Source organism: Galleria mellonella, unplaced genomic scaffold (genome assembly GCF_026898425.1).
Source record: "Galleria mellonella isolate WM207_F2 unplaced genomic scaffold, CSIRO_AGI_GalMel_v1 utg56, whole genome shotgun sequence".
NCBI lineage: Eukaryota > Metazoa > Arthropoda > Insecta > Lepidoptera > Pyralidae > Galleria > Galleria mellonella.
The window spans coordinates 4150943-4202500 of record NW_026442117.1 but is presented as its reverse complement, the minus strand read 5'-3'; the positions used below and the strand labels follow the sequence as shown (position 1 = coordinate 4202500).

Sequence of the window (51558 nt, the reverse complement as noted above, 5' to 3'; positions counted from 1 at the left end):
TACCTAATTCTTATGATATCGCTATAGTAGCTATATATAGCTCCCTAAAGTATGGTTAAACGTAATGATGTCTGACTCGTCATATTCGAGAACGCTTGCACAAATTGATCTGCTCATGATTAGATACTAAAGTAATTATTAAATTAAAAGATATAAAAATTAAAAGATGAAGAGAAATTAGATAGCTTTTGTTCTATATTATATTTTATAATATAACATATTCATAAATAATTTAATGTATTGTTCATCGAAGCGAATCCAATTAACTCCAGTGCCCTGAGATTTCGAGATTTCGAGAAAAATATACATACATAATATGCATGTCGTAGTAGTCTTTAATTAAGGTAACAATTTGGAATGTAACACGGATCTTACGTTGATAAAGATGCCGTGTTGGCTGGTTATTAATAAATTAATAATTCAAACCTACGCCATAAATGTAAATTATGTTTAAAATGTCCTTTAAATGTTTCGGATGTGTGTTGCAATCTTGATGCGTATTTATAATATTCTTAGTACTTTTTTTTATACAACTTAGAATGGCAAACAAGCTGACGGCCCACCTGATGGAAAGTGTTAACCGTCGCCTATAGACATGAGCAGTACCATGGACATAACAGAGTATACTGTTACGCCCATAATACCCCCCCCCCCCATGCGTTGCCATTCCTGAGGACTCAGGCCAGTTCTTCTGTATCCTGTAAATTCACGCGATATCCCACCCTTCAAACCGAAACACAGCCATGCAAAGACAACTGTTTTACGGTTGAAACACGAATGGGACAAAGATACTAAAGCAAACGATATTTGTACAAAATCTCCCTCTGGTACTTATTTGCCGTCTAGAAACTTAAGATCAAAGATAGCCTATCACTCGTATGAGGATGGTCCTCACATGACGGCCACTTTCTATCATCGTACGGCTCGCCATCGACAGGGATTTCACCCTCATACCTTACAGCCTAAATGGTCGCGTACAACGCGGTTTCAGAGATGTTTTCTTTCACGAACACTCAGGTTATAGAATGAGCTTCCTGCCGAGGTTTTCCCAAGAGACTACAGCATGGGGTTCTTCAAAAGGGGGGTAAAGACGTTTCTTCAGAATCGGCAACGCGCGCGTAATACCTCTGGTATTGCAGGCGTTCATAGGCTACGGTAACCGCTTACCATCAGGTGGGCCGTATGCTTGTTTGCCACCTCAGTGGTATATAAAAAAATGACTGGTAGTAGTTTGTATCTACTTAAAATAGCTTGCATATGATTAAGTTCCAAAGATAAGTAACACGTACAGTTGAAATCATTATCATCTTTTAAAATAATGCTATTAAATATTTGAGTTATATAAAAAATAAGTTTAAAGATTGCCGTGTGGTCCCGGCATAGAACAGGCCATCCCTTCCTTTTCATTCATTCCATAAATTGTAAAATTATTTTTTTTTTCAAAAAAACAATAATTATGAGATGATGAAATATTTATACATACTGATTTGATTAACTTAACGAATTTTTATCGTTTTTCAACCCATATTTACAACACGACATACAAAACACTACACGAAAAGTGAAACTTCGCTAGACGACTATATTAAAAGAATGCCAATGATTGGATTTCAACCTGTATAATAGACCGAGTTCTTATCTTATACATAAGTTATAAATTCACACCCTGTGAATGAACGGCAGGCATTGCCGGGTGCATGAGCACCTTTTCTCCCAATCTATACGGCCATTTTATAAATTGGCACGCAGAATGCTGCGGCGATCTTAAAATATGTCTTCGACACAGGCAGCTGTGTCTCGCTACGAATTTCACTCCATATACGTAATTATAGTTATCTACCTAAATTAATAATGACTATCTGTATGAATAATTGAGTCGAACTTTTTATTGGACGCAATTTTTCCCTTGTTTTAAGGATCAAATTCCTATATCACTGTTGGACGGAAAACGACAATACATCCTTTGTCTTGTAGTTATTTTGTTTGTAATCAAATTTAAAATGGATAAAGAGCTGGTGATGACAGATTAAAAAATATTGTCCAATTAATAAATTTTATGTCGTTTTGTGTTTCAGAATTTGTCGTTGGGAGATCTTCATTAAATATGAGAAGTTTTTTCAAAAATACAGGAGACGTTTATTTCTTACTTCAGGCGAGTTTTTGCTATTCTGTAGTATACGTATTTAAACATTTGTACAGAATAGAAATAAAAACTAAATAGTCGATTCGACAGGAAATTGATAGGCATATCTAATTTTGGAATTTGAGGTTAGATCCAGTAGTGTAATAATAATAGTTCATAACTACTAACAATATTTTCCTCCATCATCGTTAGATACGTTTTTGCACATACACACGAAAAAAAACGATACTGGACGATTCTGTCTCGTTTTGTCAAATGCACGCAGTAGTGATAATATATTTACCGATACATTACTTTGTTGTCTAGAGGGCCACTAGCTAGCTAGCTAGCTTGAGAGCCCATAGGCGGGACATTACAAGTACGCGGTGAATTCTATTTACCATTCGGACCCCCGGAGCTCTATATGAAGGAACATGGTAACCATTTCGCTTACCATTACCACTAGGTGGTATGATATCAAACTGATATTACTTTTACAGAGAAATGGCACCTGCCAAAGTATAATTTATTTTACTACAATACTTTTACAGACGCAAAAATGTCTTTTTTTTATGCAACTTAGTATAACAAACAAGCTGACGGCGCACCTGATGGAAAGTGGTAACCGTCGCCTATAGACATGAGCAGTACCATGAACATAACTTAATATACTGTTTCACCTATGATACCCCCCATGCGTTGCCATTCCTGAGGATTTAGGTGTCATTCCTCTGTATCCTGTAAATTCGCTGCCACATTGCACCCTTCAAACCGAAACACAGCTATGCAAATAATTACTTCACGATAGAAACATGAATGGGACAGAGGTGCCCAAGCAAACGAGTTTTGTGCAAAGTCTCTCTCTGGTATTATCATCTAAGGATGTATGAATGGATATTTGTTCTTGTTTGTGTTTGTGTGTGACTCTTTTAAGCTTAAACGACTGAATGGATTTGCATGAAATTTAGCACACAGATAGGTTATATTTTAACTTACATAGGATATTTTATGTAGACATTCATACACGTGAATTCGCGGGAAACAGTTACTATTAAAAATGTTAGTGTCCGTTTTTTAGGAATGACAATGGAATGGTGACCTCCGCCTATCTGCACTATCGGTATACGCTGGTGGGGTACCAGGTGGTCTACTATGAAATGAAATTCCGAATTTTCGGGCTCAATTTCGTGTTTTTGTTCGTATCGAAACTGAGCCAGTAAATGGAGTTTAACATTTCCTTCATCATAAATCCTATCCTAATAGTCCAGAGGAACGATATTTTAACATTTTTAATAAATTTAAACGGCATATATTATGTAATTGTAACATAAAATTTCTGTTTCGTTCGTCTCCGAAATTTCGGAAATCATTTCATGGTAGGCCTACAGTGTGGGATGATACGCGAGAATAAAAGCAGGCCAGTTAGCTCATCGTGACAAGTGTCACTAGAATTAATCAAGATGGTTTCCAGAAGGAGCCACGTCAAACAAAGTATATTACTAGTAACGGGGTTATTATTATGTATTAATTTATGTATTATGTATTAATAAGATCAGTAGTTTATAAAATCATCTTTAATATTAATAATACAAAAAATTCCATTAATAAAGTAATTAACCTGGAATTAAATATCCGGGACCGAAAAAAAAAACGGGGTTATTACAAAATATCCGGTGACATTGATGCTCTTTTCCACTTTGGGTTTGCTGGAAGAGAACACTTGTAGAGATAAGCTCGCCTTTGTACATTTACTTACCTCTGTCTTATTTTTATATATTACTAGCGACCCGCCCCGGCTTCGCACGGGTGCCTCCCATTACATTACGACATTACATTAGAAACCTCTACAATTATCAGTGTTCCTCTACAACTATAAACTTGCCTTTTGAATCGTTCTATCTATTAAAAAAAACCGCATCTAAATCCTTTGCGTAGTTTAAAAGATCTAAGCATACATAGGGACAGACATATGGGTATCGACTTTGTATATATATATATACTATGTGTGTACAATAAAATATAAAATAAATAAGTAAAACTTTGCAAAGACGTAACTGAGAGTACGTATGCGCCTTTAATAAGGGACCAGTCCCTTATGGCCCTATATGGTAATCAGTACACTATTATACTTATTATCATATATTAAAAGAAATAAGGAAATCCCAGAATCACTATCAAAACGTCAATGTCTGTTCACCAATTCATATAACATTTCTCAATAAATAAAAGGTACAATTGTTACTGTACGCAAATTACGTTTAGCATTCCGTAGGAATTCTTAAATTTATAGAGTGTAGTAATAAAACAATACAAAAAAAAAATTATGAGTACGTCGATAATGTATTTGCATTAGTGGCTCTTCATCTACTTACTTTCTCCATCTATGGTTAGTGGTAACAATTTTGTAATATTGAATGTATTTATTGCGTTATGTACGTAGTACCAACCTCGACATAGATTGGTATTGTACAAAAAAAAAAAACATTGTTACTATATGGCAGTGAAAATATATAATAATACACGTATATCGACAAAATACATTGATTTGACAGTCAAAAAGTTTAATGAGAAACCTTACAATTGGCTTTCTGAGAAATGTTTTCAAACATTTGAAGATTTTTATTTGCCCCAATACAGGTTATTACATTAGAACTATTTAATATTAGCAACAATATCTTATAATATAATATATCTTAGATTATATAGATAGAGCATGGAGTCTCAAAAACGAGTCAACTTTTTGTCAGCTAATTGTCAAATTAGCTAACTCGTTTTTTCTATCAGTATTCTATATAGTTACGCATACAATTTATCTATAACGTATTCTTTAATAAATAAAATGAGTATTTACGCATTAAAAAGGCGCAGAAATTATAAAACAAAATAAATATAGAAGCTACAAAGGAATAACTCATAACTGTTTGTCACGCAAACTTGTATGAAAAAGTTGATCTGTTTTTCTCGAGGCATTTCTATGTAGACACACTATCTATGTAATCTATGGTTAAATCTGTATATAATATGAACCTTTCTGCATATCATTACGAATATTAGATACTCGTCTGTAACAAGGGCAGCTGATTCGATCACAAAAAATTATTATTGTATCACTAATGTTTTCCTTAATAATTCAGACTGTGGACAGCTGTCTTTTCGCCTGACCAATTTCTTACGAGCACCTGCACTGATTTTTTTAGACGGGTGTGTCTAAAATCTTCGCTTTTTAGTTCTTTACTTTTTTTTTTTAATAAAACACTCAACTTGACACCTGGTCGTTTTGCCATGCACCTTTATTACAGATCGATCTTGACCGGACGGCTGTAGTAACTATTTTGTATATGATAATTAAAACAAAAAATTATTTAAGCTCAATTTAAATTCTGGTGTAATTTTGCGGTGCGTCAGTTGAATAGTGAAATTATATTTTTTTAATTGATAAATGTTGTGTCTCAGTTGATTCATGCCAACAGCTGAACTTCGCTATGTTAAATGGAAGCAATTGTACATTTATTGTGTACAATAAATACATTGTAATTATTCTATACTATAAATTTACAGCTCTTGCTTAGTAGGACAAGCAGTACGTTAATTTACACGTCTACCTTCAGGCGGGACGTATGCAATTCATTACTTTATCTTTATAATAGCATAGTATAAGTAATAAGTTGCGTATATGCTGCGTTTGTGACTGAGGTATATTAATTTGCAGGTATAATAAATCTCGACTAGGTACTTTTTAATTTTATTAAATAGTCTACATATAGGTGTTTTTAGTTTATGTTAGGATTTATTATAGGCGCTAAATCAACAGCAATTTAAAAATAAAGTATATTACTTATTTATATTTAGAAAGAAAAAAATTAACGTTTACCTATGTTACAAAGTATGGGTAAAGTTTTAAAGTGTTAAAATTCAGGCTGCGCTATCGGTATACGCTGGATACTGAGGGATGATATCTCGCATTAGGTTGGCCCATCGTAACAAATTCACCAGGGATTAATTATAATGATTTCCAGGTGAGAGTGGAGTTTTCAGTGGAGTGGAGGTGGAGTGGAGAGAGAGAATTAGAAAGAAGTTACTATTAGTTGTCTCCCACCTAAAGCCTGTATTTTTTTCTTTATTTTTTTTTATGGGTGAAAATGGTATGGTAAACCCACCCGTGCTATTGGTATACACCGGCGGGGCACCAGTGAGGGATGATAGATGAGGATGAAACAGGTCAGTTAGCCCATCGTGACGAATTCAACAAGAATTGTTCACGATGGTTTCCAGGGGGAACCACGTGGAGGTCGACCTGATAGGGCATATTGCTAGCAATGTCGAACTCCATTGCTAACAATCCCTTCCCCCCCCCCCCCCCAAAGCCTGTATTAATCATATAATATTAATCATTGCAGATGCACCTTTAGTTTTAATGCATTTGCAAATTATCAACGAGATGACATGTAGAGAGATTAAGCAATGAAACATTTTGAAGCTTAAGGCCATATTTACTGATGTACACTTACAATGAACAGATGTGCATAGAATTAAAACATATGTCGATCGTATTAAATATATAATATAGACCAGCTGATTTATTGAACGTTCAGAAGCATGCGGAATACAAATTGAATCATAATTAAAGCTACCCACAATAAAAAAAAAATTTTTTTTTTTTACTTTTTTTTATCTACCTTATAAGAGACGTGTCGTGAAGGTATTCATAGAATGTTATAATGTTTTAATCTTTTATTCTTAGTGTGAACACTTTTTTCCTGCGCTATTCTTTATCTTACCTAGCCAATCGTAGCGGGAGATTGTCTGACATTTGCACACTTTTTAATCGACTATAAATAGATAATTATCAGTATTCTCTGGCTTAAAATAAATATAATTATGTTAATTAGTTTGTTCTTAATAAAGTTAATCGTTCATTAAAATTTATAGTGTTTAAAATATGGTCATTGCATTCGTACTACACATCAACGTTTGGCGAACCTTAAGATCGTTTATATCAAAATGTGAAAACATAATTACAGATTGTCTCACAAAAAAATACTTTGTACAAAAGTCGATTGTTTGGGTACCTCTGTCCCATTCGTGTTTCAACCGCGAAGCAGTTGTGTTTGCATGGCTGTGTTTCGGTTTGAAGGGTGGGATATGGCGTTAATTTACAGGGTACAGAGGAATAACATCTGAGTCCTCAGGAATGGCAACGCATGGGGGGTATCATGGGCGAAACAGTATACTCTGTTATGTCCATAGTACAGCTGTGTTACTTGTAGATAACAAAGGCTTCTTTAGGTGAAGAATTTTTATTAACGGTTGAGTAGTTTTTAGTTGACAATTACAAACAATTAATCAAAGCGTATTTCCTCTTTATTCATAATAACTTCAACAAACCTATTTAAGTTATTACACTGTTTTGCCACTGTCTTTCAAATTGAGAAATCGTCATAGTCTTAGAATACTAACAGATCTGACAAACATTGAATATATATATCCGTCAGTATTCTACGACTATTACGAAATAAGCGCAAAAGAAAAAGATAAAACACTCCATTAGTTAAAATAGGTTTGAGAGGTTTAACGTTTTTATTAATAAGGGGGTCAGTATAGATAACAAAAATAAATTATGCTGAATATTATATATTCTTTATAGATAAATTACATATCAATAAAATAATTCATACATAAAAATTATAAAATGAGGTAAAAAAAAAAATAATCCAAAAAAGGCGATGAATATATAAGTATCTTAAAGCAAGATTAAAGTTTTAGAAAGGTATCAGAGCATATTTTAAATAATAATTTAGTATTACTAAGAATTTAATTATCTATGAAAAATAACGCATAGTTTTGACGTAGCCTCACTTCGGTATGAACGCTCTTAACAAAGAATACAAAACGGCGGCAAATATTTTCAATTCGTTATTATAATTACAAATGAAATGTCTCATGATGTCATGACCTTAAATTGCGGCAAATAGACAAGGTGCTCTATAAAACAAAGGTAATGCCACCAAATTATGTACATACTTTATAAATTAATTGCCATTGTGAAATAACTCTTATCACGACGTAATAAGATTCATCAGGTTCGTTAGTTGTGCGTTAGAGTCCTTGTACGTATGAAATAATTTGGCGTATTGGAATGATTAGGGTGTGTTACACCTGACGACGCCACCTGTAACGTCAGTTGAATATAGTGACGTTCCGAGTTAGGCTAAATCGAGTATGAAATCGAATACTTTTTATCCAGTTGGTGTTCGATCCTCGGGGTACTTGAATACTCATTATACAGAATTCGGATACACGATACTCGAATACAGAAGTTGAGTAGTTGTGCTATTTAATTACTATATAGTTTGTTTTAATAGAATTTAATGAAAAGGCAACTAAGCATTGTTAAAATTTACAAACATTTACTACATGAAATTAGTAACAAATTGAATTATTCAATTAAATAATACATTTTTTATTTAAATTATAAATTGTCTTACGGTAGAGTTAGACCATAGTCGAGTATTTATCTATCTATAGTAATTTCTTATATTTCTGTTTCATTATTTGTTTGCTTAATTTACCAAAGGTAACTTTGTCAAATAATGAAATATTTATGTTAATTAAAAGTAAGCTTCAGAAATCAAATAATAATTACTTGAATCTGAAAAAGTTCACTGAGTACTGATATCCTCGTAATTTGGTACTGATTAAAATTATATATATAATTATATATATATATATATATAATTAATATGTATATATATATATAATATATATATATATATATATATATATATATATATATATATATATTATATATATATATATTGTATATATATATAATTTTTTATAAATGTATTATACTTAAAAAATCGACTCGGCACATCACTATTTGAGTAGCACCTTGGTCGTATTAGGACTAGTCGTAGTTAATTTACCAGCGATTACAATATCGAAGATGGACTGTTGGTTGGTTTTTGTTTGTCGGTACCAAGGCATGGCACGTTAACGGGATAAATGGTTGTAGTGATGTTACAAAAACATAGTAGATTGATTGATTTATTGATGAAATTCCGTGTGTATGTGTTCGAATATATACATGTATGTTATGTATAAATACGTTTATGCTACGAAATAGAACGAGATAGGACATTAGCCGGACCGTTTTATTACTTTTAAAATGAAGCAGTTGTGTGTGCATGGCTGTGTTTCGGTTTAAAGGATGGGATATGGCGTGAATTTACAGGGTACAGAGGAATAACACCTGAGTCCTCAGGAATGGCAACGCATGGGGGGTATCATGGGCGAAACAGTATACTCTGTTGTGTCCATGGTGCTGCTCATGTCTATAGGCGACGGTTACCACTTTCCATCAGGTGGGCCGTCAGCTTGTTTGCCATTCTAAGTTGTATAAAAAAAAAACAATTTGGCAATTTTGCTTCATATATAATATTTCATTATTACTTGTATTATGTGATATAGTACAAGAATGAGGACTATATAAATAAACTGTACATATGTGTAGAAAAAGTATAATTTTTTTTACTAGTTTTTCCCGCGACTTCGTACGTGTGACTGGGATATTTTGACAAAGTTCTTCTCCACGCATACGAATACAATATGCAAGACGTCTGGTTGAGTCGTTAAGATGCAAAAACACAACATACAAATTTACTTTCACATATATAATATTAGTATTAAATTAAGTCTGTTTTTTTTTGTGGGATGTATCTTTTAATTTTGTTTTATTTATTCTTTATTACACAATGTAATTTTGTAATCACTACATAGTATAAAATAAAGTCACTGCCGCTGTCTGTTCGTCCCTATGTATGCTTAAATTTTTAAAATTACGCAATGGATTTTAAACCGGTTTTTTTTAATAGAAAGAGTGATTCAAGTGGAAGGTTTATATGTATAATACATGTATAATATTGTAGAGAAACACTGATAAATTTAAAAGTTTCTTATGTGATGTGATGTGTACCCGCGCGAAGCCTGGGTGGGTCGCTAGTGTATAATTATTACAATTGAAGTTTAAAAGCGGGCAAAAGCTGATTTTCCACGTTTAATAGCGAAAGTCTGGAAGTGACCCTCATAGTGGAGTCATAATAAAAACGACGCTATTGTCGTGGTTCCATCGTAGCACGCGTCGATTGCACATGCCGCGCACCTTGCGCCAGGTGGCTCCACTGGCACACTTCTAGTTGATGTTTAGATATAGGTGATCTATATTGACTTAGATTGAAATAAATGTCGCTATCATAGTGTACTTTACGTACCAATTTATGGGTAAATTATGGCCCTTAAACAAATAAATCTTTTGCTTATGAAATGAAATTAATTTATTTTGTTAGAATGTTTTTTCCTTTTTTTATGCAATTCAGAATGGCAAATAAGCTAACGGCCCACCTGATGAAAAGTGGTAACCGTCGCCTATAGCATATACATGAGCAGTACCATAGATATAACAGAGTATATTGTTTCGCCTATGATACCTCCCATGCGTTACCATTCTTGAGGATTCAGGTGTTATTCCTCTGTACCCTGTAAATTCACTGCCATATTCCACCCTTCAAACCGAAACACAGTCATGCAAACACAACTGTTTCACGGTAAAAACACGAATGGCACAGAGGTGCCCAAGCAAACGACTTTTATAAAAAGCGGGCGACACTGTTAATTTTTAATAGAATTAGGTTTAATATATCCCTTAATCATTCTGCTTCTATGTCTGCGTATGAATATTTAACAATATAAGAAATTTATATATATGTATATTCCTTTTATTGGTTTATTTTGATTTATTATAATAAACAGAAATTACATGTGAATTTATTGTGAATTTATCAGAGAGAGACTTTGTACAAAAGTCGATTGCTTGGGTACCTCTGTCCCATGGTTTCAGCACGATGGTTTCCAGAGGAAACTACATGGACGTCGACGTGATAGGCTATATTGTTAACAATGGGAGTGATAGTCCGCATTACTAACAATCCCTTTCCCCCTTGGTGAAAGCAGGTCAGTTAGCCCACTGTGACGGATTAAATAAGATTTAATCACATTGGTTTCCAGTGAGAACCGCGTGGAGGTCGCCCTGACACCCTGTCAGTGTACCCACTACTAACAATCCTTCTCCCTCCTTATTATTGAAGTTAAAATGTCTTTTTAGCACACATACCGTTAAGAGTATTTATTACAGGTATCAGACCCATTAAATGCGGCAAATTGAAAATGTTACAAATTATAACGATGTTCAGTTGTACGTGAAAATATCAATGAATGCAGGCGACAATTGATAATACTCTACAATCGACTAACAAGATTTAACAATACCTATTGCGTTTTATATTACACAGAATGCTATAAGATTTTGTAGGAAACCCTCAATGTATGTAGTACGATTCGGTAGAGTAGGTGGTATTTCAAGTGATGTGGTAAAAGTGAAGGGTGTTTTCAGAACACCTGATCGTGTGAACAGGTGTTGTGTTTAAGGATACATATACACTGTATTATTATATCGCGAGATATGTCTTGAGATTTTTGTATTTATATAAATAAGTTTATATTGATGATATTATTTTTAAAAAATATTACTTATAGATAGATTAAAAATACTGCAATTTATTTGGATAAAATTTGGCAAAAAGTTGAAAATATTAGTGGATCCTATAGAGTATTTGCTATTCGCATTTCGCTGTTGTACTTTGTCTACATAAACTAGGTTAAAAATATTTGTGTTTACATTTATACTTACTACGCTGATAAATATAGCAGATATTTTTTTTACATACCACTTTTCATAGTGATTAGTTAAGCCATAATAAATAATAAGCCATTAAGACGCTATTAGGTAACAAACAATCTCACTTTCAGATCTATAATTAGTAAGGATAATAGTAAGTAATAACCTCCCAACGAATTTCATCTAAATATCCAAAAATCTTTACAAATTCTTAATTTTAGCTATAGCAGTCTTTGATTTATAAAAAAAAAAAAAACAGAATTATCAAAATTGGTTTCGAAATCGTGCGTATTGTTCCAAAAATTATACACGATTCGAGAACTTATTTTTCTTAAAAGATGTTTATAAGTTTTTAAGGAATATATTTTTTCTTTTCTGTTTACTTTTAATCTAAATGTAGGCTCGCTATCTGCTACATGGGATTCTAACGATCACGTTTTTCGTGCACCATAATAGCAACAAGTGTCACTTACTACCCCATTATGGACAGAAGGAAAGGGTTTTTTAGAAATGGGTTTTTTAGTAATAGCTCCATCGCTAGTAATATACCCTATTAGTTCGACCTCTACGCGGTTCCTCCTGGAAATCGTCGTGGTTAATTCTAGTCGAATTCTTCACGGTGGGCCAACTGACCTGCTTTGATCCTTACCAATCATCTCTCACTGATGCCACGCCAGCACATACTGATAGCACAGGTGGAGTTATTATTCCATTTTCATACCTTAAAAAAAAGTCATTATAATAATTTGTAAATAAAAGTAAATAAACAAAATTTTGTCATTAGATTTGTCTGCTACATTGCTAACCTCGTGTATATCGATAAGTGTCCCTATGCCATTCGAGTGAGGCGATGTGGACGGTTGCGTGGCATGTGTTTATTATTTTTAACGATTTTATCGTTTCTTTTTTCGTTCACTATACGCCTCATTATGCAACATTTACTATGTAAATAGGTATATTCTTTTTAATTGATAATAAATTTAACAATAATTTATTTCTCCTCTTGCTTTTTATCTTAAAATGTATCTCTTGCGTTAATCTTTGATCGGCTTAATTATTAATTTATTAATTAAATTTACCAACTTAATAAGTTTGACAGCTTCCCAATTCCCTTCCCTTAGGAAATAATATATAAAACAATAAAATTAATTTCCTGGACACCTTCTAAATAATTTATTGACATTTTGCGAAATTCGATAAGTTTATAAATCAATATATTCAAACTCGGATACTGGTTCATTATATCTATGTAGGTACCAAATTTCATTCAAATTTGTTCAGACTGCGAGTGTAACAAATATATAAATCTCAAATGTTTACAATTATAATACTGATTACGTTATACTACACTTATTTATATTTTATAACATATTACTAGAAAAGGCAACGCATGAAGTTTATCATGGGCGACACAGTCTATTCTGTTATGTCCATGGTACTTTTTTTTTGATGGGTGAAAATGGAATGGTAAACTGCCTGCGCTAGCGGGATACGCTGGCGAAGCACCAGTGAAGGGTGATATATGAGAATGAAAACAGGCCAGTTAGTCCATCATTATGAATTCATCAGGAATTTACCATGATAGTTTCCAGGGGAAACCGCGAGGAGGTCGACGTGGTTGGGTATATTGTTAGCAATGCGATTCTTAATCTTCATTACTAACAATCCTTTTCCCTACATAAACGACGGTTACCACTATCCATCATGTTGGCCTTCAGCTTGTTTGCCATTCTAAGTTGCATGAAAAAAAAAACAACACTATGTACTGTAATCTATGTATTTACCAGAGGGAGACTTTAATTATCTGAATGTAAAATTGTAGGCAAACAAAGACGCGGGCTAAAGTTAGTAGCAGCAAAGCATGTGCATTAAGCAATAAGCAGCATTGAACATATCATTAATCCAATCAACATGTAAAACGCCTTATTGGAATGCATAAAATGCTAATGCATTTCTTTAATTGGTCCGTCACTGTGCATATATCAAAGTGACACATGCCTTCTTGTCACCTGTTACCAGCACGTGTTTTGATAACATAAAAAATCAGCAAAGTGCGAGTCTGAGTCTATAGTCACAATTTTACTGTTCTCACTGAAAAATGAAAAATACTTATTTATGCAAAATAGGCATTTTGAATTTTTCAATGAGAAACCTAAACCAAATAAAATCGGTCAAGTGTGAGTTGAAATCACACGCCAAGGGTTCCATTCGCAAATTTTTTTTATACAACTTTGAATGGCAAACAAGCTGACCGCCCACCTGAATGAAAGTGTTACCACTTTCCATCATCGTCATTCCGTCGCCTATAGACATGAGCAGTACCATGGACATAACAGAGTATACTGTTTCGCCCATGATACCCCCCATGCGTTGCCATTCCTGAGGACTCAGGTGTTATTCCTCTGTACTCAGTAAATTCATGCCATATCCCACCCTTCAAACTGAAACACGGCCATGAGAACACAACTGCTTCACGGGAGAAACACGAATGGGACAGAAGTACCCGAGCAATCGACTTTTGTACAAAGTCTCCCTCTGGTAAATAATATATAAATATGAGATTAAATTACTTTTGTTACCTTCCTAATGCTCCTCAAATATTGCGTCTAAACTGCGTCCACCATGTACCCTCTTGTATAGACATTCCGTCACCCGTATCCAATAGCGAGGACGGGATGCCTTAAATACTGTACCGTAAACCATAAAGAAAAAAAATACTTTTGTAGCATTTATCACACAAAATACACACTTAATTGTTATTATTATATTCATGCTACAATTAGAAATTTATTATTTTGAGTTATAATTGTGATAAAAACGTGATCGTCACTAAATTTGTTTTTGATGGTTTTTCTTTCTCAAAAACAGTGCTAGTTAGAAATTTTGAATAAATCTTTCAGTAATATTTATATATAATTTTATAAACTGTTATATAAATTATTTTAGGTTAATCATTTCACAAACTTCGATGATAAGGGGGAAATGCTTTCTTCCTTACATTTTAACGATTATAAAAATCATACAGTCTAAATATAAATTATAGAGGGGAAAGGAATTGTTAGTAATGAGGTCTAATAGCACCATTGCTAGCAATATACCCTCTCAGGTCGATCTCCACGCGGTTCCCCCTGGAAACCATCATGGTTAATTCTTGTCGAATTCATCATGGTGGGCTAACTGACCTGCTTTCAACGTCATCTGTCATCTCTCACTGGTGCCTCGCTAGCGTATACCGATAGCGCAGGCAGGGTTACCATTCCATTATCACCCATTAAAAAAAATATAAATTATAATTAGTTTTAAAATCTAGAAATAAAGCCCTTTCATATAATGCGACCGTGTAGTCCTGGAATAGAATAGGCCACCTTTTACTTTTCCATAGGTGTCGTAAGAGGCTATTAAGGGAAGTTAATGGTCAAGAGAAGGGCAATAGCGTCTCTCTTAAAACATCACCAAAGCCTAATTCACCAAATTTTAACTCGCATGCCAAGCGTAGCAACTACTTTACCAGAGGGAGACTTTGTACAAAAGTCGATTGCTTGGGTGCCTCTGTCCTATTCGTGTTTCTACTGTGAAGCAGTTGTGTTTGCATGGCTGTGTTAAGGTTTGAAGGATGGGATATGGCGTGAATTTACAGGGTACAGAGGAATAACACCTGAGTCCTCAGGAATGGCAACGCATGGGGGGTATCATGGGCGAAACAGTATAGTCTGTTATGTCCATGGTACTGCTCATGTCTATAGGCGACGGTTACCACTTTCCATCAGGTAGGCTCTCAGCTTGTTTGCCATTCTAAGTTGTATAAAAAAATACTGGCAAAGCCCCTCAATGGCAAATACGAAGCAGAAACGGCCCCCAGTCCCCGATATGCAGGTGGCTCGAGACCGTTCCTAATGGCGATCTATGGGGGACGTCTATGTTCAGCAACAGACAGTAACCAGCAGATATGGATGGATATTCTTTACGACTATCCCTGTTTATGTGCCATATATGTTCACGCCGACCCCAAATAATAATTGGGATAAGGATAGGAATATGATGATGATGATGATAATATGTTCACGCCAGATCTATTCCTTATGGTAGTTTATAGTGGAGACCCATGCTCAGCAGTGGACAGATAGTGGCTGATATGATGGTGGTGATTATATTATTATGGTTATCCCGGTTTATAAACCCTTAGAGCATGTATCATGTAATATCTACTTAACGTAATATCCCACACTCTAGACAAAGGACTGGTAACAGGACCCGGAACGTAGCAAGTATGCGGTCGTTACATATCGTGGGGCAGATGTGTCGCTCACACATGTGTCTCAAATAAAAACTGCTATAATTTCATTTAAATGTTAACTATGCCGTTAACTTAATAAATGAAATGTGCGTTAGCCGTTCAATATACGAGGAACAGAGTTTAAACGCCATTTTTTTTTAAGTTTGAAGTTCTTTGAATGCTTATCAACGGCACGTTAGGCAATTTTTAAGTTAGAGAACCCTACCATTTATAATAAAACTGGCAACCATACAAAGCTATTATATAATCTATTATTTTTCTATCTGTGCTTTTAATATTATTATCATTACCAGAGGGAGACATTGTACAAAAGTCGTTTGCTTGGGCACCTCTGTCCTATTCGTGTTTCTACCATGAAGTAGTTGTGTTTGCATGGCTGTGTTTTGTTTGAAGGGTGGGATATGGCAGTGATTTTACAGGGTACAGAGGAATAACACCTTAGTCCTCAAAAACGGCAACGCATGGGGGGGGGGGGGGGTATCGTGGGCGAAACAGTATACTTTGTTATGTCCATAGCACTGCTCATATTTATAAGCGACAGTTACCACTTTCCATCAGGTGGGCTGTCAGATTGTTTGTCATTCTAAGTTGTATAAAAAACCAATATCTAAAAGTTCGGATGTTTGTTACTTATAACGCTAATCGCGTTTGAATGAAATTTGGTTCTTAAACCGTATATTGATAGCTACTTTTTATTTTAATTCAAGCGAGCAAAGTCGCGTTTAACTTCATAACTAGTTACATATATGTTGAAAGCAATCAAAAGACAAGCGTTGGAATTGTAAACAGGTGATAGGTTAGTGATAAATTAAAAAAATAAGAAACATAAAAAGTGAAGAAGCAGCGTTCGGGTTTGGTCCACTAAATCATCTGTCAAAATCGCGGCGCCGTGCGGGGCTCACACGTTGATGTGTTATGGACAAGTCTGTGTACCATAGATAAAATATTCCACACCATAGATTATATAAACAAGCTGACCCCTGTATATAATTTATCTGAGGACTGAACAGAGGTTATCCTGCCATTTAACACTGAAATATAGCAAATATGGTTCAACTCTCCGCCAGCCAGGGTTGTTTCGTAATACATTTCAGCTGTTATTCATCATGATGGGTTAAACAACTTGCCTTTTAATTTTCGCCTATCATCCTCTTCACTGGTGCCCCGATAGCATATACCGAAAGCGCAGGGTTACCATTCCATTATCATCCATTAAAAAAAACCCCGCCAGCGAAAGGATTATTAGTAATGGAGTCTAATAGCCCCATTGCTAACAATATTATACCCTTTCAGGTCGACTTCCACGTGGTTCTTATACGCACACACTTAAGTGCTTCAGACGCCTTAATTTTTTCAAATTATTTTATGAAAATAACCGCACATTACTATATGACATGATATCATACCTATTTCGAAGAACCGACAACCAATTGGGAAGGTAAGTTCTTGAGGATCCCGTACGGACAAACGCAGTCTAGGACAACCTCCCACTAGTTGAAGTGACGACTTTAAATGCATTGCAGGGAATCAATGGATGCAGATGGCTCAGGACCGATCCTTATAGCAGTCTATGGGGGTGACCTAAGTACAGCAGTGGACAGATAACGGCTGATATGATGATGATGATGATGAACCGTATTTCGAAAATTGTTTAAAAAAAATACGTGAACGAAACTAAATATTAGATAAGTCTATATTAAGCTTCCGTATAAAAAAAATTCATCGTAAAAGCAATAAATACGAAATGACAGCGGTTGAATCAATCGGCGTCTGCGCACGTTACCCGCTGCGTCCGGTCTAATTAGAGGGCTCGTAACCGCGCGGTCCCGGGCTCGATCCCGTCTCTGTTATTATGTGTTTACTGATCTTTTTTACGCGTCCGATTTTACCTTGGCTACATCTTGTTAATAATAAAGATAATCAACTATTAAAAATTTACTGAGTTACTCACAAGGTTAACAATTTAATATCGTGTTAAAAAACAATAATATGTATTTTGTTTGTACTAGAAATTGTGAGCCGTATGCATACGGCACGTCTGATGCTAAACTGTGTCTGTAACTTATAAATACTTGTAACACTATTAATAGTTTTTAGAATTTTTAAAAATGTATATTTTAGAAAGAAGTGGGTACATATGTCTATTTACCGTGTGGTCCCAATATAAAATGGGTCATTCTTTCCTTTCCCGTGGATATCTTAAGAGACGACTAAGGGAACTTAATGGCTAAGAGCAGTAGCGTCTCTTTTTAGACATAAAAGCCTAACTGCGGTTGTCAACCCACTTGCCAAGCGTGGTAATTATTGGCAAACTTCCTTTATGGGGGAGGTCTGTGTTCAACAGTGGTGAGTTAATGGCTGATCAGAAGTAAGTATAAGCTGAGATTTTTTTTTAAGTCTTTTTAAGGTAAGGTACATAACATTTGAATGAAATCGAAATTATATCATTTACTTACACTCGTAAGTAAATGAAATAAATAAACTCTTAAGTAAATAAACAATTGTGTAAGCATAGTATAGTATTATCTTTTTGCCGGTACGTATGCGTGGTTATCAGAAGTTTGAAAATCAATTAAATAGATCACTTCCGATGGCATTTCAAAATAAAACATACACCAGCTTTTAAGTTAGACTTTTGGGAATACAAAATTGAAATTTCAATTTGGTTTTTACGTGAAACCGGAGCAAATAGATATTGTTTTAATTTTTTTTTTATACGACAAAGGTGACAAACAATCATACAACCCATCTGATGGTAACGGTCACTGTAGTCTATGGACGCCTGGAATATTAAGAGTGTCACGTGCACGTTGCCGACCTTGAATAAACCTTGATATATCCTTTTTGAAGAATCCCATACTGTAGTCTCTAAGAAAACTTTGGTAGAAGAAAACTACTATTTTTTTTTATACAACTTAGAATGGCAAACAAGCTGACAGCCCACCTGATGGAAAGTGGTAACCGTCGCCTATAGACATGAGCAGTACCATGGACATAACACAATATACTGTCTCGCCTATGCTACCCCCGATGCTTTGCCATTTCTGAGGACTCAGGTGTTATTCCTCTATACCCTGTAAATTCACGCCATATCCCACCCTTCAAACCGAAACACAGTCATACTATTGCTCCTACTATAACAACAATTATTTTTAAATGAAAGATTTATGTCTACGTCCAATTAAAGTTTTATTATATTAGTAAAATTTCCACCCAATATATAATTTATAGAAAATAATAACCTAAAAATATAATAATAATGCCATTGTTAGAACTAAGAAAAATAATGTAAATAATGTTCCTTTTCATAATACTTATATTCAATAATAATTTGTTTGCAATTACTGTAGTAAATTAGAGTATGTATAATTGTACATTTTAATGCAACTACTCATATCTGTAGATAATACAGATATGACAATAATGATATTACAACTTACTTCACTTGCCACCTGCACTTAATTTATATTTAACTTTATATATATTTTAGATAAGTGTTTTCTCTCAAAATTATATGCTACTAAGATATGTTTTACATTCTGCGAATTGAAATAAAATGCAAATGAATGATGCAGTGGTGTAGTGATAAATATTTTGCAATTTATTTAATGTTAAAAAAATAAACGAGTCTGTTGTTATCTACTTTTTAACCGACTTCAAAAAGATGCAGATTTTAAATACACAATCGGGACTTAAAACGATATAAAAGTTTTTACAGATAAATAGTTTTCTTTAGGTCCTTTATAGCCATTTTGTGAAACAGCACTTTAGAAAAAAAAAACAGTTGGGTTTTTATGACTTTGTCATATCATTATATCCTCATATTATTTTATTAACTTTTTTATTTACCAAGCGGACATTATGTTGGTGCATTTCTGTAACTTGTACAAATCTTCGTAATTCCAAATGACAGTGAAATATTCTTAAGTGAATGTTTTGTGTGTTACAGAAAGTTTATGTTTGTGTATTTTAGGTCCACACCTTTAGCAGCTGCTAATGGGGTATAAACTCGCATTTTTATGTTGAAATATTTTCAAGGTGTAGCTGTATTTCTCTGTAATGAATAAAAGTTTGTAGCAATTGTAGTGAAACAAATACTTTTGTGACGGGCAATTTATCAACCAACTTCGATAAGAAGGATCTTCATTCAACTATTTTTTGTTGTTGAGAGTGTCTTACGTGATATTTTTTGTTGTAACAGGGACTAGCAATATACCCTATTAGGTACAAGGACTGAACTACAAGGAGATATCCTTGTAGTTCAGTTTGGAAGCCATTTAGGTACATTTTTGGTGAAATCGTCACTATATGTTGTCTGACCTTGCTTAATTTTTACCAGTTTTTTTTATAAGATTTCTTTGCACTCTTACCTCATCTGTTGGTATCATTAATCTCGCCTACCACCCTTTATACTAGTAAAGCCTGACAGAGTACACTATCAGTATTCATGGAGTTATCGTTCCATTTTCATCTCTTAAAAAATTACTTACGGTAGACACCGTGAGAAAATACTGGCAAAGAGTTACCGCAACATGATGCGGTGACTACATTCTCAAAATTTCCATTTTACAGATGCTGCTTCACCGCAGTAATGGGAACGATGGTGGTATTGTCAAAAAATTTATTAATACAATCAACATCTCTATTCCTATAATAGTCAATTAATTTAATTGAGGTTGAGATGTCATATGTATTGTTTGTATAAAATAAAAGGATAGTTTTATCGTGATATGAAAAAATTAACCTGGTGTTAATGCTGGTAGTGACAGGGAGCAAAATAACGTTTACTAGGTCAATTAGTACAATATGCCATGCAACCACAACTACTTTACGGTAAAAAAACGATAAGGACAGAGGCGCCCAAGCAAATGACTTTTGTACAAAGTTTCCCTCTGGTATTAAGTTGCCTGAAGTCACCTCTTTTAGAGGCGAAACACGTTTTGCAAAAGTACAGCCAACCTAGCTCCGCCCAGAAGCACAGAAGCTTCCTGGGATCTTCACAGGCCTCATGGAGCGACCTCACCGTTCCAAGGATTTTTAAACGTTGATGGGCCACAACCTCACATTCCAGGATTACGTGAGCAGCCATTTCTTCGCCATCAAAACAGCCTCGACATAGAGGGTTGTCTTTCACAACAAGAATTAACCGCGATGGTTTTCAGGAGAACCGTGTGGAGGTCGACCTGGTAGGATATATGACTGGAGCTGTTAGACCCCACTACAAAGAATCTTTTTCCCTCTATACGCTGCTTTATGGTGACTCTGTAATGTCTATGGACAATGGTTACTATTTTCCATTAGATAGGCCGTTAGCATATTTGCCTTACCAAGTTGCATAAAAATGTATCTATAAGTAAATAACACGCAATAACTTGGAATGTTATTAGCTTCCCATTCTAAACATATAAGTTACGGTCAATGGGAACCAAACGTCTGTGGGAAGAATCTGGTAGTTGAAGGCAAACACACAGTCCTGGGAACCTTCCCATAGGTCAACACAAATCTTTTTCACTGTTTACGCGATCAAACAAAATAGGTGTCGATGTGTTACCCATTTGTAGTGGCCCGTATTACCATTTATATTTGTTTGCATAATAATGTTGGGCTGAACTTTGTTTGACCAATTTCGAGAATGGAGAGAAATGTCAACAGAAGTAGTGCGCGTGGGTGAGGGGTCATGGCTCTGTCAGGTAGATAATTAGATTGCCCATTAATTTTTAGATCGTAACTGGTGTTTGGAATCGAAACTGATGCATTGATATCCATATTAATCTGATTGAGTCATGTTTTTGTAGAAAATCAATCTTTAGTAATATTGTAAATGATTTTATTTTTATTTTTGATGCCTTAATGATTGGACCAATGTCAAGAAATTTGGTGGCCTAGTGTAGGAATCAATGATAAATTCTGTGCTTATACAAACCTACTTTATTTTTTATTGTACACAAAACATACTGTTAATCACAAAAACCTACTTTGTTAAATAAATACATCTTTATCTTTATTTGAGACTAGCCGTTTCCCGCGGCGTTGCTCGCTTCTATGTACCGTATATCATTCTCATTGGCACCCTTCATGAATCCTGTCTTATATTGTATTTATATACTTAAATGATAATTACATACCTAATACCTTCATAAAGTTTTAGCCAATTCCCCTGATCGGTTATTTTATATGTGATTCTTTAGATTAATATATTTTTTTATTTATAAACCGATTAAAATAAAACAAACACTAAATGTTAAGTGGAGCAAATTGCAATGCAATAATGAAAACCGCATTTAAATCGGTTAAGTCGTTTCTGAGATTAGCGTGCACAAACGTACATACAAACTGACAAAAATTCTAAAATACATTGTTTTGAGTTCTATTGCGTTCATAAAGTTTTTTCTTATATATCTTCCATGTACAGATAGCGATCAGTTACGATTTTTTTATATGTATTGATTGACTGATGATGGAGAAAGACATATGTTAGGCTACTTCTTATCCTGGCCAATAAACGTATCCCGGACATGAAATTTCAGATATAAACTTGGTAAATTATATTAAGTAATATGTATTGACAATGGTCGACAGCCCTGTCGGATGCGATAATGTCACGTAACATCGCATCATTGATCTATTAGCATTAATTAGAGCATTGTTTGAACACACCGCTTCGTTTCCTGTCCTGCTTCTAGTTTTGTCCTCTGGATGTCAATGGACTTTAGTACGAGACTTCCTTTCCTTCATATTTATTATATAGTTTATTTATTTTACATTACGAAGTTCTATATGAGTTGAAGAACTACAATTTGAGTAATACAATAAAATTCCAAATAATATGTACATAATAAATATAAAATACTAATAATTTTTTTTTTAAATATCAGTTTAAATCATATGAATAGGTTTACTAGAAGAAATCTCTTATTAAATATAAGCTCGCCTTTGTGCATTACGTTTAAAATTAATTGTTATTAACATTATATTTGTGTACAAATTAAGAATAAAAAAATATGACAGCAACAATGAGAATATACGAGTATTCCCATACACATTTTAATATAGGAGACTCAGAATATTTTGTCAATTTTCTTTAATTTATTTTAGTTATTTACTTAATTTTGGGATAAATGTTCAGACTGTGAAATTAATTTTTGCCAGTTTATAGTCGCTGTAGTTACTTATGGAATGACACCCTATTTATTGAAATCTGTTCTCGAACTGTTTAATCTAGCTACATAAACGTTGCGTTATAAATCTGGACATACTTGCGTATCGACGCTCGAAAAACATTATCCTCCTTTATTCTGTAAACGAGTGAGAGTCTCTATAATCATGTACAATAACATGATAACAAACATGAATGATTCAATAAACAGATGATTCCATTTTAACTTCCGCGTTTCGTTGTTTTGTTGAGTTTTCGAGGGAACAATAGAATATCTGTCTATCTGCATATTTATTTAGCTATCTACACAGTGTTGCCAGATTGGGTATTTTTTTCGCAAAAAAATTGGTAAAAAAAAAGAATTTTGGAAAAGGAAATTGCTAGAGAAAAGTGAAATGGGTTTGGAGAAACTTTGATTAATTTTTTTAACAGTTTTCGCATTTTTAAACTGTACATCGGTAGGTATAAGTGAAGTGTTAAGTTTCTTTTGTCGTCATTCATTTTGTGGTTACATGAGAAAACATAAGAAAAATAGACACAAATAGGTAGGTAAACAAAATCGCATCAATTTGGAGAAAAAAATATAACATTTGGGTAAAAATAAAAAATAGCATCTGGCAACCCACTACATTATAAGAAACCAGTTGTCGTTCGGTTCATTTGCGGCTCTAACTAATATTCATGCATTGGAATAACAGGTCACGTACAAATATTATCATTATGTTATTTTTTCTGCACAGTCGGTTAAGCAGCTCGGTACCGTTCTAATGACCTTATGATAACCGGACGCGAGATCATAGGTCGTACTTATGCGATTTTCACGAGAGTTTACAAACCATAAAATATTTGAATTGTGTGAAAGCACGTGAAATGCTGATTTAGACTTAAATTATTGTAATAATGGTGTACAAACGAGTTTGTGTTTACAGATTTGTTTTATTGTATTTATGTATTGTAACCAGTTTAGGTTTAACTCACGTTTACCCTTCGACTTCGTATGCATTGTTTTTGGAATAAAACATGCACCAGATTTTATATTCAACCTTTAGAAGATCTACTGTGAAAACTGTATCCAATTTGGTGCAGTACTTTTTGTATGATGCCGAAACATACAGACAAAAATAAAAAAAAATAAGATATATTTTCTTAAATATCTCTTATATAAGGAAATTTAGTTACAATTTTATTACACGTATATTGTAAATAACTGCTGTTATATATATAACATGTTTTAGAATTAACAATATAAATATAGCATTACGTCTACAAAACACAGAAGAAATGAGAACCAATTAAACACGATTCAGACTTAACAATATAAATATAGCATTACGTATACAAAACACAGAAGAATTGAGAATCAATTAAACACGATTCAGAATTAACAATATAAATATAGCATTAGGTATACAAAATACAGAAGAATTAAAAATTAATTAAACACGTTTCAGAATAAACAATATAAATATTAAATTATGTACTTAAAATATATTTTATCTTCTGATACTGCATAGTAATATGAATTCACACAAATTTATTATTTATATAATGAATCTTTTTGAAAAAGCAACAGCTAAGTTTCTTGTCCGTTCTTCTTGGCTGAAATTGTGATCCTAATGGGCGGTAATAAAAAAAATGACTATTAATTAATGCTTAAAACTAAGTTTACTTGAATAAAAATATTTCTTTCTTTAGTTCAAAAATCTTGAAGTAGTTCAAAGAACCGTATCTAATAAGGAGACCGCAATTGTTTCGATTTTCATACTGCACGTCCACTTATCTAATTCCGGAACACCTTTGGCCAAGTCTATCTAATTACTGTGTTTAAAGCAATGATTTCGTTCATTCGCATGCACACGAAATGGCGTGTAAGCTTCTTCAGACAGATGTTACATGTATCACGAGGAATAAACGTACACACAATCAACAGATCCGTACTTTATAACGGCTATGTAGAGCGAGAAATTTGGTCACGTTTGTATGGTCGGCAAAAATGGGCTTCCAATTTTTATTTTATTATTTAAGATAATCATAAATATTACGTAATCTATAGTAATTGTAAAGCGGAAGAGTTTGTTTGAATGCTTTAATCAAGGTTGCGTAAATAGTCGATTGCGATCGACCGTTTGACCTTGACTGAAAAGGCATATTGTGCGGAAAACTAATATCCACGCTACGATGTACAACATACACAACCTAGTCGACAATCCTGCATCACACATACTTGCAGTCTCTTAGAGTTGATCGATCTTAGTCTAACAGTATTGAGGTAGATCGCCAACAGTACAAGTTTGGGCACCCCTGCAGTTTAATCTCTGGAACTAGTAGTTGAATTGGAAAAATGTCCTTTTGAGTTTGATAAAACATTTTTTAAGGAAGGTTACTGGCTGTTCAATATAATATTTATTTTTACGCTACGAAGATGGCAAACAAGCACATAGCCCGTCTGATGGTAAACGGTTTATGGGTGACTGTAACATCAGGGATGTCACGTGCGCGTTGCCTATCCTAAAAAACCTTAATACTTACATTTTTTTCCAAGAATCATTAAGGAAAAATTTCGACAGCTCATTTCATAACTTGAGCGTTTTCGGAAAGTTATGTTATATATTACCTTTTTAAATAATAATGAATGATCGATTGGTTTTCTTAAATTGTCATTTAAGAGGTTGCATCGACTTTTTAATGTTTATCGTATGTTTTATCCCTTATTAATAGTAAATAATTGTTTGGCCTTTCTAGACTATTTTAGTGCTTTTCTTTTCCTTTTTGTTTATTGTTAAATATTCTTGTAATAAAATGTTAAATTAAGCACTAAATAAATATTTATTTCTCCTTTCTTTAAAATAAGTAATTATTTTGCAGTCTGTACCGAGGCGTGTCGACTCCACTGTGGGAATGTCTGCTCGTGAATCGCCCGTGGCTTATGACAATTTGCATTTTTTTGTTGTCAGTACCTCTGGTATCGCTTAGAATGGTCTAAGCCCTAAACGCTAGAGCTTTTTAAATATTCGGTTATGACCGAATAATTATTTTAATTCAAATTAGAACAAAGTCCTAGTTTAATAATTGTATTGTAAAATCTTTATTGTACTTACACTATTTTACATTAGATAGATTAAAAGATTTGATATATAATGGCGGATATCTCCTATAGAGGGATATCTTACAGTTATAGTTTTCTCTAGTAGTTCTCCTTTTCTTATAGTCTTTTATAGTTTGTTGTATTTTAAGATTTTACTGTACAAAAAACGTTCCGGTATATTAACAAAATTCATTTTCAAATAAATGGCTTCGATTAAATGTAAAACCATAAAAACCAATGAAGGTATTCTTTCAACATGACCGAAAATCTAAATAAATTTATAAATTTTTACGTTTTATATTAAGTATTAGTTGTCATGTGGTCCCGCCATGGACCAACTTTACCTTCCCGTAGGTGTCGTAAGAGGGGACTAAGGTAGTGCAGCAGCGTCCCTCTTAAAATATCACCATAGCCTAACTGCGGTTGCCAATCCGTCTCTCAAGCATGGCAACAACTGGTAGGCCTCCCCGTTGGAAGGTTTCCAATGGGGAGGCCTATGTTCAGCAGTGGACAGTTAATGACTGACATGATAGCAGTAAATTATTATAGTCTAAACTAATTCGTATTAGTAGTTCACATCGTTGTGTGCTCATAATACTACTACTGCCCACTCACTACTTCCTACTGCCACTGTGTTAGGTTGACTGGAAGAAATCTCTTAGAGATAAGTTCGCCTTTGCTAACATTGTTATTAACTTATTATTGTTACTGTATATTTTAGTACAATAATATATATATATATATATATATATATATATATATATCAAAATTAATTTTGGTTATTTGAATAGAATTATTTTAATCCCGCTACTATTAGTATGTGTGATTGCTAATACTCGAAGAATGACCACTACTACAGCACAACTTTCTATATTAGCCATTAATCTTCGACACATATGCTAATGGTAGCGGAATTAAAATAAAGATTTCTACTCAAATAACTTCAGCAAGAAAACACCTAGTTCATTAAAAAATCAATTTTACTTTTTATAAACGCCATCGTTTTATGACTTAGACCACACGTTCAACCCTGAGGCGCTGACCGTTCACTGCCCAAGTCTTCTTTCTCTTAGCCAGTGAAAATATTCCATATTCGTCCGCTAATTGTCATACATCTATCGCGTGTTATAACGTTTTTGTAACTCCCGACTGTTACGTGATCTATCTCATTCGAGTAGCCATAAATAATATGGTAAATGGTACCCATTTGGGTTGCAATTTACTAGTTTGTGATAGGTACATTGATTCAAATGTGATCGTTTTTTGTTTAAATGTATTGGAACCTATAAATTATTGTATGGCATAGGTAGCTTTGGTAGCGGAATAGACGTGGTGTGATTAGTACTGGTCATCCAAGGGGCAATATTATGGGCAATTTTTCACTCATTTCAATTATTTAGTAGATTTGGGATTCAGTTATGAATTATGGAAGAAAACAATTGAATAGCTGTGGGCAAATCTACTTTTAGAGAATGATTAATTGTTTGATCTTTTTTTTTATAATACGAGGAGCAAAATAGAATGCGGCTCGCCTGATGGTAAGTGGCCATCGTTGTCCATGAGTATCAGAGGAATTGCAGGCGTGCTGTTGGCCTTTTAAGAAGGTATATACTTATTTATTAATTGTTTTGTTTTATGTTGAAAATTTATCTAAAAATGTAAGCAATAATTTAAATCTTTACTAATATATAAATGTGAAAGTTTGTTTTTTTTACCTTACAGTGCCTCAACGGTTTAGCCAATTACTATAAAATTTGGTAGACATGTATTATATGGGATGAAGAAGGATATAGGTTGCTTTTTATCCCGGTTAGTTAATATATCCCGGTAACGCGGACGGAGTAGCGGGTAAAATCTAGTTTCATTTATAACAATCTAAATATTGGTGAACATAAATTCCAAATTACACCAAATGACCAAATTTTTTTTATGCACATTAGAATGGCAAACCAGCTAACGGCCTACCTGATAGAGAGTGGTAACCGTCACCTATAGACATGAGCAGTACCATGGATATAACAGAGTATACTGTTTCGCCCATGATACCTCCCCCCCTTGCCATTCCTGAGGTCTCAGGTGTTATTTTTCCCTGTAAATTTACTGCCATATCCCAATCCTTAAAACAGAAACACAGCCATGCTAACACGACTGCTTCACGGTAGAAACACGAATGGGACAGAGGTGTTCAAGCAAACGACTTTCGTACAAAGTCTCTCTCTCTGGTAAAATATACAGTCTTTATTAAAGACTCTTTAACATTAACGCATCAATGGTATTTACGTATGTCTATCAGTTTTCTAGTTACGTTTACTACAAGTTCTGTTTAGTTTGGTACTAGAGGGTACTGTGTAGTATTATTAATTTTTTTTTACAACACAGGGGGCAAACGAGCATGCGGCTCACCTGATGGTAAGTGACTACCGCCGCCCACGATCACCCACAACACCAGCGGCATTGCATGTGTGCTGCCGGCCTTTTAAAAAGAAATATACTCTTTTCTTGAAGGTTTTTTTTTTTTTTTTATACAACTTATAATGGCAAACAAGCTGACGGCCCACCTGATGGAAAGTGGTAACCGTCGCCTATAGACATGAGCAGCACCATGAACATAACAGAGCACACCGTTTCGCTCATGATACCCCCCTTGCGTTGCCATTCCTGAGGACTCAGATGTTATTCCTCTGTACCCAGTAAATTCACGCCATATCCCACCCTTCAAACCGAAACACAGCTATGCAAACACAACTGCTTCACGGTTGAAACACGAATGGGACAGAGGTACCCATGCAATCGACTTTTGTACAAAGTCTCCCTCTGGTAGGTTATGTTGTCGTATCGGTTCGGAAATACTGCTGCTGAAAGTTGATTCCAAAGAATGGTTGTACGTGAAAGAAAGTGCCTTGAAAAACGCACGGTGAAAGATCGCCACTCGTCCAGATGATTGGGATGAAACTTTAGTTTGTGGCGGCAAGTAAACGTTTGCAATTAAACAAGCACTACCATACCACACTATATCGGGTATTAATTGTACACTGTTGAACATAGGCCTTGCCCATAATTGAGAGGCTTTTATCAGTAGCTGTCACACTTGACAGGCGGGACTTTTTAATGGGTGAATATAGAATGGTAACCATGCCTGCACGGGGGGATAAAGGATTGTTAAAAATGGGGATTAGTAGCCCCATTGTTAGCAATACACCCTGTCAGGTCGACCTCCTCGCGGTTCCTCCTGAATCCATCACGATAGGCTAACTGATCTGCCTTTTCATTGTCACATATCATCCCTCACTGGTGCCCCGCCAGCGTATACCGTTAGCGCAGGCGGGGTTACCATTCCATTATCATCCATTTAAAAAAAAAAAACCCGTCTGCACTATTGATATATGCCGGCGGGGTACCAGTGAAGGGTGATAGGCGAGGGTGAAGGCAGATCAGTTGGCCCATAGTGACCAATTTAACAAATATTAACCACTTTGGTTTCCAGGGGGAACCGCGTGGAGGTCAACCTGATAGGGCGTATTGTTAGCAAGGGTTCTGTTAAACTTCATTACTAACAATTCCTTCCCCCCAGGCGGGTTGGCAGCCGCAATTGGGTCTTTGGCGACGTTTTAAAAGAGACGCTGCTGTCTATCACGTTTAGTCGTGGGTGTCGTACCCATGGGAAAGAAAAGGATGGCCCATTCTATGCCTTGACCACACGGCGAGTACATAAACATGCTGCAAGTAGCTACGTTTATTTCAAAACAGTCGCACTAAACTAATGACAAGGCACGTCTTAACTCGTAATTGGTCGCTATTTTAATAACGGTAAACGTTTCATTCACACTTATAAGTCTCTAATAGTTCCTTTCTAATGTTTTTACTGCCTTAAGGCAAAGTCGGGCTGTAAATCGGCTTTGGAGAAATCAATATCATAACACCTAAAATATTGTAGCACAGAACCTGCAATCAATCGGAGCGAGTGACCTGCGAGTGAACTTTAATACTGTAATAAGATCGTATTTAATATCCATTGCTTGTTTTTATGGCATGTATAAAATAAATTTCCTTCTAAACCAGCAATGGTTTTGTTGTAAAGCGATAATTTGTGTTCTAATATAATTTTCGGTTTGGGTACATAGCGCAAGTAAATCTCGTGTCCGTGAGAAAGCCCCTGTGGCGACATTCGTACAATATGATTACGGGACTTCAATACTTCTTTTTTTAGGGTTCCGTATTTCGAAATTTTGTGTGATGACCATGTTTTTTTTTATGGGTGAAAATGGAATGGTAACCCCGCCTGCGCTAACGGGATACGCTGACGGAGCACCAGTGAAGGGTGATAGATGAGAATGAAAACAGGCCAATTAGCCCATCATGATGAATTCATCAGGAATTATCCATTATAGTTTCCAGGGGGAACCGCGAGGAGGTCGACCTGGTTGGGTATATTGCTAGCAATGGGATTCTCAGTCTCCATCACTAACAATCACTTTCCCCCTGACGACCATGTTAGCATGCTTTTGTTGTCCATCAGTATATCTATTCTTTGGCTACAAAGTTTATAGTGTGAGCAGTAAATCTCATCATCATCAGGTCAGCTGTAACTGCCCACTGCTGAACATAGGCCTCTTCTATAAGGGAGGGTTTGCCAGTAATTGCCACGCTTGGCAGGCGGGTTGGCAACCACAGTGTCTTTGGAAATGTTTTAAGAGGGTCGCTGCTGCCTATCCTTGACTATTAAGTTCCCTTAGTCGCCTCTTATGATAACCATGGAAAAGGAAGGAGTGGCTCATTCTATGTTGGGACCACGCGACTTCGATACGGATTTATAAGTATACTATAAGTTTATTTTATGGTTTTTCAAAGATCCTTCTAGCTTTTTGTCTAATTTTCTAGAGTTAATAATATTATTTTTAAACGTTAAGAGCTTTCATAACGAAGTATGGCAGTATCGGATTTATCAGTCAACTGTCATTTGTATATCAAATTTAACTTATTAACTACTTACTAAAATAAACTATCTGTAGGTACAAAACCGTTGTTTTTTTTTATACAACTTAGAATGGCAAACAAGCTGACGGTCTACCTGATGGAAAGTAGTAACCGTCGCCTATAGACATGAGCAGTACCATAGACATAACAGAGTATACTGTTTCGCCCATGAAACCCCCCATGCGTTGCCATTCCTGAGGACTTAGGTGTTATTCCTCTGTACCCTGTAAATTTACGACATATCCCATCCTTCAAGCCAAAACACAGCCATGCAAACACAACTGCTTCACGGTATAAATACGAATGGGATAGAGGTACCCAAGCAAACGACTTTTATACAAAGTCTCCCTCTGGTAAGTTGTCTTGAAAATGACTATAATAGATAACAACTTATAATAGAGCGAAGATTTCACAGTACGGAACCATCAAAAAACGAATGCAGCTGGCACTTGACCATCTTTTTTCTTTCCAACCATCACGTATAGACACGTGTACCTAGAATAATTTGTGCGTGACGCTGCAGCCATAATGTTGTGGTTCTTGAACGAGTATATTAGCTTTCGACAAATTAGAAGGTATATTTTACGCCTACAAATGTTACCTATGATTATTTCACTAATAATGTTTAATATTCACAACTCTCTTTTCGCTCAGACTTTCAAGAGGTTAGACGGTATCTTTCAAAGATGAATTGAATCCATTGCGATAATTATTCTCGCCTGTTTGCTACTTTTTGCCACCCTTTGCCGTTATATATTTATATAAATAAGTATTTATAAATATTGATATTATTTTTTTTTATTGGATGAAAATGGAATGGTAACCCCGCCTGCGCTAACGGGATACGCTGGCAGGGCACCAGTGAATGGTGATCGATGAGGATAAAAACAGGCCAGTAAGCCCATCATGATGAATTCATCTGGAATTAATCAAGATAGTTTCCGGGGGGAGCCGCGAGGAGATCGACCTGGTTGGGTATATTGCTAGCAATGGGATTTTCAGTCTCCATTACTAACAATCTCTTTCAATAAGATTGCAATAAGATTGTAGAAGTAAAATTAATTCCTGTACAAATTTTGTCACGATTAATATATTTTTTTAAGTTTGTCATTTTTATTTCTTCTATAATAATACCAATGTTATTAGCAAACAATTTGATGCATGCTCTTCACGTCTATTAAGGCGGTGCTTACCTCTTAAGGTGGGCTGTCGGCTTGTTTGCTACAAAAACAATTCAGGTTCTAAAAAAGCATAACAATAAAGTACCACAACTAGTATTAGTCGGTAACGCCCACTGTTACGCACTTATAGGTTAACCATCGATTTACGTCCGATTAATATATCGATAATCGATATATCGTGATTCATATTTCCGCTACCGGTGTTTTGTAGTTTCACAGTTCAATTCGATGGTTAGAATACGTTTAGTTTACGCCGATTTAGTAATTCGACGCGGGAATAATTTAGCAGGTGAATGTTGCGAAAGAAAATATTTTAATTTGATTCTAATCAAGCAGCGTAGTTTTAGTTTTCACTAAATTACTCTCCTGTAATTAAGTAACTGTTGAGTTTCTTGCGGGCTCTTCTCAACAGATAACAAATTTCTGAATCCTGCATAAGTTTAAAAAAAATACGATAAAAAACTGCTTGTAAACAAGTTTATTTGGGAAACGATGATTAGAATTTGAATCGAATCACTCACCTACAATTAATCGATAGGTCAAATTATTAAATAATTGGAAATAAGCTTTATGTTCGTTTGGTCTCCATACAAATGCTTGTTTAAAAACAAGTATTTTTTTTTTTATTTATGTGTGCGTAAATCGAGATACTAGAATGTACAGTTACTATAAAGTATGTAAGGTTAAATTGAAAAATAAAAATGATACAAAATATATAACAAATATATTTAAAAGAACGAAGTAAACTGAATATAATGATTCATAAGAATGCTTATCTTTACTATTATTTTTATTTATATCTGATAATAGACTTATCAAACTTTATTGAAAGTACTTGCAATTTTAATTAACATTTGCATATTTATTTTTAAATAATATGTACCTATGAATATTTATATTACACTAGAAAAAAATGTGCCAATTCAAATTAAAAATATCGATATATATTCTTAAAATGAATTCCGATAAATCGATATTGAAATTGACTTTTGCACTCTAGAATTGCAATACTAACGTCTCGTTATGGTTCCATATCGTTTTAATAGATGTATATTAAACGTAATTTGCCAATGCAAACTATTTCATACCGGTCCCAATGCAACCAGAGGGAGACGTTGTACAAAAGTGGATTGCTTGGGTACCTCTATCCCATTCGTGTTTCTGCCGTGAAGCAGTTGTTTGCATGGCTGTGTTTCAGTTTGAAGGGTGGGATAATACGTGAATTTACAGGGTACAGAGGAATAACACCGGAGTTCTCAGGAATGGCGAAACAGTATATTTTGTTATGTCCATGGTACTGCTCATGTCTGTAGGCGACGGTTACCACTTCCCATCAGGTGGACTGTCAGCTTGTTTGCTATTCTAAGATGTATAAAAAAAAATCTGTATAAAATTGTTATTAGTAATAGATTGGGTCGGTATAGATATTAGATTCAAGAGCAGACTTGCTGTTCTGGTGATTTTTTTAATGTAATTACTTGCAACACTAAAAAATTACGTAACATTATGAACGCGAAAGTTTGTGAGGATGGATAGATGTTTGTTACCCTTTCACTTGAAAAGTACTGAACAGATTTGAATGCAATTTGGTTCACAAATAGCTTATATCATGAATTAATTAACTTTGTCCAGTAATTGTTTTTTTTTTTTTTGTAAATTATCACAGTATTATACACGATTCAAACCGTCGACATTGATGTTCTTTTTCACTTTGCCTTTGCTGAAAGAAAACTCTTGCAGAGTTTGCCTTTGTTTATCTCATACACTTAATATAATATATTTTCCATTGTTATATTTTTGTATGTATTATTAGTGTATACAATAGAATGTAAATAAAAAAAAAAGTAATTAAATAACGAATAGGATAGTCTAAAATAAATAGCCAAATCGGTTCTTATGTTAAGGGCTTACCAATAAAAAGTATTTATGTATATTTTAGTTACAGGTGTACTTATATATGTCTTTAAGTACTCCTTGTTTATATATCTACCAGGTTGGGCAGGAAGGGATTGTTAGTAATGAGGACTACCAGTCCCATTGCTAGCAATATACCCTGTCAGGTCGACCTCCGCGTGGTCCCCCCTGGAAACCATCGTGCTGAATGCCAGGTGTATCCATCACAATAGGCTAACTGACCTGTCTTTTCATTCTCACCTATCAACCATCATTGGTGCCTCGCCAGCGTATACCGTTGGCGCAGGCGGGGTTACCATTTCATTATCATCCTCTAAAAATATCTACCAGGTATTACAGATGATAAATCATATTTATAATCTTTAACTGATGTTTTTTTATGAAAGCCGCAATTAAAAGTGTTGTAAATAATTACTGGTCTTTGATTTAGGAGCGACAAAGATTTCATTATCAGCCTCAGTGATTTGTGTATCCGCTACTGTTTGGACAGCTAATGATATAAATTAAAAATATACTATACTAGACGTATACTGTGGTTTTGTCCATCTGAATCAGTATATAAAGTTTTCTATGTTTTAAGTTAGGATATGATTATGTATGATTATGTCCGTTTTGACAAATTGTATTCAAATCCGTTCAGTAGTTTTTGCATGAAAATGTAACAAACATCTACCTCTCCTTATTAACTTTCGCATTTTTTTATACTACTATGGTTAGAGATGGGCAATCCACCTGGGTGGGTTTAAAGTCTGGTGGGTAAAAACCGGGTGTTTTGGGTTTATTGGGTTTAAACCCCATAAACACCCAAATTTTTGGGTGTTTATGATTTTGTACTTCATCATCGTCATCTCAGCCGCAAGACGTCCACTATACTGGACATAGACAATATTATTATGCAGCCTACAGAATAAAAAACTTTTAATTTGATTTTGAGTTTATTAAGAAAGAGATGAAAGTAAAATGTAAAACTACAGTCAATCACTGTCAGATTCAGAGTTATTACAAGCGATGAATTGTATAGGTTCGATAGGCTCTATTTCGTCTAAACTGTTATGTTCATTTACTTGCTCAATGAAAGCTTCTAAGGTATTTTCTTCATTAAACTGAATGTCCTCGCATTCAGCTTTATGTTTAAGATTCCAGTTATAACAAATGAATGAAATTTTTTCAGTTCTTTCAGTTGTAAGTCGATTTCTTTTGTTATTATGTATGTAGCCTTGGATACTAAAGGAACGCTCAGTGGCTGCCGAAGTACAGGGAGCTGATAGAATACGAATCGCTACTTTGCTTAACTCAGTGGAACCACAAATACCTTTCCACCATATTAGGGGCTCAATGCTATCTAATGAGCTCCATACAAATCCTCTGGCCCAAAAGTTTTCTTTAGCTTTATAACACGCCAAATCTGCCATTACATTTGACAAACTTAAGTGTTGGCTTAAATTGTAGATAAACTCCATACCCTTAAGTTCTTCCTCTTGAGTAAGTTCGACTCCTAGAGTCCTGGGGTCTAGAATATATGCTGCAAAATGTATTGGCCTCATTGCCATATTGCATCTTGAAGATACTGATGTTAGAATCTGCTGTTTGCTTTCTTCGCTCAATGTCGAAATCTCATTTAATGCAAAACGTATCTTAGCTTGTACATCTCTAAATGTAATGTATGTGCGATGCAAACGATTCTGGTCGCTCTCTAAGTAAAATATGCTTTCAGTGACTGGTTCCAAAATACTTATACATTCCCCTGTCTTCGTCCAGAAATCATCACTTAGAATTAAATCTTTAATATCTCTTGAAATTACCACATCTTCTCTAACTGTTAATATTTGCAAAGCTATCTTATTTGCTTTCAAACTTTTTAACGAAGTAACATGACTTCCCCATCTTGTAGCACAAGGCAATTTTAGTGTTTGTGTAGAATCTTCACCCTGCCTTGATTTTATCAACAAGGAACTTAATCGTTGACTCCTTTTAACAATTTTTATTATATTTATGGCTTGCATAATAAACACAGTTACTTCTTGTATCTTTACAATATCTTGGCACAACAAGTTAAGGATATGTGCACAGCAACCGAGAGGAACAACATGTGGATATTTGAGTTTTGTTAATTCGAATGCCTTTTGTATATTTCTAGCGTTATCGCCAATAAGTACAAGAAACTTATTTGCTCCATACACTTTCATTACTTTTTCAACTTCTTGGCTAAGGTATTCACTAGTGTGAGGATTACTTTCTGTATTCAAACTTTTAACGTATGCAGGTTGAGGTTTTGATATAAGAAAGTTTATTATTCCTTCATTTCTTAAATTAGACCAGCCATCGCACTGAAGGTGTAAGTAACTACAAGCATTTAGTTCCTCATTTAACTCAAAACGCATTTCTCTATATATTTTATCTAAGTATTTTGTCGCTAAAGCTTTACGTGAAGGTATTTTAAATTTTGGTTGCAATTTTTCGAAAAATTGTATCCATAAAGGATGTTGCACCATCGATAATGGCGTCCCTGTTACAAATATAGCTCTCGCTAATTCTGTTTTTATATGATCATCGGTGTCTTGAAACTCAGCATTTATTGTAGTGTTAGCAGACGACGAGGGGCTTATAAAAGAATCATTTGTCTCTATCTCTGACAGTCCAGACATTTTGGTTTTGGACGAGCTATCTTTTATAAGTTTCATAGAGTCTTTTAATGTTTCTGGAGATTTTGGACAAGTGATAAGATGTTGAAGCATTTTGGCAGCATTACTGAATTTGTAGACCTTATTACAAAGCTTGCAAGAAACAGACTTGTTTGGTAAAGTACGGTAGTGCTCCCATATGCGTAAATCTTTAGGTCTCCCCATTGAACCTAAAAAAATGAACGATGATTAGTTGGTCTGACGAAAATTCAACAATAGAGTGCCTATTTTTTTACAATGATTATTTCTTGTTATTTACAATAAATTTATTAAAAAAATAATAAAATAAATACAAAAAACCTTTGTAAAATTACATCTCCTCGGAGGATTAAACGCAGACGCTAGTTTATTATCGTATTGTTCTGTATTTTTCTCAGCAACTTCTTTAATTCGATTAGGTACTTACGCATATTATGTTAAAAATAAATATCTAGTACACATCTTAGGCTATCCACCATTATTATCCAATGACGACTCTCAGCTAACTATGCACTATCATCCAAAATAAACGTGTATGGAAAATTTTATCCCAGTCGGTTGAGGATTGAGGATAATTGCATCAACATACGAACATACCTACATACTTTTATTTACATAACGCAAGCTAAATAAAAGCTTGTAATAATACATCTAATTTTAAGTTAAAATTGTTAAGTGATCATGATATAATTGTATCATTCAAAAATCCACTTACCTTTAATTATTTCTTGTTAAGTATAAATATTATTTCAAATCTGCTCCCTTAATATGCACTTTTTTACTGCTTTTCCTACCTAACACGTTACCAGGAAGTCACGTTACCAGAGTCAGAGTAATAGTGAACACGTTTGACAGTGATTGTCGTCGCCTCATATTCAGCGTCGACGAATAGGGGAATCCCCAGTCATAATGTATTGCATGCGTGGCGGTCTTACTTCAAATCCATAAACAAAGAGATAATTACAGAACTCGATACTAGATGGCGCTGTTTTTGTTTGAAGAAAGTTTGCGGGCTAAAATACATAGAATTTCATCAATGACTTCCACAAAGAACAACATTTCTGTTTTTTCTAAGTCCGTATCTCTTCCGTATATTTCATAAGATATAAGCTTGGGCTACATTGTTATGCAACGTGATTTTGTCGCTGTCTTGCTAGCAGGGTTGACAGATATACGATTTAAATCGTACTCATACTATTATTTGTCTATTTTTTAATGTACGATCGTAAAGATTATGATCGTAATTCGCACAAAAACATACGACTTTTTGGTTACCTGGCAACATTTTTATTATGAAACGAACATGCTCACATCATCAGTCACATGCAACAATTTATTGGGGATTTCCCCTTCACATCTGGCAGTCCTGCTTGCTAGAATATAGGTAAGTCAGCCACAGTTACTGACGATCGATATTTAAAGGGTATTGTTTTTGTGCTAAATATTTCATAAAAACGTTATTTAATACTTTGTGGATTATTAATTTAGTTGATAATCACTGGAAGTAAAATGGATGCTAATTTGAGAGATCAAGATCTTCGTATAAAACAGTTAATAAAAAAAAATCTACGTAAGTACTCTTTTTATACCTAGGTAGGTAAGGTATAATAAACACAAAAGGTACTTAGATCGCGTGTGTTCGAAGCATTTATTCTAATAAATTTAATTTAAAATTGTAGAAAGAAAAAAATGTCTGCCAAGCCGTAGCCGAAGCCGATCTCCAAATATATTTGGCGATAGTGAGACCCAGTGTCCAGATGATTTACCCAGCGTCGTCGCAACAAAGAAAAAAAACGAGGATAAAGTAAAAGAAAATTTACTGAAAGAAGAAACAAACTGTTCTAAATGCTTAATTTATGGAGAAGAGGATAAAAGAAATGAGTATTTCGGACTGTTAGTGGCTCAAGAATTTAAATATATACGGCCATGTGTGCGAACGAGGTGTTATGAAGAAATTTTAAAGTATCTACGGGAAGCAAAAGGCCAACATGTTGATCAACTGCAACATGAAAACACTGAAAATTAATTACTTTCATTTTATTATATATAGATTTTTAAAATTTCCTGAAATATTATTAGTTAACGTTTTATTTAATATTGTAGAATTGATCAATACAATTTATAAAAATAATTTATTGGTATTACTTACATATTTTCAAAAAAATACGTAAAAACCTATTTTTTTGGGTGATTATGGGAGTTTATGGGTGTTTATTGGGTTTTTACCAAAGCACCGGGTTTAAACCCGGTGCTTTGCCCATCTGTAACTATGGTGGCAAACAAGCATACGGCCCGTCTGATGGTAAACAGGGTTACCGTAGCCTATGAACGACTGTAACATCAGGAATGTCACGCGCGCAATGCCGACCCTATTAATTTTATTAGTAGTTTTTAAAATACGTTACAGTCCAGTGATTATATAATTTCTTTAGATTTTTTAAATAATTTTATATTCCTTCCTTCATGATCGTAATTGTCGATATTATGTTTCACAATGGAATTATCGATCACGATCGGGTAAGATTTGCATAATTCGTTCGTAACGAGCTTGAAAGAATTAAAATTCCAAACAGACAAACAGGGGAACGGCCACGTAGGCGTAGTTGTAGGATTGGCAAGAAAATATCCCACTAACGATTATAAATGGTTTATTTTTTCTTTGATTGTTTATGTATAATCTAAGGGTTTATGACACCTATTTTTTTTTATAAAATCCTTATTAATATCATAATAAAAATTATGTTCCGTAAAAAAGCCGGCTTCAGTTGTGGTAAAATCTGTTACTTTACTTTAAAAATCTTTAAAGTCTATGGGACCAATCTGTAAGTACAATTACCGTATCCATTTAAAATTATAATATTATAATTTTATATTAGTACTGTAACTTACGAAACTACAGTTATGTTTTTACGAATAAATCTCAAGTCTACCCTTTCAGATAAAAAAAAAATTAAATCTTTTTACAACTGACGGAGTAATGAGATAACAAACAAAAAAAAATACAACCGAATTGAGAACCTCCTTTTTTAAAGTCGGTTACAAATGAGAAAATGATATTGTTTGTTTGTTATATTTTGTGACCTTAAGTATTGTTACTTTTGAGAACAATTTTTCAAGCCAAGTTACTCTGTGTTATGAAAAATCTGTCTGTCTAGAGAAGACTGCATTGTGAATGAAGGGGACTAGCGTCCCCTTAATAAGTAATATAATTCTGTAACCTCGCTGCCCTCCTCGGAAATCATCATCGTTAATTGCTGGTGAATTCTTTATAATTAAACTAACCTACCTGTTCCCTTCTCATAATATCGCCAACGAAAATCAATAGCACAAGCAAGATTGCCATTCTATTATAGAACTATTATAATATTAACCTTCAAGGAAAGAGCATATTCCCTATTAAAAGGCCGGCAGTACACCTGAAATACCGTTGGTGTTGTGGATGACCATGGGCGGCGGTAGTCACTTACCATCAGGTGAGCCGCATGCTCGTTTGCACCCTGTGTTGTAAAAAAAAGACCATTAATTATTGCCCCCTGTGTTGTAAAAAAAAAACATTAATATAAAATGCATCATAGAGTTTGTAAACGTAAAGCCGTTATACATTTTATTAAAAAAGCATATATTGAATCGTGGCACATGACAGCGGCTAGAATTCAGGCACCACCATCTGTGTACTGAGATGTGTGTGAAAGCCCTCGGGCGCCACCAGTCCACCACGCGAGCATTCTTTGTCCTTATATAAATCTTTTTCACAGAGTAGCTTATAGCAATTGTATAAGGTATATATATATATATATATATATATATATATATATATATATATATATATATATATATATAGACAATTATTACATCTGTCTTGTTAACAAAACGGCCCTACTGAAAATTAAGCTGAATGGGAATCATTTCCACTGAATTGCCTTTCATATTGTTGTTTTGTAGCTGAATACATGATTTTATTATTATTATTAAAAATTGTTCGGTAGGGACAATTAAAAATTAGTTAATTTTAAACTTTCGCGTTGTTTACACATGTTTATGTACATTATTGGGGCTTTTTCATCGTGCTAACTCTCGATAGTGTATTTAAATAAGTGGAAATTCATTAAATCAGTGTAGACACGTGAAATGAAATTTCTGGTCACCGGGTTCACACGTTAGTGAAGATTATATATATAGTTGGTCAAGTTAAAGTTAAGTTTAAATAAATAAATAGATTTATTTATTTATTTATGAAACTGGCCAATTATATACTATATATAACCGTTCCATTAGGTTTTAATCTGTGTAAGTTCCTATTGAATCGTGGAACATGACAGCGGCTAGTCTTCAGGCATCACCATCTGGGTACTGTAATGCGTGTGAAAGCCTTCGGGCACCACGAGTGAACCACGCGAGCATTCCTCGCCGTTATGGGGCCCCATGGTAAGTAGCAGCAGGATTTGATTACCTGAATTATGTGGATATGTAATTCTCGAGTGTGTTTCTCTTGTGTTCACTTTCACACAGAGTAATAGGTACAGTATTTTTTTAAATAAGTATTTTGACTTTGGCATAATGTAAATAAATCGATAATTTAACATTTAAGTAAACGAGTTTGTAAAATTTTATATTTATATTTTAACAAATGAATGATATTTAATAATGAGTTTCATTTAATTAATTTTTATTTCTCTTATAAATAATGACGGTAAAATTACAATATATGTATATTAATTTTGTTTATTTATATTATAATTTAGACTGCCTAGTCTATTTATAAAACAAAGTATATCTAATTTGACTAACATTTCTCTAAATTAAGGTTTTTAAAAAATTTTGTGTTGAAAATAGAACTGGACTTAGTTTTATTTTATTTTTAAATTTAAAATAGAGATAGGTTCTCTACTAATTAATAAGATTAATAACTGAATAAAAATACAAATATAAGAATATAAATAAGTAAATCTTTGAATAAATACTTAGATAATGTAACATAAATACACGAAACTTTTATATATTCCTACCGATAATTGCATGTAGTACTGACTACGCATTAAAAAATAATTTGCCAATAAGTAAAGGGCATTGGTAGCAGCAACTTAATAATAATAATGAAGTTGGCAACCTTTCGGCAGCTGCATTCCTATCAAATTAAGATTCGAACAACCGAACGCGTGTAAAATTTTGAATCTTCGCGTGTCAGCGGATGCGGCTACTGATTACCAGATGCCATTGTAATAGCGAAATCCCAGGGGCCTAAAGGCTTTGAAATAAAATAAACCTACCTCGGCTCCCGAACCCTAATCTTTTCTGGATAAATAAGGGGAGAATGTGGGTAAATTAAAGTTCTTCGTGAACTGGCTAGCTAGAGGCTTCCAAATTTAAATTTTTTATTTTTTAAAATGGTTAATGAGTGTTCAAATTATGCTACGGTTGTCACAATTTCGAATTCCATTCTCACGAGCCGGGGGAAGCTTTTAAATATGATAAAGGTATTTTTAAGCGATTTTATAAAGGAGTTTGTAAATTCGCCTTTATTTACTAGGGTATATGCTGGTATATGTAATACAATACCTTCACTTATTTTGTTATAAGCGATTTCTTTTCAATCTATTGAATTAACTTCAGTGTAGATTCTGTATAGATTTTGTCACGGACTCGCGGTTTTCTTTTTTTTTTTTCGAAGGAATACTTAATTTATTTCTGGACAAATATTTTGAAACATTCATCAAGTTACATTTTTTGAGGTTGATAGTCGATATTAATTTCATTTTATTTCAAAAACTTTCTATACCTTATAACAAACAGTAATGCGGCTGTTGTTATGAATACGGTACTGTATTAGGTTTGATTATAACTATGTAAAATGAAAGTTGTTTAAATTGCCGATATTTTGAACGTGATCGTATCATAATGATTTGGATGAATGCAAAGCACAGATGTAATTTTCTATTGTTACCTTTAGCTCTCACGATTTCGGAAATAAGAGTAGGTACTATAAGAAAGCTCTTTAGGTATGGAACTATTTTATCAACCGACTTAAAAATGACGGAAGTTTGCGATTCAGTTTTTTTTTGTGTTTGTTACCACATAATTACGTCACAGTAAACAGTTTTGGAAAATTCCTTTTTTTATCTAAAAGGATATGTTTACGATAGATTGTTTTCATAGAAATTTTATCAAAATCAGTTGTTTAGTTTTTAATTCGAAATAACTTCTTTTGTCGCAATTGAAGTAGTCTTTTTGTGTGGAACAGAATTTAATTTTATGTTTGTTTATAAAATAAAATAAAAATTAGAAGAGAAAAAATTTCAATTCACTTTTATGGGTGTTACTTAAGTACTATGTTTAAATGTATAATTTTTAGGTATAATTATAGAGAATTTAAGTATGAATATATGTAGATTTATCCCCTTATTCATGAAAATGACAAATGTCTCATAAGCCTATTTTACTAGCTACTGAATTGTTTTGTCTCTTTCTTTTTAGTTAAATTTCCACTTTGAAGGAAAAAAGGAAAGTACCAAATCAGTGTAATAGTTAAAATTGATTTGTGGATTTTTTAGTTTTTAAGAAAAAGGGAGTTTGTCTATACGATCATTATACGAAAAAAGAAATGCTTATATATAGTTATAATATATATATATATATATATATATATTATAACTATAGTTGTGATTATACATAAAGATGTCGTATTATTTACGTTCCGCAAATATTTATTGCCATTTTGAATAAATTTATTATTAAGTACATTTTTTGCATTAATGAAATAAAAAAAAAAGTCCAACATCTAGAGATATTGCAAAGTGATCACACTAATTGTAATAAACTTTTTATGACAAAAATTTTTTTTTTCATAAATATCACGAAAGATATTTATGAAAAAAAAAATTATAAGGCATGTTAATATAATATATATAGTACTCTAAATATAGTAGATGTCAAAATAATATTTTTATCAACTATGTATATTTATTCCAGTATTATGCAAAAACTATTTGACCAAATTGTATGTGGTATTCACAGATATTTTTCTGAAGGACTAACTTAAAGTCTAGTGTATGTTTTGTCTTGATACGCCATCTAAAAGTAGGTTTATTTTATAAGTTATTTAATTCATTATAATTACTTACTTAATAAAGTTACTTCATTTTCTCGCACTGTATAAATGCTGTGAATACCTATAATAGGCATGTGCATTAATATTGTATTATACTTAATGTTTGTTATACCTATATGTTATAATGCAATATGCTGTTGGTGTTCCTTTAAATAAATAAATAAATAAGTTTTTTAATTAAATATTTCTTTCTTTCTATTCTATTTCGGAATTCCACCCGCACGAAGTTTTTTTTTTATACCTACAACTTAGAATGGCAAATCAAACGGCCCACCTGATGGAAAGTGGTAACCGTCGCCTATAGACATGAGCAGTACTATGGACATAACAGAGTATACTGTTTCGCCCATGATACCCCCCATGCATTGCCATTCCTGAGGACTCGGGTGTTATTCCTCTGTACCCAGTAAATTCACGCCATATCCCACCCTTCAAACCGAAACACAGCCATGAAAACACAACTGCTTCACGGTTGAAACATGAATGGGACAGAGGTACCCAGGCAATCGACTTTTGTACAAAGTCTCCCTCTGGCTATTTATTTTATGAAACTTAAGTTTTATACAATCAAAGAACACAATAATAATACAAAGGGGCCCGCTGTCAAAACACCAATTCGCCGTTCGAGCCTATTGAGTTTTATTTTTTTCCATTCGCAGGTGCAAATTGTATGAAAAAAGGATTTTATGACGGCGCTTGACTTGTGGCGGAGTTATGCAAAAGTTTACCAGGTAGTCCATTTATTTTTCTGTAGAATTTTTACGATGATATTTTATTAAGTACTTACCTTCCAGTACTTAGTAGTAAATTCGTAGTTTTTATTGTACTTAAAATATTGCCTTTTATTATCTCCCACCGCGATGTCTCATATAGTATTGATACCGGTAAATAATTTGAAAACAATATTTATAATTTCACAGAACATGCGCAGTAACAATTTTACATATAAATGTATTTACTGCGCATGTCTCATTATCTTTGGTATATTGTTATATCAATACTTTTTGCTTTGAGGCTTTTGGATTCCTATTAATGCATAGATTAACAATAACGTTAAAGCCATAGGTAAAAAATCTATGGTTTAAGTAGTTAAGTTGTTACCATTAAACGTAGAAACATTTTTCGACGTTTAGTTGACGTTTCATTTTTTTGTTTTAGTTTTTATATATATATTTTTAAGTACGTTTGTTTCGTTGTGGAACAGGCTAAGGTCGGAGACCATGCTGCCTAGTCTTCAATATGATGATTTGTCTGGAATTTTATTTTTTCATTTTTTTTTTAATTTTTGTCGCTTCAATTATTCAGTCATAGTCTTCAATATTTCATTTGTCAGATTCGGTAAGTACATTTTCATACATTTCTTTTTTTGAATTTTATTAAACTTAGTTTTTATTATAATACTGTCACTGTCGATTGTGATAATTTTGTATTCAAAGTTTGTTCTTTTTTTAAATTTGATTTTAGTTTTTTTTTTATTTTATCAGACTCATATATTCATATATATGAGTCTCCCCTCCGAAAAATGAGTATTAGCGACCCGCACGAATGCTAACGTTAAATGAGTTAAGGAACCGCCTGAAAATCACCACTATATAGGTACATCTTGCTGGAAATGTGCATATAGGTATAGCAACAGCTGAGGCGGCTCCTATTACCAGCAAAATGTATTGATTTTTTTTCTCTTTTCATTGTTGTTTATATTTACCTGCAATTATTATTAATATTGTTGTTGGTAATAAAGAATCTATCTGTCTAAAGTGTCATGCCAATTAAATGGAATGGTAACTCCACACACGCTATCGGTATACACCGGCGGGGCACCAGTGAAGATGAGAGGTAAGGATGAAGCAGGTCAGTTAATCCACCGTGACGAATTCAACAAGAATTATTCACAATAGTTTCCAGAAGGAACCACGTAGAGGTCGACCTAATAGGGCATATTGGTAGCAATGGGGCTGTCAAACTTCATTGCTAACAATTCCTTTCCCGCCATAGAATGGGCTACCCCTTTCGGTGGTCCTATAGTCGCATTTCAATATAACTTGGTTACATTTTTATTAAGTTGTATTGGAGTAGATTATATGCGATAGATAACTGAATAACTCCATCCATCTCAGTGACTCGGTGATTCTATAATATGGGTCCCTTAACCTACCTGTCGTTTTCGCTAGTTTTAGTGACGCGAAATTGACACGATTCAAAAACCGTCAAGGATTAAGGGAGCCATTGTTGTTTTTTTGGGCAATATTGTGCGCTCGGATAAATATCTGGGAATCGATATTGGATACGTATGACAGATTGTTCGCCGTGTGGTCCCGGCGTAGGTAAATTTCCCTTCCCTTTTCCGTGGGTGTCGTAAGCGGCGATTAAAGGAACTTAACGGTCGAGGGATGGGCAGCAGCGTTCCTCGCAAAACATCGCCAAGCGTGGCAACTACTGACAACCCCCCCCCCCCTGGAGGAGGCTTATGATCAGCAATAAACAGTTAACGACTGATATTATGATGATGACAGATTGTAATGCTGTAAAAATTAGGAAAAATATTTACCACTAAATATATTTTTGGTTTTGATCAACAGATTTTTTGTTCCTACTTTAGGTTCAATAGAGATTACCTATTGACTCCGACAAAATTAATCTGATATTTTAAATCGATAGTTCCGTACAAAATATAATTAAAAAATTTAAATTCTGAGGTGACTACAAATTCACGGTATCCGAATTTTATCCTTTACTCGTGCTGTACGATATTATTAGCAAATTTCATGTAAAGAATATAAAGGTTCGATTCCTTTGCAAATGTCAAAATAATAAGTTTATAACTAAACGGCCGTATCTTTTGATTACGTTGATAAATTCTAAAGTTTGATTTTTTCACAGCTTCAAGGGATTGTAGGCTCGAGTATTTAGTATTAAATTCAGCTTGATACCTCCATGCGTACTTGAAAAGGGATTTTGACAGACGGACAGACAACAAACTGATTTTATAAGTGTTCCATTTTTTCTTATGGTATGGGTATGGGAGTCTAAAATAATAAATAATAATATGTAATGCAAATAGGTACTTTATCTTTTAACTCCTTAACCGATATATTCCATATAAGTAAGCAATACTTTAAATACTGTAGCTATTTGTTAAAGAATAATGCCTATTTTTTGTTGCAACGCGTATTTACCAAAATAGAAACAAAGAAAGAAAAGAGCGTATAAATAAGCACCTGTCAAACGCATTAACACATTGCCCTCTGCGCAGTCGGGTCAAGAAAGACGTTATTGTTTTAAACACATCGAAATATGTGTAAATGCAGGGCCTCGTGTGAAGTCACAAATCGATAGTAAATCGACAAAAGCGCCGCCTGCGCCACTCCAGCGCCTGCGCAGTCAGCCAGTTACCGCGACTGAATAATTTTGGTCATATTGATACTATTAGTTATTAGTTACCTATTTTAAATAACTAAATCCATTCTTTAAAGACATAATAACATGTATGCACGTGCCTTGTATTATGTAGTGTGTTTGTACAGATAAAGTTGTTTTCTTTTTTGAGTATCTTAATTATTTTTTTTAGTTTTTGGTATAAATAATAATTTTACAAAATGTAAAAGTTTATTAAATTATTTGTCACTTTTAATTATATTGGCAGAGGTATATAAAATAGATAATTTAAAAATTCTTAAGATCTATATTATTAAAATATAGATTTATTTACTAGTTTTATTTTAATGTAGAATGTTTCCCAGGAAAACAGATATATTTTAAGACTAAACTATCAAGATGTATTCATCCATAGCAACACGCACGAGACGAGTGGAATGCGCAACGCATCGCACGCAGGGTTGACAGTCCTAAGTAAATACCGCTAATATATTTTGTTACGCAGTTGCGACAAAAAGATATGCTTGCATTAAAAAAGTTATATTTCACAACTTTTTGCTTTTTTATGGTTAAATTTAAAATAAAAAAACATTTTTTTTTGTTGCTTTGATTTTTGCGAATTCTAAGGTGTTTGTATCTACATAATATAATTAAACTATAATTGAATTTCATTTGATATCACATAAAGATCGATAATAATTACTCGGAAAATAATGTATACGCCGTGTGGTTCCGGCATCTATGCCGGAACCACACGGCTTAACGGTGGAACGGTGACCCGGTCTACCGGGTCTCCCTTCCTTTTCTCTTAGTGTCGTAACAGGCTACTAAGGGAACTAAATAGTCGAGAGATGAGTCGCAGCTTTCCTAACAAAGACTGTGGTTGCCAATCCGCCTGCCATTTGCGGCAACTACTGGCACAACTTCTCTTATAGGGGAAGGCCTATATTCTGCAGCGGACAATTAATGGCTGATATAATAATAATAATAAATATACTTTATATAAAATAAAATGTGCTTAGTAGATAATTGAATTTATTTTAAATATATTTAAAAATTAAAATTATAAGATTAGTAGATGTTTAAGTAACATATAGTCTACAAAAACAAAATCGCAAAAACATATCGAGTGATATTTTGGGTTCTCACATTGATTTTTTACTGTATTTAATTAATGCAGCTCTCACTTGACTGGTTTCATTAAATAGTGATTTTAATTTGAAATAATTATTTAATACTTTTATTGATGTACTTGAGATATCTATTAATCAATATACTAGTAGCCAGTAGGGGTCATAAAGCTATTTAACTTGTCTGCACTCTAATGTGGGAATCGTACAAAAGTCGTTTGTATTGCTATATATAACTGTCATTTTCGAGTACTGAAAAACTTTCACTAAATATATTTTATTTGACTATTCCTAAATTTAAGTGTAAATTAAACCTTATCTATAGAGATAAGTTCTATAGACAACTGTTTTCTATGTTTTCATTCTAGATATCTGATAAGGTACCTAAGCAGAAAGAACTAAATATAAATGGCTCCATTTCATATAAGATTAATAAATATAAATGAAGCAAGACATATGTGCTTTGTTTATTTTCATAAATCGTCTTATAAGTATAACAGTGTAAGATAACCTTTTTTTGCAACTTGCCCACCTGATGGTAAGGGGTAACTGTCGCGTATAGACATGAGCAGTACCATGGACATAACAGTATACTGTTTCGTCCATGATACCCCTCATTTATTGCCATTCCTGAGAACTCAGGTGTTATACCTTTGTACCCGGTAAATTCACTGCCATATCCCACCACTCAAACCGAAACATAGCCATGCAAACACAACTGCTTCACGGTAGAAACGATAGATTATGATAGATCATTCTAAAATTATGTTTACAGCAACTTTGTAATAGTGCTTATCACTTATATTAAGCCATTAAATCAAAATAAACCGACAATCATATTTACTTTTGCATTTATAATATAGGTTACAAACTGTATTACGCGACTTACGTACTTACCTGAATTGGTATAAACATATCTGACGTGTTACTTTAAAATGTGGTTTGTTTGTGTATCAAGTATTAAGATAAAAACCATATAGTAACAAATCAATTATATTATTATAGAGCACAGACTGTGTTGGCAACCCTACGTGTCACAAGGCGCCAGCGCGAGCGCATCTCCCCCGATACCGCGTGTATTGTTTTCAAAACTAAACGTTTGAATACACCGCTACCTGCGCCTGCGCTTGAGTGAAGAGTGCTGTCAAAACTTACTTTCATAGCATGCCTATTATAATAATACATAATGAGTATACCGTACTTCATTTTTACTCATTAACACGTTACAATATTAGAAATAGTCGGTGAGTCTTCATTATATTAGAATACATTGGATTTTACATTGGATTAGATTACCTTTGGATTGGCCGGCACAAATTAAGTACGTATTGTACGGTTTCATAAATAAAATATATAAAAATACATACATATATATATATATATATATATATATATGAAATAAAATGCTAAAAAATAGATTTTATTATAATAATATTATTATAATAATAGTGTATGTCTATTTTAAGGTGAGTAAACTCTTTACAAATAATTATTTAACTCATGTTCCTTCTCAGTATCAATCTATGAGATAAACATTACGTTCATAAATTTATTACGTTCCATATTTGTCCGATATAAGTGACCAGCTATTAAATTAGTATGAGAATGAACATAACCTTCCCCATAAGAAGGATTTTGCCAATAGTTGCCACGCATGGCGGGTGGGTTGGCAACCGCAGTTTTTTAATAGATTATAATGAAATGGTAACCCCACCTGCGCTATCGGTATACACAGGTAGGGCACCTGTGAGAGATGATAAGTGAAAATGAAAGAGCAGGTCAGTTAGCCCATCGTGATAAATATACCTGGAATTCAGCACGATGGTTTCCAGGGGGGATCATGTGGAGGTCGACCTGACGGGGTATATTGCTCACAATGGGATTGGTAGTACGTATTACTAACAATTCCCCCCTCTCCGGAAACCGCAGTTAACCGCAGGCTTTGATGTTTTAAGAGGGTTCGCTGTTGTTCATCTCTCCACCATTAGGTTCCCTTAGTCGCCACTTACCCCCACGGGAAAGGAAAGGGTGACCCATTCTCTCCTGGGACCACACTTTAATATAGCACTAAAATTAAGGTCAATCAAATGTAACTAATAAAATCTTGTAGTGTTATGCAGTTAGCGCTGTGCCGAATTTGAACGGAAATGGGTTCAGTATCTAATTAATAATTTCCCTTCTCCGTATTCATTGTTTGAACATCAAATTACTTCGTGTCCGGTAAAGTCAAAGCTCTATTGTTCGAATTGTTTAAAACTCCTGGAAGGACACGTGGGGTTAATGTCCTTGGCTTTCAAATAGCTCGTAACGATCATTTGGAGTTAGAAGGGCATAACAGGTAGTCTTTGAAAGTAGTTTTGGGTATTATTGGCACTACCACTTTTACCAACTAAGGTTTTTAAAAAATTCCAAGAGGTAAACGTTTCTGTTGCATATATGGCATCCCTATCTCAATTAGTTGTACTTTGCAATTGTAGATGGCAACACTTTTAAAAAGAAAAGAATTACATATGGACGCTCCACAATTATTACTTAGTGTTTCATTTAAATAATAACTATAAAAACCATTCTGCCTGCCCTGTCATATAGAACACTTTCTTTTGGTCAAATTTTGTTGGACAGGCATAACATATAAACATATAGTCCTTGGAGGAGATATTTAGCACTAATAACACTACTAGAGAGTATAAAACTCCTAGGTGTATAAATGGAGCTAATATTTTGGTTTTCTTCTTTACATCTTATAGTAAAATTACACCATAAATACTATGTTTCTTTTAAAAACTAAAATTTTGTTCGCATAGACCATATATCGTTTGCAGATACTAA

At 33.9% G+C, this 51558-nt stretch overlaps 1 protein-coding gene and 1 long non-coding RNA gene across 2 annotated transcripts; one reads left to right on the top strand and one right to left on the bottom strand.

The window, feature by feature from the left end:
• Positions 1 to 35177: 35177 nt before the first annotated feature.
• LOC128201627 (uncharacterized) lies at positions 35178 to 38807 on the bottom strand. The gene is made up of 2 exons (XM_052899193.1): positions 37835 to 38807; positions 35178 to 37310 (listed from the first exon to the last, which is right to left on the bottom strand). Exon 2 carries the CDS (start codon positions 37303 to 37305, stop codon positions 35434 to 35436), a length of 1872 nt encoding a protein of 623 aa, XP_052755153.1. The 5' UTR covers positions 37306 to 37310; positions 37835 to 38807; the 3' UTR covers positions 35178 to 35433.
• LOC128201628 (uncharacterized) lies at positions 38581 to 39250 on the top strand. Its single transcript, XR_008253341.1, has 2 exons — positions 38581 to 38689; positions 38799 to 39250. It is a non-coding gene; the product is annotated as an uncharacterized LOC128201628 (long non-coding RNA).
• The last annotated feature ends 12308 nt before the right edge of the window (positions 39251 to 51558 follow it).

Coding starts and splice junctions, on each gene's coding strand:
- LOC128201627 (XM_052899193.1), bottom strand. CDS start 37,305: ATGGGGAGACCTAAAGATTTACGCATATGGGAGCACTACCGTACTTTA.